General features: G+C 35.4%; 4 protein-coding genes across 7 annotated transcripts; 2 read left to right on the forward strand and 2 right to left on the reverse strand.

Annotated features, from left to right (window-relative positions):
• Positions 1-16,159: 16,159 nt before the first annotated feature.
• LOC110708368 lies at positions 16,160-16,847 on the forward strand. Its single transcript, XM_021886489.1, has one exon. The coding sequence runs from the start codon at positions 16,413-16,415 to the stop codon at positions 16,611-16,613; it is 201 nt and encodes a 66-aa protein (XP_021742181.1). The 5' UTR covers positions 16,160-16,412; the 3' UTR covers positions 16,614-16,847.
• A 6,510-nt stretch (positions 16,848-23,357) lies between these two features.
• On the reverse strand, positions 23,358-28,894 carry LOC110708369 (C-Myc-binding protein homolog). Its single transcript, XM_021886490.1, has 5 exons — positions 28,659-28,894; positions 26,328-26,400; positions 25,999-26,047; positions 24,974-25,097; positions 23,358-23,805 (listed from the first exon to the last, which is right to left on the reverse strand). The coding sequence occupies exons 1-5, from the start codon at positions 28,662-28,664 to the stop codon at positions 23,698-23,700; spliced, it is 360 nt and encodes a 119-aa protein (XP_021742182.1). The 5' UTR covers positions 28,665-28,894; the 3' UTR covers positions 23,358-23,697.
• A 1,280-nt stretch (positions 28,895-30,174) lies between these two features.
• LOC110708370 (myosin-9-like) lies at positions 30,175-52,888 on the reverse strand. 4 transcript variants are annotated; one of them, XM_021886492.1, is made up of 38 exons: positions 52,184-52,888; positions 50,272-50,400; positions 49,247-49,390; positions 47,970-48,115; positions 47,739-47,895; positions 47,596-47,654; positions 47,200-47,359; positions 46,946-47,095; positions 46,726-46,862; positions 46,494-46,640; positions 46,286-46,387; positions 45,393-45,450; positions 45,210-45,311; positions 43,258-43,295; positions 42,947-43,073; positions 42,683-42,865; positions 42,461-42,592; positions 42,246-42,355; positions 42,031-42,091; positions 41,609-41,786; positions 38,846-39,051; positions 38,603-38,722; positions 36,074-36,172; positions 35,712-35,933; positions 35,418-35,557; positions 34,119-34,230; positions 33,721-33,762; positions 33,376-33,627; positions 32,768-32,923; positions 32,436-32,642; positions 32,201-32,344; positions 31,785-31,855; positions 31,599-31,698; positions 31,460-31,516; positions 31,292-31,348; positions 31,129-31,209; positions 30,942-31,024; positions 30,175-30,617 (listed from the first exon to the last, which is right to left on the reverse strand). In XM_021886492.1, the coding sequence occupies exons 1-38, from the start codon at positions 52,184-52,186 to the stop codon at positions 30,494-30,496; spliced, it is 4,596 nt and encodes a 1,531-aa protein (XP_021742184.1). In that variant the 5' UTR covers positions 52,187-52,888; the 3' UTR covers positions 30,175-30,493. The 4 variants fall into 4 exon arrangements, 2 of the variants coding, with proteins under 2 accessions (XP_021742184.1, XP_021742185.1); XR_002508718.1 differs by lacking the exons at positions 30,175-30,617; positions 30,942-31,024 and having other exon boundaries at positions 31,138-31,209; positions 31,460-31,509; XR_002508717.1 differs by lacking the exons at positions 30,175-30,617; positions 30,942-31,024 and having other exon boundaries at positions 31,138-31,209; positions 31,460-31,523.
• Positions 52,889-66,979: 14,091 nt separating this feature from the next.
• Positions 66,980-69,277, forward strand: LOC110708854. The gene is made up of 2 exons (XM_021887079.1): positions 66,980-68,617; positions 68,678-69,277. Exons 1-2 carry the CDS (start codon positions 66,980-66,982, stop codon positions 69,275-69,277), a joined length of 2,238 nt encoding a protein of 745 aa, XP_021742771.1.
• Positions 69,278-72,089: the final 2,812 nt, after the last annotated feature.

Genomic DNA, 72,089 nt, shown 5'->3' on the forward strand with positions numbered 1-72,089 from the left:
ATGCGCGAACGATCGTCGCGCCGCAACCCCGGGGGTTGCGAAACCCTACAACCGCCGCGTAGAAATCCACCAAGCCAGCCGACTCCCATAAGGCGCTCGTAGCAGGATCCCTCGTAATAACCTGGTGAAGTCGAGGGATCAAATCGCCGGCTCCGGAACCATGCTAGCGAAGTGTGCCATCGACTATGCCGGAGAGTGCGCGGTGAGAGACGTGGTTTTCACGGCAGAAAACCAACTGGTCTGGGGTCCACGGAGGTGGAACCCACCTACCCCTACTCGTAGAAGTCCGAGGCTCAGACTCTAAGACGTTATCGTCCATGCCCTCAGGGACAGTGGGAGTGTCCTCCCGAAAAGCCCGACGCCGGCCGCGGGAAGAAAGGTCGCAATCTCGTCATCTAGGCATGCTATTATAAAAATCTAAATGTTTAGCATCATTTCCTAAACATTGTAAGTTGCGTATTTATAAAAATAAAAATAAATATACTTAGCATCATTTCCTAAGTTATTTAATTTTGAATTATATGCTAAATTTTTACCTCCAGGCTAAAAATTAGCAAAATTATGGTATTTAGTTTCTCCATGACAAACTAATACTACAGTTCTCCTAGCCGCATGATACTATGTTCTCCATGACAATATAGTACATATGCAAAGTATGAATCAACACATCATTTCACAAGATTTACCACCATTTTTTCACCATTTCAAGAGCAAGACATGAACATTATTTCACAAAGTAGCACCCAAAAATGGTGATTTGCCCAATTCTCCATCAAATCATGCAATTTTTGTCTCAAATATCTCACAAACACACATGTATACATATACAAGTAAAATCATGGCAAGAATTTCAACATAAGACATCAAAATCAAAAACCCCCAAATTGATTTTTTAGGGTTCGTCATGAAATTATTTATGTGAAGCAAATTCAAAGCAATAGTCAAAGGAAACTTACATGGATGTTTGTAGAGGGTCAAAAATGAGGAGAATGTCGAGAAATTATAGCAAATTGGTGAAAATTCGAAATCCAAAGTTCGAAAAAACTTCCGGCCGCCAGCACGACTGCCGCGACACGGTCAGCAATAACCGTGACACGGCGAAGCAGTTTCGTGTCACGGCGAGCTTCAAAGCTGACGGAGCTCCGACGACTTAGGCGGCAGCTCTGGGATAGAAACAACAACAGAAAACAGCAGCAGCGAAGAACAGCAGCAAACCGCAGCAAAAATAAAAAAAAAAAGGAAAAAGTCAGATCTGCAGAATAACCGTGTCACGGTCGCTGTTACCGTGTCACGGTGAGCTTCGACGGCCGGCGGTTAACCTTAAGCGTGGCGCGGCGATTTTTGGTAAGCAAGAAGCAAAAATGGAGAAATGAAGATGAGCAATGAAATGGTGAAGTGTGAAAGCAAATATGTGAATTTAAAGACTGAAAAGGACAAAAAAAAAAAAAGAGTAACCGTTGCAATCATTTACACGTGACTGATTCAAAAGGCAGCAAAAATAAAAAAATAAAAAAAAAGGGACAAAGTTCCCGTGACACGGGATTCTAGTCCCGTCTGACGGGAAGTAATTCCGGTGTCACGGCAAATGGCTGACGTGGCACGGCGATTCTGCGTTTGGTCAGGGAATATTCTTGGCTTTTTGACTAGTTTGACTGATTTTTCGAGATTATTGAGCAGTTATTTTTCGCTAGAATTGCACGGAAAATTCTAACTGATATTTAAGGGGGACTAAAATTACCATTTTACCCCTGACAAGCGTCAAAACCAATTTTTCGGCATTTTAAGAATTTAATACGGTCGGATAATCGGCTTAAAATTGTGAATCATCTGCGGCCCACATTCGGGGATAATCGAACTACTATATACTTACTAATTTCAGCAATCATCGGCTTTCCTCAGGCTTGGAAAGCGTTATCGGTGGATTTTTCTTCAAGTATAGAAAACCGCCAAGTTGGCTTTCCTCAGGCTTGGAAAGCGTTATCGGTGGATTTTTCTTCAAGTGTAGAAAACCGCCAAGTCGGCTTTCCTCAGGCTTGGAAAGCGTTGTCGGTGGATTTTTCTTCAAGTATAGAAAACCGCCAAGTCGGCTTTCCTCAGGCTTGGAAAGCGTTATCGGTGGATTTTTCTTCAAGTATAGAAAACCGCCAAGTCGGCTTTCCTCAGGTTTGGAAAGCGTTATCGGTGGATTTTTCTTCAAGTTTAGAAAACCGCCAAGTCGGCTTTCCTCAGGCATGGAAAGCATCATCAGTGGATTTTTCTTCAAGTATAGAAAACCACAAAATTCCTTTGTCGGCTTTCCTCAAGTATGGAAGGCATTATCGGTGGAATTCTTCAAGCATAGAATGACACCAAATTCGTTCGTCGACTTTCCTCAGGCATGGAAGGTATTATCCGGTAGCTTTCTCCAGACTTAGAAAACTGCCAAACTCTTCAGTCGGCTTTCCTCAAGCATGGAAAGCGTTTCAACCAATGTCACTCGGTAGATTCCTTCAAGCTTAGGAAGCTGCCAAATTCGTTTGTCACCGACACACTGGTGCCAGATACGTATTCTATCCCATTACTCTTTTATCTGTGGAATTAAAATTTTTCTGCAGGTATCGGCGTATACAGAATGATTTAGGATCGCAGAACGTCTTAAATCATTCTCCGTCCCTATTGACTACTTTGACTATCGTTTTCGAAACTAACGTTTCTACAAACTCAGTCAAAGTGGGGGCTTCTGTAGACACCTAAAAATGTCTCCCCAAAACCAAACCCGATGATAAATAACCTTTCACCGCCTCTATTGGTCGGGTTTAGTATTTAATCCCGAGAGTGCTTAAAAAATCGTATTTTATTAAATTCATACCTTTGAAAGGTTCATGGATTAGTCTTGATGTTTGGTAAAAGCATAGTTTTAATTTTAGCCCAAGCTTATTAATTAATTTTAAGCCCAAACCTTTTTATTTTATTATTTTATTATTTATTTTTGGAAACATTTTATTTATTTTTATTTTATTATTTTCTTATTTTAGCCCGAATAATAAAAGTCAGAAAAAAGCCCGAAATTATCAATCGGCACTTAAAAAGCCGAAAGAAATTAGGGTTAAAAATGAATTTAGACGGAAAAATGGACTGGAAGTGACCGTGTCACGGTACAGTCTGACCGTGTCATGGGAACCCTTCCCGTCTGACGGTGGGACTTCCCGTGACACGGGAGGTCTACCGTGACACGGGACGTTCCGTGTCCTTTCCGCGTAAACCCTTAACGCGTTTTTCATTCCATTTTCTGAAAATTTCCCGCGTCACTCCAAAACTGTACCGTGTCACGGGAAAGTGTACCGTCTGACGGTACAGTCTGACCGTGTCACGGTACAGTCTGACCGTGTCACGGTACAGTCTGATCGTGTCACGGGATACTTGTTTAGGATTTTTATCATTTTAGGGTTCTGTGTGCTCCCTCAGCACATTTTCTCTATAAATACCCCCTCGTTTCTGATGTACGGGGCAACCAGAATTTTATTATTCTTATTTTCTCTCTTCTATGCTATTAACCTAAACACTATCCTACCCTTTTTACTTCAAAATTCCTTCTTCAAGCACTCAAAGGAGTCCATATTTTACTCGAGGTTCTGTCCTTAAGCCAAGGCGTGAAAGGTGGAATCGTTTGAGGGTTTGGCCCCAAAACCAACCTTATTTTATTTAATTTAATTTAGTTATTGTTTTATTATTTCCTTGAAATTACTAACTCGTTTATTATTTTGTAGTTGCAAGCAAACAGATTCAAAGTAAGGATCGTGCTCTTTTTATTATTATTATTTTTTTTTTCTAACGATTTTTATGTTGTTGGAATTGTGATTAAATTGGTTTTGATATTAATGTTTATTCTATTGTTATTATTATCACCATATTGCATGTTAAAGGGAATTTTAATTGAAAATCACGCCTAATAAGATAATTTGTACAACCGGTTTAGGATCTTTTTAATCTTGTTATTAATTGAAGTGATCACCAAATTTTTAGAATTATGTGTGCATTAATATTAAACCAATTTAGTTAAATAATAGTTTGGAGCGAATTGAATTATTGTTTGTATGCCTTTGAGATCACAGGAATGTTTTTCAATATAAGAATCGAGTAGAGGCCAATACGGGCGAATGTGACTCCATGAATCACTTCGTACCATCATCCCCGATCCTCCTTTCGTGTTTCCAAACCATATGGATTTAGTAATCTCATGGATTATGAATGGGGTGTAACCTTCACAGGTCAATCGTTGTTGCCTTCGTTGTCCCTTATCGTGGTTGCCTTTTTATGATCCGTGAACGGTTTACAAGTTCCTTAAAAACTTGTTGGCGGCTCCCTACTTTATTTGTCCCTAATTGTAATGTCAATTCCCACTTCCTATGAGTGCCAAGCATATTCACAACGTGCTTTTAACGTAGGCGCACTTCAAACGACGCCTACAAAAGGGGTATGCCTAAAGTCGTACTAGGTCAATTCTGATTAAAAAAATTGGACTTTATTGACTCAAATTAAATAATTAATTAATTAATTAGGCAAAGTTCTTTAAGTCATTAATTTATTTAATATCAACACAAGTCAAACAAACGGTTAAGAAAATATATAATATATGCACAACAAATAATGCACAATTAGTCAAGTAGGCACAATATGATGCAATGAGTTTTCAACCTAACCATGGCTCTAGTTCTCTAAAGTTCGGGATATGGTTTAGTCAGTAGAGGGTCCATGGTTAATTGTCCGGATGCACCGCGCGGAAGCCTAACCGTGAAGGGTTGGCGTGAGTGGATGGGACACCGCGAGTTTTAGAAAAAACTCGCTTCCATGGTTTGGTGAATTCAACATCTCGGATGTACCCTTTGTTGCTCAGAGCGTTCAATTAGGTAGATGGAGCATGAATTCCCAGAGGGTTGTGTCCATATGTAGAACACATATGGGTTTAAGAAAAGTGAGAAAAAATTCAATCAGGAGGTAGGATCGAGCAAACAATACGAAAAACTGGTCAAAATTAGAACGCATATTTCTGGCTCGGTATTGGAGGAATTTGGCGCCGGCAAACAGAGACTGGCGCCAGGTTTTAGCTGTAGCGCCTGGCGCCAATGCTGGCGTCTGGCGCTACAGTTAAAATTCTGGCGCCAATGCTCTGGCCCTTGGCGATAATTCCTACATGCCTCAGCAGCTTTCTGTGCTCGATAAAATTTTCCAGTTTCGCGCAGTGTTATTTCCGTCCTAGTTGTGAAAGGTATTTCTCAAATTTCCTACGTGTAAAATCCTATGTTTTTAACTCATTACGGATGGTCTTTCCAATGAGATCTTTTTTTTATGCATATGACAATAATGTTAATCAAAATTACGCACATGAAATACTTAGAACGTTTCGAGTCTCATCCACTCATTCTAAATCATTGCCGAAACAAATTCAGGAATTAAATTAGAAATCCTCCCCAGTGGAGTCGCCAAAAAACTGTAGGGAATATTTCAAGCGTTAATCCCCTAGCTTGAACCCCACTGTGATCATACACTAAAGTACGGTGGCGTCCAAAAGGGAAGAAGATAGAGCAAAAGAGTCGCCATCAAGTTTTAGGAACTTGTAACCGTTCACAGGGTGAAGGTTACACCCCTTAACGATCCAAGAGATCGTCAACTCCATAAGGTCTTGAACCAAATAGGGTTCGGGGATGAAGGTACAAATCCAACCTAAAAGTGATTGAACCTGCCCTAATAATAGGCCTCTACTTTATTCTGATCGTATTCGTGTGCGCTTTCTGACTAACATGCAATCAATAGGATTAATCTTAAACCTATTTAATCTATGTTGGTTGAATTTAATGCACAAATAAAATTATTATTGGCGATCACTTGAATTATAATCATAATTAACCCTAACAAGATTATTAATTATCTTATTAAGCGTGATTACAAGTATAAATTCCCTTTTACATACATAAAGGATGTGATCAAGCAATAACAATAAATATCAAGCAACATAATAATCATCATTAAAATAATTATAACAATCATAATTAAGAATAATCAATAATAATAATTATCATAATAACAATCATATTAATAACAATAATCATGATAATAATAATAATAATAATAATAATAATAATAATAATAATAATAATAATAATAATAATAATAATAATAATAATAATAATAGCAAGAACCTAGGCATGATACTAACAAGACTAATAAAAAAAACCCTAGCATGTCACTAAGCAATAAAAATCAAAGCTTTAACCCTAACATGATACTAACAATCATAAATATAATCATAAATATTAGGAAGAATATAAAAGGCATCATAAAAATCATACTTAATATTAAAAATACCCTAGACATGATACTAGGAATCAAAATAACAATCTAAACATGATTTCTATATCATAACATCAATAAAACCATTAAAGTACTTACTTTGATGCCTCGTACCTCTTTCTAATAACAAAATACACACGTTAGTAACTTCGAGGAAAATAATAACCAAAACAATTAAATTAAATAATTGAAATAGAGATTTGGGACCAAACCCTCAGAAATTAAACCTTTCACGTCTAGGGCGAAGGCAACTTCGAATATGGCTAGGTGTTTCTAGATCTAATGAATGCGGAATTTTGTATGTAAAAAGCTAGTTTAAAAAAAGAGAGAGAGATGGTGAATGATTAGAGAATGAGAGAGAATTGACGGATGAAAACTGGTTGTAGGTGAATATTGGTGAATGAAAACGGAGTTTTTACGACGCTATTTATAAAGAAAATCAGCCAAAAAGATAAAATTAGCAAAACAGAGTATGGCGCACGTGAAACAAGGTTGGCGCCAACGCTGGCCATTGGCGCCAGACGCTAACCCTGGCGCCAGGCGCTACAGCTAGCGTTTGGCGCTGACCTAGAAATTCACGCGTTTTCCTAAAATCAGATAAAAATTGCCGTACAGGAGGATAAAATTGTATTTCCCTCAAAAATGCTCTTTGATTTTAATTAAAAATCTGAAAAGTCAACAAAAGTCAATTTATCAATGCTAATTGAATTAGGAATGAAAAAACCTTCTAGAAGAATCTAGCAGACTAAAATCATTCCTAATTGCATTAGGAATGATAAATCATATTAGGCCCTCCCCTAGATCATTGGGCCGCATATAAGGCTCAAACCGGGCCCAGTTTAGTAAATTGGCCATAACTTCCTCAATATTCATCGGAATTGGCCTTATAATATATCGTTGGAAAGCTCTTGTCAAGCCCCATCCAACTACACTACTATTGGACTCATACCATGGACCAACCAAAGTGGATTGGCTGTTTTCTTAAAATAAGTTTTCAAAAATAGAGAGAAGAGAAAAGAAATTAAAACTATCCGCAACACTAAACTTTCCACACTTTCACTTCATTCGATTTTGATTCGATGCGAAAGGTACTCATCACTGGGTTTGGTTTTGGGGAGACACAAATGGGTGTCTACAGATGGAATAATACAATTCAATATGGTGAGAGAAGAAGAATGACACATAAAAGTGCATATGTGGCATATGAGTGACACATGTCGTTATAAAAGTAAGGCATACTCGAATAACTATTACCATTTGTTTGCAAGGTTTAATGGCTTTATATTCAAATGTCACATAATGTGTCTGCTATACCAATGTCCACTTGATATTATATGACTATGACCCTCACACTTTTAGCACCCTCACACTTTTCATTGAACACGATTTTAGTGCTTTAGTAGCAAGAAGTGTCACTATAAGCATGTTGTCCCCATGAGTTTTAATAATATTATAGATTGAAGTGTGACAATTTCCAAAATAGAAAAAAAAAAATGTTCCCTCCGTGTTTTAATAAGTGTTACAGTTTGACTTTTTCCACTATTCACATAATGGTTATGACTTGATTAATTCACTAATACATAAAAAAAAATTTAAAAAAATGGTATTGTATAATACATTGTAGGATTCGATATAATGTATACTTTCATAATATGAATTTTCCTATAATTTTATTAACATATGATTATCTAAATTAATGATCAAAGTTGTGTTTCGGCATGCGTGTTTGGTCAAACTATAACACTTATTAAAACACGGAGGGAGAACTCGTAAATAAAAAAATTAAGGTATTAAGGATTCAAACCTTTGGTCTCCTATACCCTAATAATTCAGATGCAAGGTAAAAAAAAAAAAAAAAAAAACCTACTCCCTCCGTCCCTGAAAGAACGACCCATTTGGCCTAATTTTAGTCCCAAAAAGAATAACCCATTTGTTTTTCCCAACATATATTCATTTTCCTTCCTTCTAAAAGTGTCAACTTGGCAATCTTGTGTATTTTAATTACTAGAGTGTACCCGTGCAAAATGCACGGGATACATTTTATATTAGAAACAATTAAATATATAATATAAGAAAAAATATATTTCAAATAGGGAAGTTGATTTGATGTAGTAACTTAAGCCATGTTTTTTTTAGAGTTGTTGTAATCTGATCTGCTTTACAATGCTCTGTTCAAATCTTCTCTATTGAATCTTAGTAAACTGTTGACTCTTATACATGGGTGCTACAGTTAAATCTATAGAGGTTACCCGTCCTGTGTTATAGGGGTTAGTTAGTTAGTATCATACGGTCTATTTTTTTTTTATCTTTGCAAGTAGCTATTCGGCGAGGCCAGTCCCGCAAATAGCTTGTGATGATTAGAGAAGTGTAGGTGTGTTAAATCTATAAAGGTTACCTGTTCTATGTTATAGGGGTTACGTAGTTATTGTCATAGGTCTATTTTTTTTATCTTTTGCAAGTAACTATTCGGTGAGGCCAGTCGCGCAAATAGTGTGTTGTACATTTTTTTATTTTTTATTTTGATGATTAGGGAAGTGGAAATTGTTTGTAGGACAATCCCCAAAAATTATGCATATAATTGAAGGGTTGGGATTTAGGGTGCTATAGTAATTGTTGATAAAGGAATTGTGTATATGTGCTAATGCACGACATGTATTATACGTGAAAGAAAATAAGACAAAGTGAAATGTTAGTAATGTTTTTTTTAAAAAATTGAATTTTTATTAATTATTGCAATTCCTTGAAAAAATCCCAAAAAAAAAAAGGTGAGATGGGTAGTTATTATCCTTATTGATGTTTTTTTTAAGTTAAAAAAATAATAAATAATATAATGGGATGGGTACTGGGTAGTTATTGGTTTGTAAAAAATAAATTTTTTAAAAAAGAAATTAAATGAATGAGATTTGAGTATTGGTGATTTGGAGGGTTGTGGTGAAGTGACTCTGCAATTATATAATAGATATTGGTTGTTGTAAAACAATACTTTAATCTTATTGGCTAATAAAGCATCACATGGATTAGTGCATTATTACATCATGTTTTTTAGGTATAGCATAAAGATAAATAATTTACATCTAGGACTTTCTCTCTCTAGATATTAATTGCAAATTATTGCTAACTTGTGTTTTCCCATACATTTGTACTTGCAAATTAAGTTTCTTAATTCCCGTGAAATAAACCCAAATGGATCGTTCTTTCGGAGATGAATTGAATGGAGTAAATATAACCACTTAAAGTCTGTTCTCTTCAGCTTAAGTTCAGTTCAGCTCAATCAGTTTTGTTTAGTTCAGTTCAATTCAATTCAATTCAGTTTAGTTTATCTTTATGTATAATGATAATTTAAGTCAAATTTCTTTTTAGCATATATTACAACAACGCTAATAATAATAATAATAATAATAATAATAATAATAATAATAATAATAATAATAATAATAATTTTCAATGTTCAAATGGTTATTATTAACTATTAGTGAATTAATATCATTACTAATCCATAATTAAAAGTCATTAATCCATAGTCAAATACTTTAGTTCAGTTCAGCCCCAATTAGTTCAATTCAGTTAAGTTGTTTTCTATAAATCGAAACAGGGCCTTATTGGAATTAGTTTATGTAAAAAAAAATTATAATGATGGGATGAACCATGGCTAGGCAAGCCCTACCCTTGATTTGTACTTGAGCAAAATCCCGCATAACTATGTTTTTGTTTTCTTGAAAATTACAAAATATAGCAAAAAAAGACAATTGTGTCATTTAGTTTAAAACAGAGAAAGTAATCAAAGTATGTATATTTTCACCAAAAAAAATAATCAAAGTATGTATATGCTTCGTTCAATCTAACCTAGGCTATAATATTACTTATTCATACCAAAATCAAAAGCAATTAGCTCAAAATTTCGTACACATCTATTAAAAAAAAATGTTATACATATCCCTTAGAAAAAGAAAAATGTTATACATAAACATATAAACATTAAATACACTTGAAAATCGTAAAAAATTAAGAAATCATCAAAATATAAACACTGATAACATTGATTTACGCGTGTTTTTGTCATGAATTCATAATTTTATACAATTCCAATAGTATATTTAATGCTTATATATAGCTTTTAGAGCTATTTATAATATGGAGTATTACCCTAAAAAACCGCAAATAATGAACCTTATCTACTCCAAACTATGAGTTGATCCATGAAAACTTGTCAAACAAAGATTTGTTATTTGTTAGAGGAAGAAGTTTTGACTTGAATTAGGAATTGTAAGTTAGTTAAACTCCACTCAAAACTTCCCAGTTGGCAAAAATGACATAAGTGTAGACTAGGACAACAGGATTTGGATGATGTTGAGCTGATTACTTGATTAGATTATTCCAATTTCATTTAGACCGGTCCAGGGTGTACTATACAAGATATATCAATTCAATTTATAGATTTAAATCATGAACCTTTCATACAAGTATATTGATAGATTGGTTGCAGCTTATTTGTCTTCCACTTTTTGCGTCCCTTAAGGAGGGAGGATAGCTATATTAGGGACCAGTTTTTTTTACAAGTAGCCATCCATTTTTAATTTTTCATCCAATCAAATTAGTCACATATTTTTCTTCAAATTAAGTCACATGAAGTCATGAATATAGCAGTCCATCTTTGATTATATCGTTTTATAAAGTACAGAAACAAGATAAGATCAATTTTATCCACGTTATTTTTTTATTTTCTTTTTTTTATTCAAGAGGAGATTGAAAAATCTGAATGACATGTACTTGATATACATGTACTTCAAATACTTCTAATTTCTACTTCCATGATTTTAAGTTCAAACAAAGAAATCTAGATTGCTACCAAGTACTTCGTATTTAAAAAAGTGTTATGCATTTTCCTGGATTGTTTAAGTTCAAACAAAGAAACCTACATTGCTACAAGTACTTCGTATTTAAAAAAGTGTTACGCATTTTCCTGGGTTGTTTTATAGTTGGGAAATTCTCAACGGTACTCTTAACATTTTTATTTTCTCAATGGTAAACATCAAAAAATAAATTTTCTTTGGTAATCACATATTTGTGTTATTAATTAAGTAGTGACATTAATGAGATTAATTTACAATTATAAACCTAACCATACAAAATGACTAACATATCCTTGAAAATTAAATTTTCCTTTATTTTTTTAACAATTAAAATAAAATCACCCACCACTCCACCAGCCTACTCCACCCTGCCCACCGCCCAAACCCAATCCACGTGCCCCCGGCGCTGGCCGTTCCCATATCTCCATCCACTGGGTCCGGCGCCGTCCGCGTCGATTCCCTCCCCCTGTCGCGATGCCTCATTTTCTTCCCTCTCAGATCCCCCACAAAACCCACGAAAACCCTTATCGAAACCATGAATTCTTATTGAAACCCACAATTTTGTTGTCGAGACGATTGACGGCGAGATTGAAGTTTGCAAAAGACAATTGACAGCCGCAAAAGTCTGAATGTGTTGAGAATTGGTGGAAGGAGATTTGAGATTTTGGGCGGATGGTGGTTTATGTGATGGTGTTGGTGTTAGTGGTATTAACGATGTCGCGGAAGAGATAGGAAATGGTTATGAGGGTGGGATTGGGTGGTTTAGGGTTGCGGTGACAAGGGGGAGGGGGTTCAGCCGGCGTCGGGGAGGGAATCTTGGTGGGCGCGGCTGGCCGGGAGCAGGGGAATAGGGCTGGGCGGGCAGGGGTGGCAGGGGGAAGTAGTGGGTGGTGGGTTTTTGTTAAAAGGGGTATTTTAGTCTTTTTGCTTTCCCCTCACTTTTAAAACATTAACCATGGTTAATTTTTCTTAAATTGCTTAACTAATGTTACCACTGAATAAATTTTACAAATTATAAATTACCAAAGATAAATTTGATATTTGAGTGTTTACCATTGAGAAAAAAATAACCTGATGAGTACCATTGAGAATTTCCCAAGTTTAACTATTACTCCGTGTATAAATTAATTTGCATTGACCCTAATATTATGACGAATCTAATAATATCATATATGATTATAGTTTTATTACGTATAAAAACACAAAACACGGACAAATATTAATGCATAAATAGTGTTAAACTCAAAACGTATTAATTGGAAAAATAGAGGTAGTATAGTCGAAAAAAATTAGATTATCATAGAGGATTAACATAAAATAGTTGGATAAATTATCTAAAAGTAGAAAAATTAAATTAAAATGAACATTAACTACACCGATCGACACGTAATTTTGTCATATTTTCTCAAATTAATACCATTTTAGACAATATTTTAAATACTTATCCAATGTCCGGGGCATTAGTTAGCAAGATCTTTAACATAAACCTAACAAAATATTTAACGGAAATTTCACCAAATGCCACTGAGCAATTTAAAAATTCACCAAATGTCATCGGACTTTTCAGAATTCACCAAATGCCATCCACTTTTTAAAAAATTCACCCAGTGCCATTAATGACCAACGACCTTTAACTCCGTTAGTAATTAGGGGTTAATCATGACACGTGTCATGACATAATTGGACCATTTATTTTAATTCATAAAAATTTTATAAAAAACAAAAAAAAGTTAAAAAAAAATACAAAAAATTTAAAAAAAAAACCCCAAAATTTTCCCAGCCACCCCGACCACTGCCAAACCCTAACCCCTCCCCTCAACTCGCCGGAAAACGGCCGGTCACCACCGGAACCACCAACAATCGGTCGGCCGATCATGTAGCTCCCCACCTAACCCACCGCCGACCCCCAAAACCACCCACGCTGCTTGTCCCGACCCCAAAAACCCTGCTCCCTCACTGCCACCACAACAACTCCACCTCCAAGCACCACACTACCCCCTTTGCTACACCCACACGCACCACCACATCAGCCACGATTGGCACCACCCAGCTCCCTTCGCTGCTCCCACGCGCACCAATTGGTCTAAATCCTTAACCCCGATGCACCGCCACTTCACCGCCACCACTACAGAACCCATTTGGGTTTCGGGTTCAACCCAGAAATCCCATTTTCTAGGGTTTCGGGTTTTTTGGGTTAAGTCGATTTTTGGTGGTTTAAGGTGAGGGAATGGGGTTTATAGGAGCCGGAAAACAGGGGAGGGGGTGGTTTCGAGGCTGCGGTGGTGTGGGGAATAAATTTCAAGCGTTAACCCCTAGCTTGAACCGCACTGTGATCATACACTAAAGTACGGTGGCGTCCAAAAGGGAAGAAGATAGAGCAAAAGAGTCGCCAACAAGTTTTAGGAACTTGTAAACCGTTCACAGGGTGAAGGTTACACCCCTTAACGATCCAAGAGATAGTCAACTCCATAAGGTCTTGAACCAAATAAGGGTTCGGGGATGAAGGTACAAATCCAACCTAAAAGAGATTGAACCTGCCCTAATAATAGGCCTCTACTTTATTCTGATCGTATTCATGTGCACTTCTTGACTAACATGCAATCATTAGGATTAACCTTAAACCTGTTTATCTATGTTGGTTTAATTTAATGCACAAACAAAACTATTATTGGCGATCACTTGAAATCTTAATCAAATTAACCCTAAACAAGATTAGCAATTATCTTATTAAGCGTGATTACAAGTATAAATTCTCTTTAAACATGCAATAAAAGGTGTGATCAAGCAATAAATATAAATAATGTAATCAAACAACATAAATAATCATCATGAATAATAATTATAATAGCAATAATAATATCATCATAAATAAAATAATCATCATCAAAATAATAATAATAATAATAATAATAATAATATTCATAATCATCATAAATTATAACAATTATAATAATAATCATGTTCATGTTAATATTATAATAGCAAGATCCTAGGCATGATACTAACAAGATTAATAACAAACCCTAGCATGTCACTAAGCAATAAAAATCAAATCTTTAACCCTAACATGATACTAACAATTATAAATATTAGGAAGAACATAGGAAACATCATAACAATCATATTTAATATTAAAAAACCCTAGACATGATACTAGGAATATCATAATAACAATATAAACATGATTTCAACATCATAACATCAATAAGTCAATTAAAGTACTTACTTTGATGCCTCGTACCTCTTTCTAATAACAAAATACACACGTTAGTAACTTCAAGGAAAATAATAAACAAACAATTAAATTAAATAATTGAAAGAGAGATTTGGGACCAAACCCTCAGAAATTAAACCTTTCACGTCTAGGGCGAAGGCAACTTCGAATATGGCTAGGTGTTTCTAGATCTTGAATGCGGAATTTTGTATGTAAAAAGCAATTTTAGAAAAGAGAGATGAAATAATGAAGAAAAACTTGATGAGAATTGGTGAATGGTTAAGAGAGAATTACAGAATTAATGATTGCGAATGAAAACTGATTGTAGGTGAATGAAAATGAAGTTTTTAATACGTTATTTATAGAGAAATCAGCCAAAAAGATAAAATATCAAAACAGAGCACTTGGCGCACGCAAAACGAGATTGGCGCACGCAAAACAGAGCTGGCGCCAGGCGCCAGGCCTGGTTCCAGGCGCCAATGCCTGGAGTTAGGCGCCAGGCCTGTTTTTGACGCATTTTCGAAAATCAGATAAGTTTGCCGTACTGGATGATAAAATCGTATCTTTTCCTCGAAAATGCTTTTTGATTTTAATTAAAACTCTGAAAAGTCAACAAAAGTCAATTTATCAATGCTAATTGAATTAGGAATGAAAAAAACCTTCTAGAAGAATCTAGAAGACTAAAACCATTCCTAATTGCATTAGGAATGATAAATTATATTAGGCCCTCCCCTAGATCATTGGGCCGCATATAAGGCTCAAACCGGGCCTAGTTCAGTAAATTGGTCATAACTTCCTCAATATTCATCGGAATTGGGCTTATAATATATCGTTAGAAAGCTCTTGTCAAGCTCCATCCAACTACACTACTATTGACCCATATCATGGACCAACCAAACTGGATTGACTGTTTTCTTAAAATAAGTTTTCAAAAACAGAGAGAAGAGAAAAGAAATTAAAACTATCTGCAACACTAGACTTTACACACTTTCACTTCATTTGATTATGATTCGACGTGAAAGGTACTCATCATCGGGTTTGGTTTTGGGGAGACACAAATGGTTGTCTACAGGTGATCGGGAAGGGGTTGAATCAGAACCGCTGCTCGTGAAGGTGGAGGTTGGTTGTGGTTTTCGCGGGTTAAGGTTAGATTGGATGGGTGGCGCGTCAGGTAGGGGAGGTCAGAGTAACAATGGGTGGGGGTCGGCGACAGCGGGTGATTCCGACTCCGGCAAGTCGGTTTCTGGGCTGGGGAGAGGTGAGTTGCGTGATGGGAGGGGGAGAGGGATAAGGAATGTGTGAAGGTGGTTCCGGTGGTGACTGGCCATTTTCCGGCGAGATGAGGGGAGGGGCTAGGGTTTGGCGGTGGTGGGGGTGGCTGGGAAAATTTTGGGGTTTTTTTTTATTATTTTTTGTTTTTTTTTAATTTTTTTAATTTTTTTAACTTTTTTGTATTTTTTTTAATTTTTATGAATTAAGATAAATGGTCCAATTATATCATGACACGTGTCACGATTAACCCCTAATTACTAACGGAGTTAACGACCATTGGTCATTAATGACACTGGGTGAATTTTTTAAAAACTGGGTGACATTTGATGAATTCTGAAAAATCCGATGACATTTGGTGAATTTTTAAATTGATCAGTGACATTTGATAAAATAGCCGAATATTTAAATTATATGACCCCAGAAACGTCCAACACCCACAGAAAAGGTGGCGAGCATCTCTGGACGTCAAAATCTAGATAAGTCTAGAGATGGGCGACACTATTTATTTACTACCCATTCCCACCATTTTCTCCAGAATCCTTACACGTGGGTTTGTGCGCCCACTGCTTTCTTCCAATTCTTAACCATAATCAATCAATGCTTAAACCCCCAGAATCATCTTCCAATTTCTCATTTATATCACCCTTCCTTTTATCCATACCATGATCATATCATATACCAACAACACTAATTAATTTGTTCAATACATTCAACAAAAGTTTTTGAAGTCGAATATCGATATCGTAAAGATGATGCTGGTGTCTGTTGTGGCGGAGATGTTGGAGGAGTACACGGCCGTGTTAGCCCGAGTATTGGAACATTTGTTTAACGAAGCGCCGTTACCTCGAAGAGTTCGGTTTTTAATCCTTAGGAATCTTCCTTTTTCTTCTTTACCTCTTAGCCCTTCTCTTCTTCCTCCTCCTCCTCCTTCTGCGACATCCTTTCATTGATTTTACTGTCATTTCTATGGGTGGGTATTAATGGAATTTCCTATCTCATTGCTAACATTTACTTGTAATTGTTCCTTCTCTTTTTTAGATGTTTTTTCTTTCATCTTGTAGTTTAAATTCTGCCTTTTGTTGTTTTTTTCATGTACAGTTTTGCGGGGTTGTAAATATTATGTTAATTGAGTTTTTATGTTGTGTAATCCAACTTTAACTTTAATTTACGTTGTCAATTTTTAATCTTTGTCTCTATGATAACAAATTGTTGCATACACAAGACGACCAAGTGTATGCAAACCAAAAGTATTCGACTTAAGGTCGTAGGTATAATATGATATGATATGGAGTAATATTGTATTTCGAGTTTTGACCTTTAATACTACTCCGTACGTATTAAAGATGATGAACACACTAGTAATGGTGCATTGGTGAGCTCTATTTTGCAAAAGCTATTCAATATGGAGTACTATTTTCTATAATCTATAAGAGATTTGACAAAATTAATTATAAATCAAACAATTGGCAAATTGATTAAAAACAACCAATTGACGAATTTATAGTCAATACTAAACTTAGACAATTAGACTACATATCATATTACAAAAGGGGTACATTGCCAATTGTAAGAAGGCCGTCTAAAAATAGTAATTTATGGTCAATATTAGTTGTAGTTGGTATTCACTAATTTATTATTTTAGCCGTGAAGGCACGTCAAGAATTTAAATCCATTTTTAAGGACTAATCTAAACTACATTGCTGTGAACTAGACAAGTATGTTGCACCACTCAATAATTCAAGCCATCTTGACAATGACTCAATGAGAAAGTTATATAGTACTCCGTATATTGAAAAATAAAAAACGGACATTTGAGCATTTGAAAAAAAATAAAATATTGTGTGAGTTCATATTCACAATGTAATAAATGAGGGATACCTAGTTAATTTCCCAGATAAACAAAATTTATTTATCTGGGGGTATAATTGTCTTTTCATGTATTAGTTGAGTGGTAAATGTGTAATTTCCTCACCAAACAGTAAAAGCAAAAAACAAACAGTAATTGGACAACTCACCAAAAGTACTGAATAAATGACCCTATTTTTTCAATATATTTACAAAAATGCCATCAGATTAACAAAAATTCGTTTATCTGGCTGTAGGCGTCGCTCGAAGTGCGCCTACGTTAAAAGCATGTGGTGAATATGCTTGGCACTCATAGGAAGTGGAAATTGACATATACGATTAGGGACAAGGAAAGTAGGGAGCCGCCAACAAGTTTTTAAGGAACTTGTAAACCGTTCACGGATCATAAAAGATAACCACGATAAAGGGACAACGATAGGCAACAACGATTGACCCGTGAAGGTTACACCCCATTCATAATCCATGAGATTACTAAGTCCATATGGTTCGGAACCACGAAAGGAGGATCGGGGATGATGGTACGAAGTGAGTCATGGAGTCACATTCGCCCGTATTGGCCTCTACTCGATTCTTATAGTGAAAAGTGATTCTTGCGATCTCAAAGGCATACAAACAAAATATTCAATTCGCTCCAAACTATTATTAAGCTAAATTGGTTGAATAGTAATGCAACATATTATTCTAAAATATTGGTGATCACTTGATTAAACAACAAGATTAAAAAGGAACCTAAACCGGTTGTCCAAATTATCTTATTAGTCGTGGTTTTCAATTACATATTCCCTTTAACATGCAATGTGGTGATCAATAAATAATAATAGAACAAACATTAATATTGGAAGCAATTTAGCCATAATTCCAACAATATAAAATCGTTAGAAAAATAATAGAAATAAAAGAAACATAATTCTTACTTTGATTCTGTTTGTTTGCAACTACAAAATAATAAACGAGTTAGTAACTTCAAGGAAATAATAATAAAACAACAATTAAATTAAATTAAATAAAGTAGAGTTGATTTGGGGCCAAACCCTCAAACAGTTCTACCTTTCACGCCTTGGCTTAAGGACAGAACCACGAGTAAAGTATGGACTCCTTGGAATACTTGAAGAAGGAATTTTGAAAGAAAAAGGGTAGGCTAGTGTTTAGGCTAGAGCATAGAAGAGAGAAAAATCAACTAGAGAATTAATTGATGCCCCGTACATCAGAAATGAGGGGGTATTTATAGAGAAAATATGCCGAGGGAGCACACGGAACCCTAAAATGATAAAAACCCTAGAAAAGTATCCCGCGACACGGCAAACTGTACCGTGACACGGGAAGTCCCACCGTCAGACGGGAAACTTTCCCGTGACACGGTGCATTTTTAGTGTGACGCGGGAAATTTTTAGTAGACGGGGAAGAAAACGCGTTAAGGGTTTACGCGGAAAAGACACGGAATTTCCCGTGTCACGGCAGATTTCCCGTGTCACGGGAAATCCCACCGTCAGTCGGGAATGATTCCCGTGACACGGTGGGTACCTGCCGTGGCGCGGGAATTCCCAGCCCGCTTTTCCGTCTAAATACATTTTTAACCCTAATTCCATTCAGCATTTTAAGTGCCGATTGACAATTTCGGGCCTTTTTAGATTTATTATCATTTGGGCTAAAATAAGAAAATAATTAAATAAAATAAAAAAAGGTTTGGGCCAAAAATAAATAATAAATTAATAAATAATAAAAAAAAAGGTTTGGGCTAAAATTAAAACTATGCTTTTACCAAACATCAAGACTAATCCATGGACTGTTCAAAAATATGAATTTAATCAAATACGATTTTTTAAGCACTCTCAGGATTAAATACTGAACCCGACCAATAGTGGCGGTGAAATGTTGTTCATCATCCGGTTTGGTTTTGGGGAGACATTTTTAGGTGTCTACACTGGCAGATTAACTTGTATTTTCCGGTAATAAATACAAATTAAGACATTAATATTCATATTGTAATAAATATGAATAAAGATATTTTATACTCCCTTCGTCCCCAAAATTTCGACCCTTTTGACCTAATTTTAGTCCTAAAATGATCGATCCATTTGCATTAAAATACCCACAAATTTACAACAATATTTGTGCAAAATTTACTTTTAAATGTTGATATCAATATTATGCGAAGTAGTAACTTATAATCTGTATCAATTCTTTAATTGCTAGCATTGACAATTTGATAATTCAATACGTAGTATCTAATATTTTCGATAGTTGATATAGACTTTTTCAATTGCTAATATTAGTATTTGAACTTGACATGAACTCTTGAATAGTTGATATCAACTACTCATGGAAGAGGAATGAAAGTTTCTCTCTTGTAACCATTTCTTGGGCCAATTAGTCCAAGAACAATCCAACTCTCGCGGTGCAGCAGGAGGATTAGTTCAAACGCCTTGTAGCGGAGGATCTCAAACTGAACGAGGCCGACGAGCTCGATTGATAGATGTGTGCATTGTCTTGCCATCTTGTTTACATGGGTTGGGACAATTAGACACAAGAAGTAGACCATAACGAAAGAGATTGACAGAATAGTCTCACTAGCTGTAACATTTGAATATGACCCATTCAATATCTTTTTTAAACTATCATTTCAAGAACAACTTTATCCATCGTAGCCTTAAAAAGTGTTATGTACTAATAGTACTTAATACTTATCTTGCGTATTGATAGTATGGTACGTGTCAATTAAAAAGTGACCGTAATAGTACTTAATACTTATCTTGCGTATTGATAGTATGGTACGTGTCAATTAAAAAGTGACCGAGAGAGTATTAAGTGGTGATATATATATGTACAAAAGAGGAAAGTATTGTTTTACCTAGGGATGTCAGTGGGGTGGGTCAAGTAGGAGACCCGCCCCATCCCCGCCCCAATGGGGCGGGGACGGGTCTCGGTTTGGCGGGTGGTGGGGCGGGGATGGGGATAAAAACCATACCCGCCATGGGTGATGGGACGGGGGTGGATTTTAAGTTGTACCCGCCCCACTTCGTACCCGCCCCATCCCCACCTCATACCCACATCTATATATCTTTTAAAGCAAAATTACATACTTTTATTCTATTTATAAAATAATTACATGAAATACAATATTAATTATAATACTTTGTACGACACTTATATTATAACACAAAAATGTGTATAGAATGTTTTATTTTATAATTCGTATTAATTATGTAAGATTGTGTATTTGAGATACGAATATTAGGTGGATCTTGGGTGGGGATTAGGCGGGTCTTTGGTGGGGATGGATATCCAAGTGGGGGGTGGGCCGCGGGGATGGTTTTGGAGTTGTACCCGTTGGGGCGGGGATGGGGATGAAAATTGAACCCGCCGCGGGATTGGGATGGGGATGAAAATATTAGGTGGGGATGGGAATGGGAAGACCAACATCCGCCCCGCCCCACCCCATTGACATCACTTATACTTTGAATGAAAGAAGAAATAGGAAGGAAGAGGATGAAAGCTAGATTATTAATGTATCTTATCCTAAACTTATTTTTAATCTACTTGTTATTCCACTCAACCATTTTCATTACTCCTATACGGAGTATTTTTTTTTCATCTTTTATTAATCTTTATTATCCCTATCCTTCACATCTAACCTCCATGTAATTGCACTATAAGGCCCTGTTCTTTAGAGCTGCTTTGCTTTGCTCTGCTCTGCTCTGCTGAAATCTGCTTTGCTCTGCTCTACTTTGCTGAAATTTGCTCTGCTCTGCTCTGCCCTGCTCTGCTCTACTTAAAATTAATACTTAATATTAAATTATTATAATAATAATTAATATTTAATAATAATAAATAATTAATATTTAATATTTAATAATAATAATAATTAATATTTTATAATAAGAATAATAAATAAATAATATTTAATAATATTTAATAATAATAAATAATTAATATTTAATTATAATAATAATTAATACTTAATAATAATAACAATAATTAATTATTGATATTTAATAAAAAAATAAAAAAAATAAAAAATAATTATTAATATTTAATAATAATAATAATAAATTATTAATAATTATTAATAAAAATAATAATAACAATAATAATTAATATTTAATAATAATAATAATAATAATAGTAATTATACTAACAGTAATAATAATATTTGTAACTAATAATATTAATTATAATAACAATAATTGATTTTTATAATAGCAATTAATATTAAGATAATGACTAATATTTAAAGATAATACTAATTATTAATTTTTAATAATAATAATTAAATAATATTTAATTATAATTATATTTAATATAATAATAATTAATATTTAACTTTAAAAATTTAATGATTATAATAATAATGCGATAATATTAGTAGTAGTAGTAATAATAATAATAATAATAATAATAATAATAAATATTTAATAATAATAATAATTAATATTTAATAATAATAATAGTAGTAGTAGTAGTAATAATAATAATAGTAGTAGTAATAATAATAATAATAATAATAATAATAATTATTATTATTATTATTATTATTATGATAATAATAATAATAATAATAATAATAAAATAATAATAATAATAATAATAATAATAAAATCTGCTCTGCTCTACTCGGCTCGGCTCGGTTGAAATCTGCTCTACTCTGCTCTGCTTTGCTTTGCTCTGCTGAAATCTGCTCTGCTGTGCCCAGAAGCTCAAAAGAACAGGGCCTAAGTTTTCAAATTACTCCGTATTATTTATAACTTGTTATAATTCCTCTTTTTCTCTAGGCCAATCCAAATACTATCCAAATAATTAATATCAAATTATTTCCTTTTCGAGTACAACTCCTATGTAACCAACTTAAAAAAAATAAAAAAATAAAAAATCAATGATGACAAGACATTTGTTAAGGTTAATAAAGACTGGTTCTATCTAGAAGTGTCAAAACTACATCCGACCTGACTAAATCCGATCTGAATCCGACCGGATTTAGATTTCGACTTGAGTGGACACAACAATTTGATATGACTCAACTTTGAAAATTGACCTGACCTGATCTCATCAGACTCGATCCAAACATCCAAATTGACACCTCTAGTTCTATCTACGAAACTGTTTTTTTTGGGACCAGCTATAAAATGTAGCATGATCATGACATGGTACCAATAATACTAATACAGAGAACATATTTTGTTTGGTGACAATAACCAATAAAGATAATGTACATCCAAGTGATATTATGTTTAGCCTTATCATATTTGTCCTGTTCACTGATTAAGATACTTTGTCTTTCAAGCTAATAGATAAACAACGTCAATTATTATGCATGGTTGCTGAATGCTGATAGTATTTAAAAAATTAAATAAAAGGTTTGGTAACAAGTGACATTACCATGAAGCTACCATGCAAAGCAATTATGATGCATCTACAATTAATAATAAAAAAAAGAATGTGTAAATCATTTTAGGAGAGGACAGAGGAACATCTATTGTTTGGTATAAGTAAAATGAGAGAGAAGATTTCAAGAAAACGTGCGGAGGGTATTGAGGTAATATGAATTACTCTAGTCTGTATAAAGTACAAATTATTTCAGGTCCAACTCGGACCCATACCAACCCAACCTAACTATCAATGTTTTTAATGGTGATTATTTTATTAAAATAAGCATATTGACAATAGAATTGAAAATGATCCGACCGGATCTAACCTTGAAATCTACCTAATCGAATTACCAGAAAATGACCTAACCCAAAGTGACCTAACTCAAAACCAACCCAATTGACACCTTATTACGATTGCTCAACAAACTAAGGTAAGGTAACATAGCATCTTAAAGATTAAAGGACTTCAATAAATAGAGTATATACATTGCATCCAAATCTATACAACTTCATCAGAGTTCACAAAGCAAATGTATAAGCCATTACAAATCCATACCCCATAAATTTTGTTCTCCAAAGACAATGAAGTTCAAGTATATCTCTTAGACCTTTACAAATAGAAACCCAATTAATTACCCCTAAAGAGGTAAAAAAATAATAAGCCATTACTTTACACAAGAATTCATATTCATTCTAGTTACTGCAGATGGTCACACAGCAACAAGAACAAGAATCAGAAAGCTATATCAGCCTTCACTCAAATCCTTTATATCGACAAAACTTGTTAAGCTGGATTCATCTTAGTCTAGTGTACTGCTGCTTCGTTGTCATCTTCATGGTTCACCTTCTGAGACTTATCTTCAATGGTTTCCTCTGAGGTGGTTATGGTGGAAGAAATTTTGTACTGTTCTAACTGAGAAAAGTGAAAAATCTTCGTCAGAAGATAACCTTCCTAATTTGCTGATAATCTTGTTGGGTTTGAATCGATAAATTGAGGGAAACCTAATAATCCACCCACCATCCGGGAACTAAAGTCGCATGTACTAATTTCAAGTGATGTTCGAAAATTAATGTCACTTTCCCTAAAATGTAATTAATCATCCATATATTTCCAATAATGCACACACCACTTTGATGTTCAATCAGTCCATTTATAATTTTCTTGTTATGCGAATAGGTTTAAGGATATAGTCAGATAAGTAACAAAGTCATAAAACGAATATAGGTGTACTTACCATTAACAATGGGGCATTCAGTCAAACCGTTTCATTTCTTAATTATGAGGTAGGGGTTTAAATGTGATTAAAATCCAGGCAAAGGGTCCACAACCCCCCCCCCCCCCCCCCTCTTGCACAAAAAAAAAAAACATATATTATCAATAGGATGAACAGATTATATGTTAGGATGGTATGCGTGTTGTGATTAAGATAATGGCCCACTAGATGATTAATCGTTGCAAATAATATGAAACGGAGGTAGTATATTCATTTGCTTTTCTGCAGAGTCAACATTTATCAGGCTGATGATCAGAAATTCAGAATTGTGCCATTTGCGAGTCTCAAACAGAATCACATAAACAGGATTGGTATTACAAATGTGCTGAATTGAAACAGGAACAGAAGCAAATGGAGCAAATTCAGGAAATGTGCCCATTATGCTGTCATTTTGGCTACTGTATATACTATCTGGAGTGTGATAGTCTGATAGACGATTCCCAAATATAGAAAGAGGTGATAGGAAGACGCAGAAGTATAATTCCTAAGAAAACTAGCAGTAATGATAGAAGTTGGTTCTCAAACTAAAAGTTGTATAGTTCTTTTTTAAGACACGTTAGCCTATTTTGTTAAGTCTTGAAGTGCCTGTACTTTTAATCTCATAGATTGTATGAAGACTTGCTTTGTCACACACACACACAAACAGAGACACGCGCGAACGACACACACACTACACATTTATCAGGCTGAAAGTCGGAAAAGAAAGAAAACCAGAGTAAACTATGACAGTTTCAGTGCTTGTAAGGCTTACATATATACTGCCGATGGAAATTATACAACAAACACGATAAAAGGAAAGGAAAATACCTGCTTACAAGTCTCTTGATGGGTGGCCAGAAGCTCCTTGTATTTTGCCTGCAGCTTTGACATCTCAGTCTGAAGTTTCTCATATTCAGCAACAGTAGGTCCCCCCAATTTTTGTTGCACAAATCTGTAAAACCAAAACTATAAAACATTAGGGTAGATGTTCATAATCAAAACAAGCTGTCATCATTGATAATCAATAGTTGTAGAATCATTAATAAAAGCACAGGGCATCTGTTGGGGAGTGGAATGACTGATTGAGCTCCAATCCCATCCAAAAAGAAGTACAACCACTCCAAAGTTGCCATAAAAATAAGTGTCTATAAACGAGTAACCAGTGAAATATATACTAATAAATCCCATAAGAGAATTTAAACGGTAGACAACTAGTGTCTCTCTACAGTCAACACAACTAAAAAATAAAGCCTACAAACCAACAAAAAAAATCACTAATGTGGCTAATATATCCTTTGGCAGAAAATTTATCATCTATATATCTTCCACATATACAACGTACACATAATCTTATTGATCTGCCTTTAAGCAACTCCATGATTGACAGAGGTAGGATTTTGTGAATGAACACATTTCCGTGGGACTTTGAACCTAGTTACCTACTCAAAAGTATAGTTGCCAGTGTCATGAAGATGCCAAGCTGTTAGCATTGTATCACTGGAATAGAGCCAAACGACTAACCTGCTGTTTTGATGTTTAGCTAATACTTCTTCCGTTCACTTTTAATTGCAACACTTCGAACAAAAGCGCTCAAATTTTTAGTCAATGTATTGTAATGAAAAGTGAACGGAAGAAATAGGTAATTTGGATATAGGAGAGCACACCAAATTATACACCATTATTTTACCATAAGGACTCTACAGTGAAAGTCAATTTCTAAGTCGATGCAGATATCACAGAAAAAGGATGAGGAGAAAAATTATTTAAGTATGATAATCTCTTATGTCAACAATAATAATGACAGGAGACAAATTCATGAAGAAAACTGAGGGAAAAGTGTAAGAGATGCTTACTCTATAGCAGAGGAAGGCTTGTTATCTTGCTCATACAATGCAACAAGAACTACAAAACAGATGTACAAGAACTGGTAAGTACAACGACTATTTATGCAAGAAAACCAACATGTTTTTTTTTATTTAAAAAACATATAGAATTTATCCACCTTAAAAGATCTTGTGTTTCTGCGCACATATAGATATATAGATAAGTTCATCAGTACATCTATGTGTACAAACACATACATGTATCTTCATGAGTACATCTATGTGTACATACACATACATATATCATGTATGTGTCTCGTCAAGAGATTATATAATTATAGGTAAACAGAATTGCCAACCTTTAGTTAGAGAATCAATAGCGCCGCTAGACTCTAAATACTTTCTAAAGGCTTCCTTTTTCGCTTCTTTTTCCTGCATAAAGAGGAAGCAGTAAGAGTCAGTAATAATACAGGACTAGTAATCTCAGCTAGAGTTTGACATAAAGAGAGCCATATAATATATAATAATGAAGAATATAAAATATAAACCATAAACAGAGTCCTTCATACAATGTCCACTAAAAATTAGCAAACTTAGAGGTAGACAAAACACGTAATGGGGCAATTTGTATCTAGGTCATAATAATATATGCCAACACACATGCACATGCGCGAAATTGCAACAAGAAAAACTGGAGTCTGGAGCTTGTCCCCCCGGCTTATTAAATGCTAACCTCAAAAAAGTGAACTTCAAGTTGTTATCTAGTTTGTGCCACTAGTATATATGTGCAGTTCCATGTCAGATGCCAAGTTTTGAGAGAATGTTGAATTTGAGTCTAGTTAGTACCAACAGAGGAGAGCTATATAGCTTATACCACTTGCAAGTTGATATGAAGTCTAAGGGCCATAACCAATTGGTAGTTAGAGGATTATCTCCTTAGACTTATAATTCTCTCCTACTCTCTAAGACAACTCATTTGTGCAAACATATAACAAATAAATTCCTCATGAATTGAGAGAATAATGGAGAGGGAAGTTAAACCATGTTTAAAAGTGAAGTTCCATACCAAAATTGATTGGCAACCGAAGAAATAGCACCCAACATTTGTAAAATGTTTGTCTTCTTTCCTGTAATGAAGACAAATCACATAGTCGTATGGAACATCTACAAAACCTTTTAAATATTCATCTTTCACAGCTTTCTATGATCAGGTTTTTTTTTTTTTTTTTTTTTTTTTTTTTTTTTTTTTTTTGGGTGGAGGGGGAGGGAAGATATTTTAGCAAGGTTTTGATAGCATGTTTAGAGTACACATAATTTACGCATATTGACAGCTGTATGACAGGGCAGCAGAGGTGTTCTTGACTTCTTGGGATGAATTCATAGGTTATAATTCTTATAAATTTGTAAGACTGAAAGTATAAGCTGAAAAGCATAGAGCTGGTAGTTCAATCTAATGTAAGATATAGACCTGATGTAAGAGATAACAGCTTACCAACTAAGATTAAGAATGACACTATTAAGGCGAGGGAGTTCAAGCAAAGAATACATTCAAGTATAAGAGTGGCAAGACTGTAAACATCTGCTTTCAAATTTAATTTTACAATCGAAGCGCTATAATTTTGTCCACATATACACATATTTAATACAATGACGAAATTGGAAGCTTATATGCTACAAAGTTCAATATACATTCAGTAGTCTTATTTATGCAGAGCCATCTTCAACATAAACAAAAACAAGTGAGACTTTAACCCCGGACACATTATCCAAGTGTTCAGCTTAGGCAATTTCTCGTCTATCAACTGAAAAAACTTCCCAAATATCAATTGAAGAATGACATATTCTAAATTAAATTTTCTCCTCCAAAAAGAAAAAATTAAAGTTGATCTCCTAGTAGAGTCTTCTCTAACCCCACTAGCCATCTCCTTTCTTCAATACACAACGCCAATCAACATAACCTTAACAAATGCCTAGTCCGATTATAAACCTATGATAACATTACTAATTTCCTATTGCAAGAACCCTCATCTTGTTTATAATCCGAAGATAGTGAAACATATATGAGATCTAATGTACCCATCAAATATTACTATCAAAATACCAATATACACTACATCATGAAACATGTATCTTCTTAAAATAGGAGTGCTTTAATCTCGAGAATTCCCACATAATAACACATGCCCTGAATATTTCTAACTTTGAGAAAAAAAAAAAAAAAAAAGTATATCATTAGTTCCCAAAATGCAATATGCCCTTTAGCTTATACTTCTCGAAATTAATTTTCAGTGCTAGCATTTTAACAAGGGACATCAAATAAACTTGCAACTGCTTTGATCTAAAATTGACCCAAATAATTCAAAGAATGCTGAATTATTATTCTCTTTTTAAATAAACCCATCTAAATTTAACAATATTCTTGCATCAACCAGCAATTATCAGAATTCAATATGACAGAAGAAGAAATTAGTGTCTGGTTATCAATTGTGAAGCAATAAAATCAGAAAGTTAAAGATACATTGGTAAAGTTAGTAGCTTTGCCAAAATGTAACAATAAAAAACGCAAAATAATGCATATGGATTTACTGGGTAGTTTGCAGATTTACAGGAAAAAGCATATACAGAAATTTGACAGATTAAAGCTAAACCAAATTAAGAAAATTGCAGATGAAATTGTTTAGGAGACTTACCATCATTGCTTGGTTTCAGTAATGGAGAAACAAAAAGGAGGGAAGCAAAGAGGGAGAAAATTTCCGGAAATCTACTTTTAAAAGTCACGCTTTCGCGTCTAGTATTACAGATTTAAAGTACTATGTACTTTCAAATTTGGCATGAATGAAGAACTGTATTGTCTCTGTATATTTATTTAGAGAGCCACGAGCGTGAATGATTGAAATCAATCCCAAGATCGGTTGAAACCGAAATGAGAATTCTAACCACTTGAATTATCCCTCACTCTCGTATTGTTCATATACTCTACGTTTTCCATTTGGTTTAGATTATATGGTTTATTGATTACTTCATATTCTACTCACCTTTTTTTTTTTTTTTTTTTTTTTAAATGAATATATTTTTGATACTTTTATAGTGAAACTATTTTTGTCAAAATTAAATTATTTAGGGTGAACTGTCTATTATGTTATACCCCTTTTATTTCATTATTTTTTTTTCAAGTTTATAAAAACTTTGAACTTAGGCCCATTCACTACACTGTATTTTTTATTAATTGAAATTATTTTTACTAAAACAAAATTATATTTGCTGAAGTTAAATTATTTTTACTGAACTTAAATTAATTTTATTGAACTAAAATTATTTTTGTTGAACTGAAATTATTTTTACAGATCTTCTATTATAACCATTGTTTAAGATAACTAAATTTTACTGAACTGAAATTATTTTTACTGAATTGAAATCTTTAAGGTGAAGTGAATAGGGCCTCATTAACTTATTTTTTTTATGTTTATTTTTAAAGCTACAAATTTTTAATTTTTGCTAATGTTTTTTTTTTTTAATTTAATTTTTTTTAATAAATACTGAACACACCTTTCTTTAACAGTACTTAAATTATTTTCATAATTTTTTTGAATAAGTGGAAGAAAACAAGATATATAGATAACTAGGTCTTTAAGAACCGATTTATGAATACCAAAATTGATATATTAGACCTGATCAAAGTTGACCCCACTCGAATATTGTCGGGTTTGGGCTACAATCTTTTTATAAATATACCACTAATATTTGGTCCCGGGTAATGCCTTGTGCCATTACATGAAAATTGTAAATGTATATTAAATTTATAACTCGGGCTAATATATTTAGTTTTGATTTCACCTATGTAAAAAAAAAAAAACATGAAATATGATATGGCCTTTGTGGTATGGTATTTAGTTATTAATTTAAGGTTGCTTGTTTCAATTTGAATGGACAAAAATTAATTATATATACGTAGTATTAATTAATAATATAAGTTAAGCATTAGTAAGTGCGAAATTTCAGATAAACAAGAAAGTATAAGAGAGTAAAAAGGAAAAATAATCGGTGCCACGACTACAAGTGAAAAGAACATGAAATAATATGTATGGACAAAAAGATTAAAATATATTAAATAATAATTATTGCGCATTGGTAAGTGATAAGTGGTAAGTGTGAAATTTCAAATAAACAAGAGAGTTTAAGAGGGAAAAAAAGGCAAAAAATAATCACTGCCACAAACAAAAGTTAAATTCTAGATTTCTAGCAGCACGCGACAGCAAAAAAACTACACGATTTTCATTTTTGTATTGCTTGTACAACTACAGCCAGGAAGGACTCTGTTTTTATGAAATCCCAATGGCTCCAACTGAAGCACTGTAAAACTGACGAATTATACATATTCTAGGAATATGGATATTTAACTACTCTATAAAGCTACAATTTAAGCCAAAATAATATGTCAAACCTATCTATCTTTTCAGAAAATTTGTGATGAGACTCAAAAACAAATCATAAAAAAAATTGTGCTATCTTGAACAGGTTAAAGTAACTAGTCAGAACGAGGCAGCAGGAAGCTGAACCCCGAATTGTCGCGAATAAGAGGAGGAGGTTCAACGTCTGAGATATCTGTTTTTTCCATTGATTTTGATATGTCATCAACAGAAAATGGAATACTGCACCAAATTGAAAGAAATTAAAATATTAGTCTCTAACAAACAGCATATGATCTAGTTTTTGTAGATCACTTGAAAAACTCTTCATATCCTGAGTATATCAAGATGATAAACTTGAGTTTTCTCAGAGATAAACATGTTTGTTGAGGAAGGCATCGCTACTAGTTTTTTTAAGTATGTACGGAGTAACACATAAACCAGTAAAGAAAAGAATTCCAGAAGAAATGGAGGAATGCAGTTCACACTATGGCAAGGCAAAGCGGGATCAATATAATTATTGTAATTCACTATACTCTCTAAGAGAAGTCAGAAATACGAGCAGACCTTGAATCATCATCTAAGAGGAAAGAATTGCTAACTGCATTGTTTGAGTCTTCCGTCATTAGGACCCTCATGTTAGATATAACCTGGTTGCAAAGAATGATTTAAGCTAGCAATTGGCCATATTAATTCCAACAAACTGACTGAAATCTATTCTCCCATAATCATGAAGGCAAAAATTGAGGCTTACCTCTGGACTCACGCTATGGGTGCCATACCTGTCATCCCAGTACATTGTGCTAATCCGGTACAACTGTTGTATACTTAGAACCTACCCACAGGCATAAACAGTGGTCAAAACTTTTTGAAGATATAACTATGCTGATCAACTATTGATCTTATTTTTTACTCACAGGGCAGAGATGATGGCTAATTTCATCCAAGGATTTCTTTGGCTTCTGATGTATTACCTGGGGAAGAAAAAAAAAAATAGAAAATCGTATTACCACTCAGCTCTCTTGCACATCAGTCATGATAATAACTGTCTGATAAATCAAAGATGATGAAAGGAGGTATGTTACCAGAAAGCCAATAGCCTGTCTAATATGCTTCAGTTCGTCCCAGGCTGAACCTGCATACTGCATCCTTTCCATATTACTTCATATTAAATAGAGGATAACTACATGTATTCAAAGATCAAGTAAGCTTAAAAACTGATACCTCTTCTGTTGCAAGGTAACACCAATGTTCAAGCTCAGCCAAACCGGCCTTAACATATTCACCATTACTAAATGAACAGCATTCACGCCTTAATAGAAGGCTGCATCAAAAGTGGAGAAAGCTTACATTATATTTTCTATCAAGAGTAAAAAAAAATCCCAAAGTATATAAATGAAATTACAATACCTGTTGAATAATTGAACATTGATGAATGAGAATATTTGTGTGAATACCTTTCGTGCCAAAAATGGAGGCACCTGAAACAGGGGAAGAAAAAACAAGCCAAAAAAGCATTAACGATGCAAAGACTAGCATGAAAAAGCATATAATAAGATGGATGTTCACTTAAGACATCAGAGGGAGTTGTACAGTTATAATGTCTATATTAGATTTTTTTTAAAAATCAAAACCAGTCCATTGAAATAAATTGCCTCATTGATCTTCCCCCTTCCTGTTTAGTTCTTAACTTCTTCCACCTTTTATGTTGACTCTCTTTCATGCTGCTTCACCTTTTCTATTCATTTTTCCAGTGGAGGTAAGCTACTATGGCACAGGACAAGAAGAAACCAAAAGAAACATAAGAACAAAGAGGTTAAACTAACATGATTTGCTTTAGATGTGTTCAAGAAAGTCCCGAGACTTTTAACAATTGCTTGCCAGTGAGCAATCAGTGCTTGCTGGGCTGCAGTGTTTGCAACTGAACGTGATGAACTCTTGACTAAACTTGCTCTTGATGTTCGTGGAGCCTATTTAAAAGAAGGGCTAGCTCAGATCAGAGATAACATCCAGGACTAATGACTTAATTTCAACTCAAGGAAAAAAAAGGAAAGTACAAACCTGGATGCACAATCCAAGCAGTGGAGAAATTTCTTTCTTAAGATTGTCTCGAATCATTCCATAAATCTTTTCAACGTATGCTGTAAGCTGCTGCTTGAAAAGCAAAGCTGGGTACTTGGCTTCAACTTGGCGCAGAGAATCTGTACCGCCAGTCATGCCATTATTGGCAAAGGCAAGACTAACTCCATGCGGGATTCCTCGGAAACTCTATATAGAGGCAAGGAGGATATGGGACAGTTAAATTTGCACTAAAAAAACCAGATCTTTCAAGAAAATGAATCTACTTCAAATGGCATAACTTGGAAAGATAAAACCTTCCCAGATAAACTTACCTGGCTCATTCTCCCAAAAATAGTTGCTGATGACGTCCTGCGGCGCTGTGGTGCCATTCCAGCCGCACTATTTGCCTTTAGTGTGTGTTGCAGCAGCAGAAGAAGAGTTGACGCATTTGACAACCAATAAGCCAGTACATCATTGTTATCCTGTGCCTATTTTCAAAGAAAACGAGATTTAACTTAACAAATTTCATTTGAAAGACTAATCCAGAATGTTAGCTAATATATGTTACATTATATATCTTCTAGACTCTTCATTATATCTACTTTGATTCTCATCCAGAAGCCTCAATAATCTAGAACCACTTATTCGTAAATAGAATGTAAAAAGTGAGAGGCAAAAAGAATTTGATGTGATATCTGTCCACAAATGGGGTTGAAATCATGATATTAACAGCTAGGAAACAAGTCAACTTAGCAAATTGTGCATGTGTTTGTAATTTGTAACGTAAAAGACCATGCAAAATGGATGCCAAGGACATCCCACTGGTGTCCAATCGTTGAACAGTGTCCCTGTTTCCAAAATGTGTCTGGTACTTGGATAAGTACCCATGTCCAATACATTCACTTATATCTTAGTAACATAGTGGCTCAGAATTACAAACCTCAATAGCATGACCAATTGTCTGTATAATTCGGTCAAAAATACCAGTTCGCTCCACTTCAAATGATCTCCAATGGAGAAGGCATTTGTATATTAAGCAGGCAGCTATAGGTCTGTTCCCTGCAAACCCCAGAGGCTGCACTATACATTGAATAAGCAATTCCTGATTCTCCTGCTGTTTTTCATTAAGAGATTTTTGTGGTTTCTCTTCTACTTCGGTTTCTCTATGATTCATGGAAGGGCTATGCAAATCCTGAAGCATCAAGAGGAAGTTATATGAGTAAAATAGAAACTGCAGTAGGCATAATGCAAAGTGGCCGAGCATTAATATTTTAAAGAAGGATACCCGATAATGCGTGTCTACAAATTGGTTACTTTCAGATCCCCTCTGCCAATCAAAAAGGAAAACAAGGAACATTAGAGAACATTTAGATTTCATACTTTGGACATTATTAATTTGTTATTCCCTCCATTCTAAACCAATTTTTCTAAAGTCAGTTACCATTTTAAGATGTCTCAAAAATATCTTCCTGTCAGTTATAATAAAACAACATTTAAAATGTTACCTTCTCATGAGCACTCTGGGCCCTTCTCTAATAACCTTTGCCACACTATTACATCAAGTTTTTTCACTTTCCTTTACAAACATTTTCTCTCTCAATCCAGTTTATTCTCCACGTCCAAAACTAACAGCAAGGCTATTTTCAGATAGGAGGAGTATTCAGTATTCATCACCGAGTATACCTGAAGAACCGATCTTTGGCGACCTGAGGCGAACTTATTGGATGACATTGAGACAGCTTGTTGGCGAAGAACTTGATTCTCTGATTCCAAATTGGCAATCTTCTCTTCTAGCCTGATCAGAAAGGTAAAAAAAAATGTGAAATAAATGGTACCGTCGCCAAAAATTCGATTCATCAGAACTGAGTCAAAAACATCAAAGAATTATATACACATGTTTTGAACATGCCAAAATAATGGTGATTCAGATCCTCCATGCCTCTCAATTCACTATTGATAGTCTATATAATGCAGTAGTTACTGATTCATATTTAATGAAAGAAATTACTAGCTGAACATGATATAAGCAAACTAAACACATTACACACACACACACCCATTCAGGATGGGTATCCAATGTAGGTACTACAGTATCGAAAAGAAGAGAGAGAAACATGCAAAAGGACAACTTAAAATTAAAATCATATAACATATGGAGGCATTGACAGAAATAAGTCAAATAAAACACAGCAACTTAATTTTAATGACCTAGCACTAACCCCTCTTCAGGGAAGGTTAAAATGCATGCATTCAAGTTCCAGTTTCATGTTTCAGACTAACTCTCAGTGCTTAAGGCTCACAAGGTCTTAGACACTATAACAGGGTTATCTTGAATGCAAATTTATCAGCTTGCAGGGCTTTCTCCTTGACAGCAACCTATTTACAGTTTCTTTTTTAATAACGAATCAACAAGTTTAAGACTTCATATTGGGAATTTTCTCCAAGTAAAAATGTAAAATACAGGCAACCAAAAAACAAGGCAGTCTCAACATATCATCAGGAACACTTCTCACATGAAGTTGACAAGATAAAGCATCGAGGACCTTTAGATACCGCAGATTTGACAGCTTCTATCACCATTATCTAAAAGTAATATACAGATAATTAATTAATTGTCCAGCTACTTTCTGTCCCAATTGCACATATCTTCCCAATGAGATGAAAGTAAAACCTTAGTATCTGTAATCAAGGAGACAAGGACCCGTTAATTTACAGTCTTTGTGACTCAGAATCTACACAAATTTGAGCTAGAATCAGCTTCCTTTTCATTCAGTTACCAGAACAAAACCCACAGCAATCCCAAACTTTGGGTTGCTAGTAAAGGAATACTTCAACAGCTTTACATTATGGATGTGAGAAAACTCTCTTCTACAGCACAACTTGACACATCTGTTTAAGCCACTACTATGACACCCAGAGATATAACACCATCTGTACAGACATGTAAGAAAGGAGACTTGCATATGCTTGTAATAACACTACCTATTAAGGGATTCTTGGAGCAGCAAAACCTTTCCATCTGATTCATTTAACTTTTTAAGCCTTGCTTCATTCAATTCATGTGCTTCAACAAGTTTCCGATCAGATTCGTCAGCTCTTTGTTTCTCTACTTCAAATAAGACCTGAATATTATAGATCTTAAGAAGTCAATCATGAAATGTGGTATTCATGCAATACCAACAAATATTTCGTATACAATTTCAACTGAATTGGAACGTGTAAAGAAATAAATTATTACTAATTTTATGGGACCAAAGATCTATGTCTAAACCTTACCTTAAAACTTTCCACTTCTGCTTTCATGGAATTTAGTTTTTCTGTATCTTCAACAAATACTTGAGTTTCTTTGACAATAGGGGGTGCTTCTTCATCGGCCTGTTTCAGAGCTTCTCGTTCCTTTGCAAGTAACGAATTAGTCTCATCTATTTTGATTTCCATAGCTTGCACAGTAGTTTGCAGTTTTGCTATTTCCTGGGCTTTTGCTTCCTCTATATCGGTCTGCAAGATAGTAGCACATATCTTCTTATTAGAGCATCAAAGGAGGGTTAATAATGACTTGAGAGCAGTATTCAGCTAAAACCTAGTTCTTAACAGAGTTAACAACTTCATAACTTGCAAATAAGAAAAAAATGCAGTACCCGCAACCGTTTTTCCAGCTGTAAACGCAATGAGAGGTCCTCAACTTGCTTCTGAAGCTTGTCCTTTGCTTCCTTGAGCGCCCCTGTTTCTCTTGATGCCTGCCCAATACAAATGGAAACCGTTGATCAAAAGCATGAAAATAACAAGCAGAGGGGAGCATCCATGAGATAATATCATATTAAATGATGGTTCTTTTGACTGAAATTGACAATGACAGTAACAGGATGTTATATATAGAATGGATAAACAGGAAAAAAAAATTAAATAAATAAATAAATAAAAATAAAAATTTGGGAATATTGATAGTTAATTGTTTTTTATGAGACAAAAACACCAAATAGAGCAAATCAATCCCAGCTTAAGTGGCTGGACAGTGGACACTTTCACTAAGAATTAGCTAACAGAATAGAACTTTAGTCAATATTGATCATATCTCCTATCTCCCTAGTTGGCTCTATTACTATCATTCCTTCTCTAACTAGCTCACTTTTCTTGCCCCTCAATATACTAGTCAAAATGCACTACTTATAATGCCCTTCCCCATCGACCTGATGCAGACCATGCAGTACAGATATTGATAAGATGGAAGATTGCATTTAGCTTTAATCATATCCAAACTTCCTTAAGTAATGAAAAAACATAACATGAGGGAGGGGATTGGGGAAGCATGCATTTGACCCAATTAGCTCCATCTCCATGCCTAAATGGTGATTACTTCGGTTCAGAAAATCAAGTATGAAAAGCTTAAATGTTACATGAACTAATCAATTGATCTACTAAATGGATTTTACGTAACAATTTGTGATCTTGTAGTCTTACTTCCTTAAATTATTTAGTTTAAAGATTACAATTTGTGATCTTGTAGTCCTATTTCCTTAAATTTTTAGATTACAATTTGTGATCTTGTAGTCCTATTTCCTTAAATTTGAAGATAACAATTTGTGATCTTGTAGTCCTATGATCTGCAATTCTGCAGTCCTATTTCCTTAAATTTTATCTTGTAGTCCTATTTCTTGTATCTGTGATCTTGTAGTCAAATTTCGTGATCTTGGTAGTCCTATTTCTTGTAGTCCTATGATCTGCAGTCCTATTTCCTTAAACCTCTCTCTCTCCCTCTCTCTCTCTGCACAATCAGCTATTTAATACAGCCCTCTGTATCTACCCCAAAAGCCTACACCCCCTATTAGTTACTCTTAATATGCATGCACAATCCTAAGAAGACAATTATTTGAAGACGAAAGGAGTATGTATGATATCAACAACAAAAACAAAGAAAGAGAAAAACAAAATGACAACAGCATGATGAAAATGACTGTAAACCATAAATTAACTATAAAAAATATACCAACCAAGGTAATCCTAGTTTCAGAAAACGTAGCAAGGAAGATATTGTAAGCAACAAGCAAAGTAACAAAATTTACAATTCTCCTAGATTTGCATAGAGGATAGCCATCTACTGAAAGAAGAGTAAAAAAAAAAAATCCATAACACCAAGAAATTCCCTGCCATATCTCCACAATTAAACAATAAAGGTCTAAGCTGTCCTTGTCTTCAGCCTGTTAATTTTACTTAATTCTATAATCCTTTCATCCAAATAGAAGGGTACTGCTGCTACTTAGTATCATAAAGGCTAAAGTATGTCCTTATTCTATTCCTAACAGAATCGCAAGACAAAAAGCTTTGATTGCTATGTGATTAGCATTCTTAGCATGTATTTGTACAAGGAATTGCATTACCCTGTGCCATCAACACTCAAACCCTCCTATATAGGATATCAGAAGATCTATCTTGACTGAAGAACCAGCAGCAGCATTGCACGATATTAAATTTATTGAAACATGAATAACATACAGCTGACTAAATACTACATGTCCAGAAAACTCTTCTGAAGCAATACCCAGTAGACCTTACCTTATTCCCTTAATACAGTAGCATTAACAGAAAAGGTGTTCAATTCATTAATTCAAATATCTAAATTCCATGTGATGGCCTAAATTTTTGTTTAATCAGCCAAGCTTGGAGCATTTGATTCTTCCTCAGCCACATTCTTCAGATGTAATGCTGTTGGTATCAAGAAATAGAATCATAGCCATTAAATATGATATATTATCAAACCATGGATGTCATGTGAATGAATTTGAATCAGGAGGACAGGGAATTATCCCAAAGACCTGTCTCCATAACTTGCCCAAAGGGGATCAGCCAACGCCAATCACATGTCAGTCAGTAAATGCTTAAAAATCTAAAGATGTACCATGTTGAGCCCCTAACACACTAGTTAACTATTGCAGGGGGGGGGGGGATTGGGTGTAAATAATTGTTAAATATCCCTTCCCCATCCTTTATCAGGGTAAATTTATCTCATGCCAAGCTCTATAAGAGAAGGGCAAATCCAGTTTATCAAGATACTCATATCCCAGCATTTGAATTTTCTGTTTATGTTGGATGAGGACATAAATGATAAGAAATACTGCCATGTATACAGGATGGCACAACAAACATAATGCAAGCAAAACTGAATAACTGACCATCTTGAGCTTTCTTAGTTCTCGTTTTGCAAGTCTTCCCCTCCATCTACATTGTGTAACTAAGGATGCTTTTCTCAGATTTTTGTAGTATGATGAAGCTCTATGGCAACGCCATCGGCTCTGTCCCAAGTATGACCAGAGTGTCAGAAGTATTATCTTTCAGAGCTGAATAATATGATAAAATGAGCCCATTCTGAAAAAACAAAAAAAAAAAAAAAAAAAAAAAAAAATTTAAAAATGAACCTGAATAAGAATTGCCACTTTGTTTTGCCTTCTAATGTGGTATTCTTTACGAGCAGCCATTGTCCGTAAAGTCATTTGCAAGGCTAGAACTGAGATACGAAGTTTATTATACTTATTCTTAGCTTGAAATTTACGTGCATTCTTTTGAATTCTGGTAGCGGCTGCTTCCCTTCTCATTTTGTCAAACAGTTTGCAAGCAAGGTTTCCTAAAGCCACATGAAAAATGCATATGAATCAATCATAAGTATAAACTGCATGTTAAAGTTCATATAACTAGGGAAAGGAACATTTCCTTGGGCTCTCACACAGAGAGACAGCTCCAAGTCTCCAACATCCAAGGCCTAGATGTGCCCTACCATAATCACATCTAAGAGACAGAGAAAAGAGGAAACAGGGGGAGGGGAGGGTGGGAGAGACTTGTAAGCAAATGTGCAGCAAAATTGTATGATTTATAATCCTTTAATATACTACCTCCGGTTCCTTTTATATGCAACTTTGGTGTATTATTTGTGAGGTATAAAAAATTCCAAAGTTGCATATAATACGAACCGGAGGTAATATTAAGATTTTTTTTAAAAAATAAAATAAAATAAAGAAAAGAGAGAGAAATACACATATATTTATATTATATGAGACATGAATGAATTAGTTCTCTAATTAGCAGTATGTTTGGAAAGAATGGCAGAGGGAAGGTGTGGATGGCCTTCCAAATCTTCCAACAATTAAAGGATTTGGTTTATTGTAAGTGAAAGGGTAATGGATCTTTTACCATCTCATCCCATCCCTTCCCTTCCTGTCACCCATTCCATATCCAAACAAGGGGAAATAAAATTTCACTCTCTGTAACCCTTTAAATTCCCTCATACAAACAAACAAACTATTAAAGATTCATACTTTTTTTTTTTTTTTTATAGAATGTTGACTCATGTTCAGGGACTGTTAGGAAATGTATGATCGTATGTGTATAAAAGCTATCTTAAAGTCAGCACATAGAATTGATCATTGGGCTTATTAAGCATCTAAATTAGTATTGGATAATATGTGTAGAACCTAGTTCCATCTCTTTTTATTTTGAGGGAGCGCGGTTGAAGATTGTATATACCATAAGTTCAATGGAAGTAAACATATTTTCCTGGTCTTATGTGTTGATGACATATTGCTTGCCAGTAACAATATAGAGTTATTGCATGTAACCAAGAGATTTGTATCAAAGAAATTTGAAATGAAAGATCTAGAAGAAACATTCTTTTTCTTAGGATTTGAGATATATCGTGATTTTTCTCGAGAATATAACAAATTAGAAACTATATTGAGAAGATTCTTGAAAAGTTTGGCATGCAAGATATGTCAGGTGATACCCGTGTTGCTAAATGAAATGGGTTTTGTCTCGACCAATGCCCTAAAAATAATTTCAAAACATAGAGATGCAAAATGTTCCCTATACTTCAGCAGTGGGGAGCCTTATATTTATACACGTTCGGACATTGTGTAAATTGTTGGCATGTTTGACAGATATTTAAGCAATTTGTGATTGGATCACTGGGAAGCAATCAAAAGACTGAAAGAGTAATGCGATATCTTTAGAGAACAAAACACTACATCCTCACACATAGGAGGTCGGGTCAGTTAAAGAACACTGGATAGTCCGACTCCGATAATGTTAGATGCCAAGGCTATAGATCCACTTCAGGCTATGTTTATCCACTTGCCATAGGATCCATATCCTTAAAGAGAGATAAATAGGAACTAATACAGATTTCCACTTTGGAAGCAGAGTTTATAGCATGTTTTGAGGCACCTAATCATATTTTATGGCTGCGAAATTTAGTCACTGGAATGTGAATTGAAGATGGCATTGATAGACCTCTAAAGATATTGTGTGACATTAGGTCTGCGGTATTGTATTCTAATTAAAACAATAGTAGCGTGAAAGGTCAAAACATATTGAATCAATTTCCATGTTTATAAAAAAGATATTCAGAGTGGAAAGAGTTGATAGAACATATTGAAACTATGAATGCGGATCTCCTTACTATACCACCCAAGATCTTTCATGCGCATACAGCTCACATGGGTACTATGACATTTGACAATGTTCAGATTTAGTAAGAGTTTGTATTAGAATGTTCATTTTATTACAGACAATCTTTTTATATCATTCTAGAAGAATCAAGTACGTCATTTAGTCAAGTTTTGATATAAGTAGGGCCTATTCTGATTTACTGAACTGAGCTAAACTGAACTGAACTGAACTAATTGGAGCTGAACTAATTTGAACTGAACTGAATTGAGCTGAATTGAGCTACTGAACTGAATTGTTTATGAGAGAAAGAAATTAGGAATTGAACTGAACTGATCGGAGCTGAGTTGAAATTAAGCTGAAGAGAACAGGCCCGTAATTATTGGGGGCTTAGTCATAATATTAAACACAAAGGCTGTTTTGGTCCTAAGTTGGCATGATAATTAATTAATGGACAAAATTTCTCAGTGATACCTTCGTTCATGATAGCAAAGAATTGAGGTCATAAGAAGGTCAAAGAGTATACATATTATATGAGGATTGAGGAAATTAGGAAATACATGAGGCCCCCTAGTGGGAGATTGTTCATATAATAATAACATAGGCCTACATGTATGATCATATGTGCATTAAAGCCATCTTAAAGTCAGACCATTGAGGTAATCGGTTTTAATTAATCAGTGTATTGGGAGTGTATTTTGAAGTAATTCTTACAATGACGCTATTTATAATGGAGAATTTACCTCTCAGAGATGCTTGTATGCACTCTGCTGCCTCACGCAATGAAATAAACTGTTTACGGGCATAATAAGTTCGCACACGTCTCTGTACAATCTTAGCTGCATTGCTGAGTACCTCAGCTCTTCGGGCATCCAATTCAGCCATCTGACCAGCTCTCAGGAACACTTTAGTTTTGCCTATCTGCAATAAATCTGTTATGTAAATAACTGAAGACAGAATACAGGAAACCGACCATCAAGTGGACAAATAGTTTGGCTGAACTTAGATAGGATTAAAGCAGAGCAATTCACTTCAACAATACACTGATGTCCATATCAAACACAATAACTCAATTCCGTTGAAAAATTAGCATCAAGCAGAAACCTTAGAGGCTATAGTGAAGAATCAAATTGTCGTCATCTCAAGGATAGGAGTAGAGTAATACCTGGTAACCTTTTAGCCCTTTCTTTTCCAATATTTTTTCACATGCAACTTTGTCATCATAACTGCATACGAACTTGGTCAGTTACTACCAGATAAACCATTAGGAGGGGGAGAAGAGAAGAGGATGGAGTGATTTTGTCAAAAAAAAAAATCAACAGAAGCAATAGTTCAACATCAGTTTTACATTAAAAAAATTTAAAAGAAGATGATACATACTTCCCTTCTAAGGCCTCTGGAGCAAGGAGTCCAAATCTATTAATAAACTCAAAGAAAAGACGACGAGTAGGGTAACCTGCACAACTGATTCTGATTGCCTCTAGGACCCCCTAGATGAACAAGCAAAAAGTCGATGTCAGATTGAACCAGAATAATAATTGTTGTAGAATACATTCTATACATTATAAGTAGTCAAATAGATAAGTTGCACTCACGCCACAACGCAATTGTTGTAAGATGTTCACATTCTCAAAAATAGAAGGCTTTAGATGATTATTTGGCTTTATACATCTAATGTAATGAGGTTCTGTTGAGCTTAGTATCTCCATCAGCTGTTGCAGTTGTAACTACAACAAAAAAACCATATAACAACATTATCAACCTATTCTACAGAAAATGAAAAAAGTTCCTTAGAAGTCAAATATGTCGAAAAGTACCTTAAACCGAGAGCCTATAGAGGAAAACTTAGAAGATTTGTTTGAAGATTTTGTTGTCTCCTCTACCAATGGAGGAAAAAGGCCTGCTACAAATGGACATTTGGAAGATGTAACCAGGTCTTGATGTTCAGGCACCATATAGTCCTTATTTTTGTCCAAAAATTGATCTGATTGATATAGGACCTAAATCAAAATGCAGTGAATGCAAATGAGTATCATTGCACCAATGACAAAGCACAATAAATGACTGAAAGGTCGACATACCTCCCCAGCATAATGAGAAATAATGAAGTCTGTTCGTGAAAGCTTTGGCTTGAGAAGGCGCTTGTGATTTTTGTAAGTCTGATAAAGCTTTGATGCGAATGTCTCAGGAGTTGACTTGGGGAACATACTAGAGAAAAAGAAAGTATAACAAAATGTACGTGAGCGCAACTGGGAAAGTATTTTAAACAGCCCGCTTCAAGATAAATCTTGCAAAGGTAAAGCAGCCTTAGAAAAGGTGAAGGAACAAGAACTATGTGCTTTCTTTATTCAATACATGTGTATCTATACATAAGTAAAAATAGAATGCTTACCAAGCCTCATCCAGAAGAGCTATTATTCCACCTGGTTTCTGCAAAGAAACATAGGGAAAGGTCAGGCAAAGAAACTATCCTAATTCTAAATAATAGTTGCATGGAAAAAAAAAAAAAGTGAGCAAGAAAATTCAACTCGGTAGGTAAAATCCGTATCAGATCAATAAAAGTCAGCTTAACACAACAGGGCCTTTGAAACGAAAGAAAATGATGATTAATGGTTCAAGTCTTTCTTAAAAAAGTTCATTGTTGATTACTTTACTTAGTTTATAAAAGCTAAACCCTAAAAAAGAAAAATAAATGGGAAAAGAAACTAGAAAGAAAAGAATATGCATCTCACAACATTGAGAGAATCAGTTTTTAAATAGGTATATATAGAATTTTTTTTCAGTAATTAGCCCACATTCTCACAAAAAAACATTAAATATTTCACAAATTTACTTGATCAAATCTCTTCCCCCCACTCCCTCCCTTTTTCCTTCATGGCATAACAAGGTTCTCCAAAACAAGGGGAAAAAATTATCAGAAATAAATGGGAAGATAAAGGACAAACGAACACTCAAACCCCAAAGAAACAAGAGCAATAAGAAGGATGCATTTGGGGAAGGGGAGGAAAAAAGAAAAGAGGAAAGAAAGACATATATAATTCTAGGAATCTTTACCATGGTAAAAGAAAAAAATGAAAAAATAAATTACAGACCAAGAATCCATGTGAAACTAAACTAAGCTAATCCAAGACCAAAAATCCCCCTTAATTTGTTTGAAATGTTCCTCATAATATAATTAAATACACTAATAAAAGCAATATCAAAGATAGGCCATAAGACCTCTTGGTTCTTGCAACTATGCTAACTGATAGTAGATTACTCATATGATTATATTTATTATCATTGACTTGTTCTCCAATGACAAAATTACAGATCCTACCCTCTAGTCCTCTACATAGGAGCTTCCTGCACTCAGTTTCTAAACTCCTACCTATCATCCTTAAGTTTGAAGGTGCAAGGTTATTAATTCATAATTCATGATTACGAATGTTGATGTGCTAAACTAATCACTCATAAGCACTGGGAAACTTTAACTCCCATTTATTATAAATCCATAAATAGGAAACAAATTTTCTAACTGGACTACTTGCCGTTAACATGAGATCTTATACCTCAAGTTCTTATCTATATAACTGCATTCTGTAAATTTCTACGTCTAATCTTATTTTGACAATAAGCTCTAGATCCTGCCTTTCATTTCTTGCAAACAAGAATGTAAACAACTAAACAATCATGCAATCACCAGTTCTTAACTTTGTAAACAACGCAATTATTTTATATGGTAGTTATCCTAATCCTATTTTACTTTACATATCAGCACAGTAAAAATTAAAAGAGCAGACTATTACCAAAAATCGAGATCACGAGTCTATGGTTATACTTAGAGAAGCCCCAAGGTATATGGTTGACATGTTTCATTTAATCTCAACCCACACCCAAAATCTTTGGGATAATGTGTTGAAGACTTGAAGGTGAGTGCATTCATGATTTCCTCACACCTATAATATGACTCATAACAATCATACATGGTACTTCAGTTTATTTCCAGTCCCTTTTATTTGGGCTGCAAAAAGGGCATAGAGCTACATTGTTCTTCAATTTGTGTTGATCGTCACTTTCTGATCTAGAATCTTAAGACAAACTCTGATCATAGAAATAACTAACCCCCCCCCCCCACCCTCCTTCCATTCAATTATCGTCACTTTCTGATCTAGAATCTTAAGATAAACTCTGATCATAGAAATAACTAACCCCCCTCCCCCCCCCCCCCCCCCCCCCCCACCCTCCTTCCATTCAATTATCATAATCTTACAGGATCTGTCTTAAAACCCATATCATTTAGGGCTGAGACTGAAATTCTTGGTCAAACAACAATATTGAAAGATAACTGAGCAAGCAAATTACCTTTTCGATAAGATCAAGAACATCTTGATTGTCGACAAACTGAATGTAGCTCCAATCAATCTTCTCTTTTGTATACTCCTCTTGCTCCATTTTGAAGACATGCTGCAAGTGCCCACAAATTTTTATTAGAGCTGAAAAAGTAAAAGCAGTTGAAAGTGCAAGATTTATACAAAAAAATCTCACCTGGTTAAAATGTTGCTGAAGCTTTTCATTTGTAAAATTAATGCAAAACTGCTCAAAGCTGAACAAGATGATACCAAAATATAAGTTTTTTCCTTGTCTTTCAAGACAAAAAGGCTTTCCAAAAATTTAAATACATATAATCCCTTTGTATAAGAATAACTATCACATTATCCCAAGTTCCCAACCCTGTAAATTTTACAAGTCTCCATGGTTTCACAAAAATGACTTTATGATACCTAGTGTCCCAAGGAATATACATGACTAAAATATATGGACAGATGAGAACTATTACAAATGACCAGACAAGAATCAGAAGGACATATCAAAAACAGTACAAATTTAGCAATCAATGTTCCTGAAAAACAGGAGGGAAATGGCCATACGCACTTAAATTCTGAGTCAAATCCTCAAAACCAATTTTAAGGCCACCAAAATCCAATGAATGTTGATTACCCTTCCAGTAGGAACAAACAACAATGACACATGTCAAATGATATTCCAAAGGACCAAAGGCTCATTTAAGAGGTAATTGCTCCAACCAAAACAGCCCATCACATCACCTAACTAAACATGTAAAGGGTCCAACTGGAATCTACACAAAATTTGCCATTGTAATGCTTAGAATGCTATTATACAACCAAAACAGTCCCGAAGCCCAAAACTCAGGCTAATAAAATTACAGCTTCCATAATAAACAACAGATGTATACTAGGTACAAGCAAAATTGGTTGACGGAATTCTATTACTAAGTGAAATAGATTCTCTGCAGATGTGTAACCTCTGATAGACCAGAAATTAATCAGAATAACAAGAAACTCCTACCCATGTCTTCACAATAAAAAATTATATACATATACAAACAAATATTCCTTGTCAACTTTGTTTATTCTTACCTGTTATGCTTAAAACTTTCAAAACCATAGATATCAAGGACGCCAATCAAGGACTTTGAATTTGGATCCTGTCCAATTGATACATTAATTTTATCAACCAGCCTGCAAAAGGAAAGCATAAATCTAAGAGGAGAATGACATGAATATTCATATTCAAAAATAGATAGGAAGCGGCAGCAATAGGATTGCTCTAACACTATAATCATACCAGTCAAAGAGACGAGAGTAGATTGTCTTAGCTAAGCCATCCCTGCTAACTGTGGCATTCAGAGGATCAAGACTTCTTTTTATAACTTCCTCAGGGGTAATCATGACACGTTTCAGTAACGCATCTTCCAATGCCTGAGCATCACACCTAACATAAATTAAATAAATGTTAATTTTCCTGTCTGTGTTAATGTTGCTGCCAAAAATTGTTGATATGCAGAAGTAGTTCATACATGAGAAGTTCCGAGACAACATTGAGATGAAATCTTGACTTATCATCTTTTATAACAGAGGAATCTATCTCCTTTCCTTTAGCAAAATCGATATTTCCAAGATGAAGAATTGCAGCAACTACTCTAAAAATTGCTTCCTGAAGGGAAAAAAGAAAGTGAGAAAAAGAAAATGCACAGCACCACAGCTTCATATCCATGCACAGATAATTAAAATGAATACCTGCTCCTTTTCACTGATTCCAACAACATCCATAGCTCTTCGAGTGGCAAGATAATCTTCTGCATCACTCACGCCAACCAAGTCAATGCACTTTGACTGATTAAGATAATGGAATGTTTTTGGACTTCCTAGTTTGTATTTCTCTATCTCCTTGAAACCAGAACAGCATCGTACAAAAAATCCCATTTATGTCAACATTTAAAAGAAATGGTATACACATACCAGTAATAAGACTTAATTGAACAGAATTATACCTCCTGAGGTGCTGCACAAAGCAGATAAAAACAATGGTAATTACGCTCAGGATCACTGACTTGGCAAACACGAGATCTTTCTAAAAGGTAAGTTCTGATAGCGGCCCCTGATATTCTTCCACGCTTGTCAAACTGGATCTCCACAAATTTACCAAAGCGACTGCAATAACAAGTAATTTAAAATATCCAAACAAACAAAAAACTTAAGGGCATCAATCATGGATCCCAGGACAAGAATCGATTTCTTATTTTTATGCAGAAACAAAGAATATCTTTTGTACAATTTTTGCTGCAATATATGCTTAGAGATGGATTAACACTGATCTTTAGCAGCCAAACATCCTAGAAATTAAGTTGAATAAAGATGTTTCATTTGAGTGGGAAAATATTGTTCACCTGGAATTATTATTTCTGACTGTTTTAGCATTTCCAAATGCTTCAAGAACTGGATTTGACTGCATATCAACCAAATAGTACGTGTAAACTTCATATGACAGAAAAAAATAAAACATATGGGGAAAAAAACAAAAGAATCATACTTCAAGAACTTGTTGCTCAACCGTGCGTCCCTCAGTTGATGAACGACCCCCCAAATAAGCAAGGTATCGCATCAACATCTTTGTAGTCTCAGTTTTACCAGCTCCACTTTCACCACTTACAAGAATCGAATTGCTTTTCCCCTCATTTATCATTGCCCTGTCCATCCACAAAAATTTACTCTTGTACAACACTTATATTTTGAAACAAAAAGCAACAAGATCAAATATAACCTGTAAGCAACATCAGCCACTGCAAAAACATGAGGACTTAGCTCACCCAAGGGTGCCCCTTTGTATTGTTGCATCATGTGAGAATCATAGAGATGAGGCAGTCTTTGAAATGGATTTATGGCGATGAGTATATTTCCAGTATAAGTCTATCAACAATGAAAATTATTTGCAAAAAAAGAATTCGGTTAGAAACTTACCTTAAACGATATATATTTTAAAATATACTAGCCTTCTGGCACGTGTAATGCACGGGTTATTCATATAAAATTGTATTGAGAGATAAGTGAGAAAATATAAGTAAGTCATTATAGGGTATAATATGTAATCGGAAAAATTGTATTGAGAGATAAGTGAGGAAATATCAGTAAGTCATTATAGGGTATAATATGTAATCGGAAACATGATTAAAGAAACTAAAATTTTGGATTTTTAATCGTAAAAGAGGCTTAAATAGAAGGTGGAAGGGCTAATAATAAAGAGAGAATAGAAAAAGGTTGAATTAAAGGGGAGAGATGAAGTGTGTATGAAAGATGAAGTATAAGTTTAATGAGAGAATTAAAAAAAATGGTGTAATAAAAAATTAATAGTGTAAGATGACATGTGGCACTATGGTTAAATTAGAGAAGTGAAAATGGATGGGGACATGTGTCTTTCTTAGTTTCTTGGTTATAGTTTATAAATACTAAGTATAGATGGTAAAATATATTGAGGAAAGCGATAGATACACAAAGTAAGCCCATGGTGATCTCTGAATTAAACAAAATTTACATGTAATCCTAAGAGCATGACAACCCCTAAAAAACCCATGCAGCAAAGGCCTGCAAGGCAGGCATCTAAGTAAACCATTCACTCTTAAGAAAGAAATTACAAAGAGACCAACCAAAATATCTTATATTACTCCTTCCCAACCCTAGGCGCCAAAAGGTAAAGCCGTAAAGGTGGTAAACCTATTCCCAAACCAAAACATAAACAGTAATAGGGCAGAACCCATGCAGCAAAGGCCTGCAAGGCAAGGCAGGCACCTAAGTAAACCATTCACTCTTAAGAAAGAAATTACAAAGAGACCAACCAAAAAATCTTATATTGCTCCTTCCCAACCCTAGGCGCCAAAAGGTAAAGCCATAAAGGTGGTAAACCTATTCCCAAACCAAAACATAAACAGTAACAGCGCAGAACCAATGGGTATTCTTCTTGTACAATTATGAAAGTCTCTCTCTCTCCCTCTCAATACTGTTTCTTAAAGGGGGGGGGGGGGGATGACGCCCAGCAGTACTTACATAGATTTCGTTGAACTCATATCTAGTGCGCAGGTTCTGTAAAACACCTGGCTCATGCAAATAAGACAGCTTTGTCATGTCATCAACCCCAGCTGGAGGAGCCTCCATATCTTTAGGATATAAGTTTGACAATTTTGCAACAACCTATACAGAATACAGGTCACACTTAATAGATTACAAGTCACTAAATTCTTCAATTCTGAACATGAACAGATTAATTTTATTAGCCATCAGAATCAATCGATTTGAAGATGAATAGATAAACTATACTTTTCTAACATAAGAATAAGATTTTATACAATACCCTAGTGTTAAAAGATAAGTGCTTGAAGCAACAAGTCTGATGTCAAATGCTTTGTATAAATAAGCAATGGGAGTAAATAATGCCATGTTCAGAAACACAATAGATTACAAGCTCTGAGGCAATCAAAATTTTATACTCTATTCTATATTTCTATGAGCATGTGTGAGCCCAAGTCCTTTCAAATGTATGACAAGGTAAAATTGGGTTTTGACTATAGAGAAATTAGAACACAGTCGTTTGTAAAAAAGTAATTTTCACAATAATAGTTCAGCCAAAGTCCTTTCCAAGTATGACGGTATACACTTGGGTTTTGACGATACGGGAATTTACACAATGGCATGTTCCCAAAGCACATCTAACTTAATTGGCACAATGGCATGTTCCCAAAGAAGATCTCTCACCGGAGATATAATCTAGCAAATCTCCACAAAGCTGAGCTTTGTTTGATAACCATCTACGATCATAATTAGCAATGTTAATGACCAGTAGAGAATCATATATAATGACCTAAATTAAGCTGAGTTGTTGGAAATACTAAGAAAGAAAGATTAAAGCTACAAGTAACTTAAGGAGGAATTGAAGACAGACTGACAGAGTAATTAAATTATCAGGTGACAATCTTGCTATCCCAAAATTTGTGTACAACCAGCATAACCCCTCTCCTCATGTTAACATCAAAAGGCTCATCAATGACAAGCAAAAGCATAAAATGTCAGGGTACCTTATTTCCATCGGAAGTTTCAATTTCAGCTTCTTGTCCATTTATTTTTATAACTTGTCCATCAATCCAAGCTGATTTTAGGTCCTCAACCCAGACATGAGAGCCTGCTTTTATGTTAACTGGAGTACCCTGTAGCAAATAAAATGAATAATATTACAGATCATCTTTAAACCAAAAAAAAGGACCACAATTAAACAGTATTTGGATCAGAGAAAATGGGCCATCAAAAGAATTGTCATCAACTCATCAAGAATATTACTTTGTTCATGTCTTACTGTACACTTGCAGCTGTATCTGAGACAAAGTGAGTAAACTGAAGTCCAGGACTTAGCAATTAGCACAACTTTATGTCCTGGGATAGAATAGCTTCTTTATATTTTGATTCTGTTTACTTATGGTGCATTTCCCCATTTGGCAAAGGACTCATTAACAGATTCAACACCAGATAGATATTTTGATTGAGATTAAAATTAACATAACTCAAGGCTACATGATTACTAGCTTTTGATGCAAAAGATAAAGTTAGATTGCTCCTCACTATGTACATGACATGACCTTGGTATCTCCCCACAGCAACATAAGAAAGACACGGACGCAATCAAACATTATAAAATAGGCATATATATTAGCATGTTACATCATAGATTGTAGAGAAGTATAGGAAAACTTGACATGACATTAATATTCATTTGATCTTACGAAGTACATGGATTTGAACCCTGGATCATCTTAGTCAAACTGGTTCAACTTATCACTGAAACTATTTAGCTAGCTAATGTGTTTTTTACTTCTTCACTGCAATGGGCTCTACTACAAACTGGATATCAGCCATTCCACATATTTTTGTTGCCATAGTGAAAACTATTACATATACTTCAATATAATTGAACTTCAATTCAAAAAGCGCCATCTAAGAGTTTCAAATAAGAGCTATGTTAACTTAAATCTACCATTAACCCTAATCAACTTCAGCTGAAACAGAGCCTCTGTTACTTTGCTCAAAGGATCTAATATGATACTTCATACACCTTAAGTTCATAGGATGAAAAGACATTTTATTTAGTCCATCATAAGCCAAAACCAAATATCGAGGACAATAGTAAATCTTTACAGCTTGCCTTTTCATAAAGTCTGCTTCCATAAAAGCATACAATGTTAAACTTATATATCGTTACCATTTTATGAGGACACCTCATAGCAAAAGTAGAAGTTACTTCTACAACTTGCTGCTTTATTCAATTATACCCCATCCCATAGCATCTCTAATGTCAAGCTAATTGCACAATTAGCTTGTTATGCCACATAGAATTTCATGCTATTCCCATTTCTAGCTAGTTACAATAGTGTGGATCCCAATGAACTAGCAACTCTACTTGCCAACAAATGGTTGGCTATCCATTCTACCTTCTTTTTCCAAGCAAATTAGCTTGCCCAAGCTAATTTTCCATTTCAACTTCAAGAATTAGGCAATCAAGCTAATAGCTTGGGCCTTCTAAAAATTGCAAGTTAGTCGCTAGCTACAATCATTGGAATGCGCTTAACTCAATAGAGGATATGCACATAATACTTTAGTGCACGGTTTTTCTAATATGATGTGCTTATGGAATAAAACAAATTCGATAATATGAAACGAAGGGAATATCATATTAAACTTCTACTTCATTAGTATTAATTCGACATTACCAAGCCTTGTTGCATTAATTTTACCAATGGTACTTCCATGACATTCTTAATCATCTAAGATATCAAAATCAAACCAAAAACTACGAAACTATCAAAACATTCATCATTCTTACAAAATTTCACATCTAAAATTAAATTTGAAACCCAATATTTTCAAAATCTCATAACAAACAATCATCAATCAAATTCCAGCAATCCAAAAACAAAAACAATAAATAAAATCACATACCATTTTTAGGTATCAAAAACTCAATCAAATATCGCCAAAATTCGCAATCATAATCATCAACAAAACGTTCACCAATCAAAACCCTCGTCAAATTTCTCCAATTAGGGTTACAATCCACCAAAATCAGAGAAAAATCAATTGACTTTCATCATATTCTTCTTCTTCTTCCTCTTCTTGGTGGTTGAATATGGAGTTGAGAATAGTGATTTTCTCTCTCCTCGGCATAGAAGTGGGAGTGACATTCTGCAATTAGCCCTGTAACTTCGCGTTGATGTTCATCAATCATTGCAAATTACGCCCAAATTGTAGGAGTATTTTCATGGTTCATAATTAATTGTAATTTTGCAGTTTTTCTCGCTCGAAATTGGCGCGTAAATTGTTTCATTCAATTGTGTGCATTTTAGAGATTGTGAAGTGATTTTTGATTTTGGGTGGTAACGGAAATTTTGTAGGAATTATTTGATTCATCATTCTTACAAAACTTCGGTTAAAATAAATAAAAAAAAATTAAAAAAAATGGAAAACTAAGTGTGAATCGCAACATACAATTAGTTTTTCCTAAATTGTTACAAAACTGAATGATATTATTTTGATAAAATTATTTGAGACGAACCTAGCGAGATTTTACATGCTCAAGATCAATAAAACTTATCTAGTTGTCAAACAAGTCAACGATGACTTACTTAAGTCAATAATACTCCCTCCGTCCCCGAAAGAACGACTCATTTGACCTAATTTTAGTTTCAAAAAGAATGACCCATTTGCATTAAAACATCCACCAATTTGCAATAATATTTGTGCAAAATTAGCTTCCCCATATAAAAATTTGATTTTCCATGTAATTTTATTACTTCCTCTCTCTATTTTTCTACAAACCCCATGTAAATTTATATTTTCAATATACTTTTACTTCTTTTTATTTAACTTTCTTAATACCGCGTAATCAGCCCAAATGGATCGTTCTTTCGAGGACGGAGGGAGTAATTAAAAACTACAATTTTAAATAACGCATCAAACAGGTTTCCAACCAAATGTCTGAGTGGGGTAAAATACCCCAGAGCTAATCAAGTAGGCAATAGCCTATTTTTTTAAAAAGCAATAACCTATGTCCCTAACATAATAATATAGAGTTAAGTATAAATTTAGGAACTAACCTTTTTAATTTTTCACCTTTTGGGACCTTATGGGCAGAATCCGGCCAAAAAGTGAGTCCCTTAGATTAAATAAGTTAGTTCCCTTACTTAAATAAGTTAGTCCCTTAAAAACTTCCAAAAAGAAATTAAATCAACTAAAAAATGTTAGTCCCCTCATTATTACTTTTGCAGGTTGATTAAATGGTGGCGTATGAAACAAGGACACGTGTGCACGGGGAAGGCAAACCTTCCGCTGCAAGCTTTGTAAACGAGTGGTCGACATTAAAAACGTTTCGTTTTTCTATTATTAAAAAAAAATCGGAAAAAAGCATTTATTGATAATTTTTTGCAGCTAATTTATACATCACAAATATCTCAAACACAGCATAACCTCGATTTAACTACTACAACAGTTCGGATGTACTAGCGAGGTATTTTTCTACAAAACACTAATTTACTTGTACATAACATTACAACAATAACAATAACTAGACTTAAGATTATAATTCTATAAAATGAAACATGATTCTTACTGATTTCTTCCCTTTATGCAGCCTGACATTGCTTTGTATCACTTTGATTATTTCATTTCATCTTCCATTCATAATCATCATCAATCCACACCCAAAAATCACATCCATTAGGTTTCATGTAATTTTGGCATGTATGATTTCTCCTAAAAGGATTTCTAGTTGTTCTTGATATTCTCCGAGCAATCTTTCTGGAACATCTGCAGAAAAATGTAACACTAGCTATTCCTATTTTCTTACAAAGATTGGAAAAGAAATATGAAGGACTGAAGGCTTGCTGCTATTATTCTTCTTGGATTTTAATTTTTTTTGAAGATTAATGGCTAGTTGCTATTGCAGTAACTTTTTTTTTGGGTTTTATTTTTTGTTGAATATTTGGATAATATACTCCTTTTTGGATATGCATGCTAATTAATGAAGAAACTGACTTATTTTGTACAAAAATTAATGAGGGACTAAATTTTATTTTTTTTTTTGCCAAAAACTAAACTAAGGGAATCACTTTTTCTCCGGTGAGTTAAAGGTGGGTTAAATGACCGGAAACTTAACTAGAGGTCTAAAAAGTGAAAAGGAAAAAAAAAAGTGGGAGGTCCTAAAAGGTGAAAAAATGAAAAGGTTGGACCCTAGTTACAAATAAAATTGGAGTTAAGTATAATACTATTTATCAAGTGACGCCGGTGTCGTTACCAATGACCAATGACGGGGTATTACAGATAAGGTTGGAGTGGGAAGCCTATTTATCAAGTAGGAAGCTGTAGTGAATGCATAAGACCAAAAGCTAAGAGAAAGTTTAGCATGTGTTAAGAGGGATAGGTCGATTTCAACAATGTGACGATGTCATCGTTCAGCAAAACCATTATATTTGGGAGTATGAGGAGGAGACGTAAGATGAGATACCTCATCAATGGTTAAAAAAGAGGCTAAAGCTTCATACTCAACTCACCCCCATTGTCGGAATACAAGACTTTGATTGATTTCTCAAAAAACTTTTCAACAAGAGCTTTGAAACGAATAAATACTCCTTTAGTATCAGATTAATCATTAAGGGATATATTTGGTAAAATGATCAACAAAAATGGTATAGTATTTAAAACCATCAAGGGAATGGACCGGAGATGTCCATTCTTTCGTATATACTATATCAAGAGGGCGTGGGAGATCAATGTAGAGTAATTAAATGGGAGTTTATGACTTTTATTGCATTGACAAGCATTGCAATAAAAGGACAATGAGCTAGAAACATCAAGATTGTTTTCCGAAATAATATTTTAAAGATAACAAGGGAAGGATGACCAAGGCGATGATGTCAATTATTGCGGATGCTTTGACAGTAGATAAAGCCAATATATATGAAGGTGATGACAGATCGTAAACCCCTTGGTTAGTTGGACCCTTAATAAGATGTGCCCCGTGAGACTATCTTTGATTAAGAAGGAATCGACTGAAAACTCAATAACAAGATTATTGTCAGCACACAATTGAGATATGGAAATAATGTTATGAGTCACAATAGGATCACACAAAACATTCTTTAACCAAATAGATTTAGAAGAAGTATTGGGAGGAGGAAGAGTGAGCGAACCGGTGTGGGTGATGGGGACAATGGTGTCGTTACCAATGACAATCTCTTCGATTCCATGATAAGGATGTTGAAGAGTTAAGTTGGATATAGTGTGAGTAACATGGTGAGTGGCTCCGGTATCAAGGAGCCAAGAAGTGGAAAGTGTGGTGCTTCTATCTATGGCAGTGTGAACATGAGGTGCTAGCAACATGTCTTTAGAGTGAAGTGAGGTGGACTTATCCATAGAGAATTGTTGCTGGAATGTGGAGCAACATTTTAAGATGTGACCATATGCATGACACCATTGACATCGCGGAGTGGTCATTGTGTTGGAAGCCATGGTAAAACTAAGGGGAAAAAAAGTTAATTTTTTTTTAAAATTTTATTTATCTTTTCCTGCTAGATACCATGAGATAATGAATAATGTTGTATATCCATGGGAGAATATTAAAATATATATATATATATATATATATATATATATATATATATATATACAAGCCTAAGATGCTAATTATGTAATGTACAACTAAGAGAATCAATTACATATCAATAAAAGTCTAAGAGAAAATATTATACAAAGATAGAAGATAGTATGCGTCAATCTAGACTTATAGAAGTCAAAGATATGAACAGATAATTGGGAAGGAAATCAGCCCATGATTTGCATATAAAAAAATATCATATCATGATATTATTTTCTATAGAAGGGAGTAGAGAGAAAATTGGAAGGGGGGTTAGGGAAGAGTCGAAGAGGGGGTGTAACACCCTAGAAATTCCTTTATTTTAAAATACCTGTTTTGCCTTATTTTAAACTTAAAATAGGAATATCTAAGATATTACCGCCACTGTGAAAACGGTTAAGGCAACTATCAAAGACACACAGCGGAAGACTAATTTCAAAACCATTAAAAACAAGTCAACTTGAAAAGTCAACCAACAAAAGTAAAGTCAAACCCAAGTCAAACGAAGTAAAATAAAATCAACCTACAACTTGGAACCATTATAGGCCCTTATTAAAACCAAACCAACTTTAAACCTTTTGTGTTAGTCATGCATAATAATATTAAAAATAATTAAAGCATTAAACACATCATATACTTATTGAAACTAGCATGATTCGCTCTTCACTCATGCTCATTCATGAATATGCTTTATCACCTGAAAATTTTCTCTCTACTTGTTTCCACTACTCTCCATTAAAAATAGGTCATCATAGGGCCAAGATAAGACAAGGCCAACAAACACACAAAACACACAATCAGCAAAGCTGAGTACATAAGCGTAATTAACACACTAACATGCATTTACCTATCAACACACAACTTACCTTGTTGCATCTATTTTTTTAAGCACACAACATTCAACAAAACTTCTCAACTAAACAACTACACAATGTATTTAGCGTTGATTACGCATCAAATGGGTTTTCCACTAACCTCCCTCAATAAATTGAGGTTACTGACACGGGAGCTAACCGTGCCAACATCAATAACCACTCGTAAGTGGTGGAATTCCTGCGCATAATAATAATAAAAGGAATGTACAACGTCCTGCACTCCAGTAGAAGTTATGGTTAAATATAAAACCCCATCCTATATGTTCATACTCAAGGTATATACGTTCCAAGAGTTTTGGTGCGTAATCTCTTTCACTTTACGTTCTTTACAATTTATTAACTTGGTGATGACTCTCAAAACATAACAACATCAAACATCATGATTATTTAAACAATTAAAAATTTTAATTTAATTCTTGAATAATTAGTGACCACATAATATTTAATGTTGAACCTTTAATCTACCTCGGTGTCAAAGACACCTTAAATGCATAATGCGCCACAAATCCTATCCCTCGATGTTGAAAACACCTTAAGTGCACTAAGGCACCAAAAATATAATTTATTCCTCGTGTACAAAGACACTTAAATAACTCCTTCATCATGCTTATAGCATCAATAAAAATTATATGAACCATAATAAAAATCTCTTTTCAATATTCCAAACCAAATTAAATATTTAGTTTAATTAAACATGCTCTCTAACATGCCATAAATAAAAGTATGATTCATAAACAATGTTCCGAACTATAATTTTTCCATCCATTAATCCATCACAAATAAATCATGTCTCATAATTCAATCACCAATAACAACCAAATCATAATTTCCATTCCAAATCTAGCATGATACTACTTGTAATCAATTAAACAACCTTTAGCATGCTACTAAATCAATAAAAGTATGCTAAGTACGCGAACGTATCTCAAATAAGCTATTAAAATAGCCGAGTACACTACAACAATTCCCGAACCATGCAAGTCTCCTACATAAAGGGACACTAATACTATATTAATTCTCCTTGTATACACAATTTCCAGCAACTTAAATTTACTTTAGACTACTTAAAATAATCTGAAAATTATTTTAAAACCCCTAATTAACCTCTCTCTTTAATGGGTAATTAAACCCTTTCATTAAAATCATCAAAACCAATGCTTATACGAGTAGCTCTAAAAGAAAACCCTAGCCTTCTTAGCCTTCTCTCTTATAAACCCTAGTCTCCATTGTCAATTTTGAAGGGGCTTCCATCGGATTTCACGGTGGAAAGCCCCAATCTTTATTTTGTTTTAAGTTTTTTGTTTCTTAGGTTACAATAATGTCTCCCTCGAAAGAAAGGGTTTATCTCCTTCGCAAGACAAGGTTTTTTCGATCTCCTTCGAAAGACAAGGTTTTTCGGACTCTTTCGAAAGACAAGGTTTTATTTGTGTTTAATTTGGTCTCTGGTTGTGCAGGGCTACGATTGATTATGGCTCGGATTCAGGTTACGAAATTAGCAAAAGAATTTACTTTCTCCCAAAATTGCGAAGCGACGACGGATCCACTCAAAAAGTTGTATGAGACAACGAATCGATAATGTGCCGAATTGTTATATTCGTGTATTTGGATTCTTAGCCCTTCCCCGATTAATTCTGATTTGATTTTGTTAAATTTGTTTTCAATATTGTTATTTGTCAATTGTAGATGTCATATGACTTTAATTAATGAAATTTAGTGTCCTTTGGGACTTCTTTAAAAAAAAAAAAACCATTAAAACTTCATCAAAACATCACTTTTATGCGTAGTTATCAATTAGAAAATCTAAGTATACAAAAGCCCCAATTTATTTGATATTAGAGCCCTAAAAATCAAGTCTTGATAAATTAAAAACCTAACTTATAATTTTATGAAATCTGAAAATAAAAACCCAACTAATAAACTGAAATTATACTTTTAAATCCTTGAAAACATAATTTGATACTAATTAAATAAGTTTCAATAATAAAAATCCAAAACCACTACTAATATATATAATTATACAAATTAAAGATGTTAAACCAAAAGAGGAGAGAGATGAGAAAGGTGTGATGATGATGATGACGACGGTGGTGAGGGGTGGCTGCGTCGATTTCCGGCGGTGGTGGTGACGTGGCACCAGGTGGACAACGACTTTCATGGAGGAAGTTCCATGGTTTCACGTAGGAAGGAGGAATAAGGGGAAAGAAAAGAAAGAAGAAAAAGAAAGGAAAAGGAAAATAAAGGAAAAAAAAATAAAGAGAAGAGAAAAATAAGACTAACCTTTTTGTGTGGGGAAAAATTTGGGGATTGAAGGAGTATTTATAGTGTAGAGTAGGTAAGGGTAGGTTTGGGCTTTAAATAATTATAGAGTTGAATAATAAAATAGTTAGCCCAAATTATAAAAATAGGATGATTGACCTTATTGTGAAGATGGGCTACATCTAAATTAAATACTTATTGGCCCAAATGTTAATACTTGATATTTAAAGGAATATTTGTCAGGAACTACACGCTTAATAGGGGTATTTGGAAACAGCTACCCACTAAAAAATTTTATCAAAAAAACTACCCGTAAATTTAAAAAGTTAGAGTAGCACTACCCATTTGCATTTTCCGGCGAGAATGTTCGGCGCATGGGCCCACTTTTTCAATTTTTCTCTACTAAGACAAGATCCGACGAATTTCGACGAAGGACCCAACTAGCGCCTGCAAGATTATCCTGACTAAACCAAGCCTCATCAAAACCCAGACAATAATCAATGCGATCTAAGAGTGTCCCTTGCAGACACACCACCCCTAATGTTGAACACGGAGTAAGAGGACGCCTGTACAAAGACAAAAGATGTTGCTGAAACTGGTGAGCATTAGTGGCTCGAGAAGTCCGATCCTGGGTGAAATGTTTAATCAAACCTATCGACCAAACAGCATGCCGGAAAATACATTGATTCCAGGTAAGCTAAATAGCCCAGAGAAGGGAATTAGAGTCGTCAAACCCACCAAATTCTTGGACTGTCTTAAGTACGAAACTGCCGCCACAAGCGAATCATGAAAGGGAATATTCCCCTGTATCGTACCATCTAGAGTCATAACAGAATTACTCCAAAGAGGACGAATAAAGGAGCAGTCCCGGAAAAGATGAGAGGAAGTCTCGGAACCATAACGACAGAAAATGCAACTCGTAGCTACCGGAATACCCCTAGACGATAAAGTCGCCATTACAGGTAGAGCATCATGAAGCAATTTCCAAACAAATAGCTTGAACCTAGTGAGTAGAGGAAGACCCCAAAAACATTTCCACCCCAAGTCTGGAGCAGGAGAACTAACAATCGAGACGACAGACTGACGAACCAGCATCGAGTAAGCTGACTTGGTAGAGAAACTACCATACCTAGAGAACTTCGAGTATACAAAATCATTCATTGGCCGATGCGGCTTTTCAAGCGCCATAATGCGCTGAGCTGATTGACTATCAAAAAGATGATGAATCATTGAAGTATCCCACGCGCCAGAGCGCCGAATCATAATGGAGGAAACATGAGTCGGAAACATGAGTCGGAACTTCCGACTCAGACACTGAAATATTAATAAGCTACCCACCAAGAACCCAAGTGACATGAAGGAGCCGCACCCAAGAACCATATCAAACCTTCCAAGCTAAACCTTTATTCGGAATAGACTGTCCTTCCAACAAACCCCGACAACCCCAAGAAGAACGAGAAGGAAATATCGCTCCTAAAGAACGAAGAGACAGGTACGTAGCACATAAAACTCTAGAGAAGAGAAGCTAAGGATGTTGAAAAATGCGCCACCTCTGGCGAGCTAACAAAGCCTGATTCACGAAAGTAGAAATACGGAGCCCAGACCTCCCATGCCTCAACTTTCAGCCATAACTCCACAAGCTGTAAATTCATGTTAAGAGGAATAAAATCACTCCTAAGCCTTTGCAACACCACCAGGTTGCCCTTGAAGTGTACCCACCCACGAGAGTCTAGCTCATCTACATCTTTAACCGTGCCGTAATAGAAGACCACCTCCTGCTCTCCATAGGGAAACACATACATCGGAGCTCGCAAATGCCAAAACCGAGACACTAACTGCTGGATAAGGGAAATTGAAAACACTCTTTCCTCCCAAAAACGTCCAATAACACAATAGTCCCAATCTATATGAGAGTCATCTTGAGTAATCAGAGAAGGAGTAATGTCCGCTCCGATGATGTTAGGGTAAACAAATGTGGCAGAGTTGATGTATTGAGACATAGCTATCCACGCCACTAAAGAAACACTATAAACTTTGAAACTAGCAACTTTTTTAAAGGAGGAAACTTTCTTAAACTTTCTTTAAACGTTGAAACTGGAAAAAAAAAGAAACTTTCTTAACTAGGAAAAATAGAGAGATTCTCTTTGTTGAAGATTAGACTTCCCAAGTATCACCACATGTAAGTGTCCCACATTGGTTGAAGAAGATAGAGTTAATCACTTTATAAGGCTAAGGGGCGGCTACTCCTCTTATTGCCATATGGTTTTGGGATGGAACCTCCTTTGGACTTGTAAAGTGGACTCTCTCTCTTGATTTACGAGTGCAGCCAGACCCGTATTTGATGCTCTCGCTAGAAGTCTTTCTCTCACTAGGAAGTACCTTAATTTTTTTTCGCTCCTAAGTTAAAATTAAAGGACTGAAAACAACCTAATTTTGCGTGAGCATTTAATTTGAATATTGAAGTTAGACAAAAGCCAAATTACACAAAGTAAACATATGAGCAGAAAATCACAAAGTTCTCATTTCTAAACAAATAAACCTTGTCATTATATGTAAAAGATGCAGAAATTAATTGAAACAAATTGCCAAGACAAACAGGGCAGGTACAGGACAATTATTATATCCGATTAGGCTAATTGTTAGAATAAATGATACATATATTTCATTTACTAAGGATGGTAAACAAAAGAGCATGATGCATCAATTTATAACTTATCATTTAACGCTTCACTTGGGGTTGCTGCAATAAAAACCGAGTAGAGGCTAATATAATGCAAATCTACACCATTATCCTCAAATACTCCTTTATGTTTCATAACACATTGAGTTAGCAATCTCATGGATTGTGTGGATGGGGGTAACCTTTCTAAATCAATTCATTTTTAACGAACATGCAAAATTGCTAATTGTTAGAGGACCAACTGACACGGTGAAGTCGAATTCCCAAATCAAAAGTAATACCTAAATCCTCTAACTAATGTAGATGGGGAAGTAGGGTCGAATCCACAGAGAAACGAATCTTTCTATTCCTAATTAACTAATATAATCTAGATTATGAGGTAACCAATATTTATATTTGAATAATGAACTAACTACGGAGATCAAGAATAAGGAGAAAAACAATAATAAGAAAGCCTAGGGTCACAGGTTCACCAATAATTAATATTCTGGGATAAGACATAATAATTAATAATTAACATTGCACAAATAACATGATTAACAGGCTCTCGCAATTTATTAATCAACATAGATCTAACAGGCTCTCGCAATTTACTAGATCTAAGTTCCTATTAAAAATAGCCTTTAATATTAAATTAACATCTGTTCGATTCATTAATTCAATATTGCTAAACATTCACAATCAAATTACATCTGCTCGATTCATAATCTAATTGCAAAGAATTAAAACAATTCAATAAGAAATTATCATGCAATACCAATAATCAATAATAACAAATTATCCCTTCATATTAATTATGGATCCCCATAAACCCTAGAATTCAACTACTCACACATAATAGAAACTAAACTAAACAAAGTGATTAAACAAGACATGAGAAAAGGAATGAAATAAACAACTAAGATTAAGAGAAGAGAAATCGTTACCAAAATAAATCTGGAATTAAGAGTAGATTAAGAACAAAGGTTTTAGAGAAAATAAATCTAAGAAAACAATTAAGAGAGTAGAAGAAGGAGAGAGAGAGAGAGTAAAAATGTATTACGGAGGAGTATTTATACTCCGTACAAATCCTAAACTAAAACAAACTAAAACGACGCTAATCGTCTCCTAATAATTACACGCGCCCGATTGGGCAAGGCACCGCCCGATCGAGCGCGCCTTTTTGTTCTTCAAGTGAAATCTCGCGCCCGGCTGAGCGCGTCACCGGGCACCGATCTTAGCTTCTCCCGCGCCAATCTTGGGCCACTATTTGGACTACGATTGACTCTAATTCTTCGGGCCAATCTGGGTTTCCTCTTCCGATCTTGAATACTCGGTCCAAATGCCCCGGTATCACCTATACCGAGCCCTTAATCACCAGTTCGATGGCTCTAACCGGCCCTGGGCTATAAAATCGGGTCGTGTTTCTCCAGTGCTCGTGATTGCTCTAAAATATGTCGGGAAAATACTCCAAAAGCATAAATCCCTGCAAAAGTCAACCAAATCTACGAAAATACTAGAAAACACCAATTAGTAATTGTAGACACCCAAATGTGTCTCCCCAAAACCAAACCCAGTGATGATTACCTTTCACGTCGAATCATAACCGAATGAAGTGAAAGTGTGGAAAGTCTAGTGTTGTGGAAAGTTTTATTTTCTTTTCTCTTCTCTTTGTTTTTGAAAACTTATTTTAAGAAAACAGCCAATCCAGTTTTGTTAGTCCATGATATGGGTCCAATAGTAGTGTAGTTGGATGGGGCTTGCAAAGACCTTTCCAACGATATATTATAGGCCCAATTCCGATGAATATTGAGGAAGTTATGGCCAATTTACCAAACTGGGCCCGGTTTGAGCTTTATATACGGCCCAATGATCTAGGGGAGGGCCTAATATGATTTATCATTCCTAATGCAATTAGGAATGGTTTTAGTCTTCTAGAATCTTGTAGAAGGTTCTTTTCATTCCTAATTCAATTAACATTGATAAATTGACTTTTGTTGACTTTTCAGAGCTTTAATCAAAATCAAATAGCATTTTCGGGGAAATTATATGATTTTATCCTCCAGTACGACAAACTTATCTGATTTTCAAAAACGCGTTAAAATTAGGCTTGGCGCCTGACCCCAGGCCTTGGCGCCTAGAACCAGGCCTGGCGCCTAGCGCTAGCCATTGGCGCCTGGCGCTAGTGTTGGTGCCTGGCGCCAGCTAGCCAGGGTTGGCGCCAGCTCTGTTTTTTGTGCGTCAGACTCTATTTTGTTTAATTTATCTTTTTGGCTGATTTTCTCTATAAATATCGTATTAAAAACTCCGTTTTCATTCACCTACAATCAGTTTTCATTCGCAATCATTAATTCTCTAATTCTCTCTTTAATTATTCATCATTAATTCTCATCTACATTCATCAACAATCAGTTTTAATTAGCATTCATCAATTCTTTATTTCTTTCTTTTAATTCTAACTTAGCTTTTCACATACAAAATTCCGCATTCGCAAGATCTAGAAACACCTAGCCATATTCGAAGTTGCCTTCGCCCTAGACGTGAAAGGTTTTAATTTCTGAGGGTTTGGTCCCAAATCTCTCTTTCAATTATTTAATTTAGTTGTTTGATTTATTATTTTCCTTGAAGTTACTAACGTGTGTATTTTGTTATTAGAAAGAGGTACGAGGCATCAATGTAAGTGCTTTATTGATTTTATTGATATTATGATGTAGAAATCATGTTTATATTGTTATTATGACATTCCTAGTATCATGTCTAGGGTAATTTTAATATTTAATATGATTGTTACGATGCTTCCTATGTTCTTCCTAATATTTATGATTGTTAGTATCATGTAAGGGTTAAATATTTGATTTTTATTGCTTAGTGACATGCTAGGGTTTGTTATTAATCTTGTTAGTATCATGCCTAGGATCTTGCTATTATTATTATGCTTTAATGTTGATATGATTATTTTAATTATGATTTATGATCATGATTATGATTATAATTGTTATAATTTATGATGATTATTATTATGATTATAATTTTGTCATGATATTGATTATTATGTTGCTTGATGATATTTATTGTTATTGCTTGATCACACTTTTATGCATGTTTAAAGGGAATTTGTACTTGTAATCACGCTTAATAAGATAATTAATAATCTTGTTAGGGTTAATTGTATTATAATTTCAAGTGATCGCCAATAATAGTTTATTTGTGCATTAATATTCAACCAACATAGATAAATGATAACTTGCTATTTGATACGATTTTAGGGTGTTTTGAACCTAGTTTACTTGATATAAATTGCGTTTTGGTTCATTTTTACTCTATTATTATGCAATTCTTGTGTATCCTATGCTTCACGGGTTGTTGGTGTTTTTGTTGAGATTCTAGGTTCAAAAGAACGACCAAATGGAGCCCATGGATACAAAGCCGAGGTTAGAAGCAAGAAGATGGATGAAAGAAGCCAAGGAAAGGAGCATTATAGAAGAAAAGATGAAAAAAGGGGTTTAGAAGACCCTGCACGGCTGTGCCAGACCTTGCACGTCCGTGCAGGATGTTCCAGAAAGCTTCAGCAAGCTGCCAAGGCCTGCACGGCCGTGCTTAATCTGGCACGTCCGTGCAGAAGAGGGTGCACGACCGTGCCAGACTTTGCACGTCCGTGCAGAAGTGCTCCAGAAACTCAGAACATTCTGCCAAGGCCTGCATGGACGTGCCAAATTAAGCACGTCCGTGCAGATGTAGCTGCACGTCCGTGCCAATATCTGCACGTCCGTGCGGAACTGCTCGATTCTTAGCAGTACGTTCTGCCTCAATTCTGCCCCCTCTGCACGTCCGTGCCAAACTTGGCACGGCCGTGCTTAGCCTTGCACGTCCGTGCCAAATCTGGCACGTCCGTGCAGACCTGCAGTCGAACTCCTTCCTTGTTTTCTCCGTCCTTTTTATTTGGGGGTCATATAAATACCCCTTTAGAGCTCATTTGTACGGGGGAGGCAGTTTTTCAGAGCTTTTCTCTTAATTTGTAGTCTTAGAACATTAAATTCTCAAATCATTAGTTAGTTCTCAATTATTAGCTTGGAATTATTCAAATTCAATCATTGTAGAAGACAAAATCCACCATTGTTGCTCACCTTGAAGCTTCATAGTAACCATTTCTTACTCATCTTTTCTACTTCTCTTTACTTTGTTGTTAATTATTTGCTAGTTCTTGCATGTTTTGGATTGTTAATTAGCTTAATCCTTAGTTTGAATTTGTTCATGAATTGCTTGAAATCTTTAATTGCTTTAACCCCCATGGATTGTGAGTAGTCTAAATTCTAGGGTTTGGGCAAAACCCTCAATGTAGTCACTAATTACTTGTTGCATGTGCTAATTTGGTTGTTGTGGGATGTTAATTAGTTGAGCTTAAGTGGTTTAATTGCTTAGTTCTTGTATATGGCCATTGCTAGAACTATTTATCCAAGCTTTCTCAACGAAGGATCGAGAGATGAACTTGAGTTAGCTCCCTTATGCTTGATTGACCCGAAATGCCATGAGAATAGGGATTACCGGTCAAGGGAATGTTTATGTCATCGTGATTATGCTTTAACACTTGTTTTATGCTATGTAACCACGAGAGTAGGTCGTATTCATGATTCAAGTAATCCCTCTAGCTTGAGAGAGTAGTTGGGTGCTTTAGATGACTTCCCCTAATTTATCCCATTAATTTACCTTGATTGTTGCATGCTAATTGTGATTTGTGATGAAGTTGAGTGGTATAACCCAAGCCCTAGATTCCTCTTAATATTGTTAACCTCCTCTTAGCTTAGTTGAATTGTGTTAGAAGAAGTTACTAAAAACCAACCCAATTTAGAATTCGTTTAGCTTATTTAAACGGTAGTACTCGGTGGTTGATTCAACGCCTCTCTTGGGTTCGACCCTTTCTTACCCTTACTATTGTTAGTGAGACCAAGATAGGAATTATTATCTTTGGTAGGCTCGACGACGGCCTATCAAGTTTTGGCGCCGTTGCCGGGGAGGCAAAGTCACATTGAATGTATTATTGTTGAATGAGACTAGATGTGTGTATATGTATAGTAGTTTTCTTACCTTAATTTTTGTTTATGTGTGTTTAAATTGCGATAGTCATTGCTAACGTTTTTCTTAGCTTTGTTTGACTTTGCATGACACGAAAGAGTAAGCAATCACCGCTTATTCCCGTTGATCCAGAGCTAAATAGGACTTTGAGAAACGTGAGGAGACTCTTGCAAGGCACACCCGAGTTTTCCATTGTATATTCGGATTCCGATCCGGAAGAGGTTTTTGGAACTAACGAAGAAGATAACATGGGAGAGAATCCTCCTCAACCATTGTTAAGAGACTATGACCACCCCAACGCATTCCAACTTCGGAGTGGCATACGTCTTCCCACCACAAATGCAAACAACTTTGAACTTTCACCTCAACTCATCCGTATGATTCAAAGCGATCAATTCGGAGGTAGTCCTCATGAGTGTCCTTTTGCTCATTTGGACAACTTTCTTGAGTTGTGTACAACTATCAAGCAAAACAACATTTCGGAAGAGTTCATCCGTATGCACATGTTTCAATTCTCCCTCCGTGATAAAGCAAAACATTGGTTGAGAACGGTTGAAGAGGGATCATTGAGTACATGGGACGAAGTCACTAGAGCTTTTCTTGGAAAGTATTGTCCTCCGGAAAAGGCCGCCGAACTAAGAAGAAAGATCACCAATTTCAATCAAGACATTGATGAAACATTGAGTGAAGCTTGGGAGCGTTTCAAAGATTACACAAGGAAATGCCCCCACCATGGTTTTACATCATGGATCATTGTACAAAGCTTCTATGACGGTCTTACTCCTATTTCAAGGGCCAACCTTGATTCCGGGGCCGGTGGTAGCCTCAAAAAGCTATCGGTGGACGATGCATACAAGATGATTGAAGAAGTGGCCAAGCATTATGCATATGGAGGTGATAGAAGGCAACCTCAAACAAAGAAGGGCGGAATTCATGATCTTAGTGCAATAGATCTTATTGCATCAAAGTTTGATATGCTAGCTCACAAGCTAGATCAAGCCACCCTCACACCCTCAAGCTCTTCCTCGCAAGTCATGTCTTGTGAGACTTGTGGAGGAAATGATCACTTGTCCTCTTATTGCAACTCAACGAATCAAGAGCAAGCGGCGGCAATTGGGCAAAGGAATGAACAATACTCCCAATCCCACAATCAAAGTTGGAAGCCCCAACATAACACGGGATGGAAGCAATACAACCAAGGCCCCCCACAAAATAACTACAACCAAAATCAAACCCAACCTCAAAACCACTACAACCAACCTCAATCACAAAACCAACAAGCTCCATACCGCCATCCCAACCAAAGGGATCAAAACCCACAAAGATCACAATATAACCAACCCGCTCCTCCTCCTCCACCTCCTCAAAAGACTAGCCTTGAGTCCGTTCTTGAAACTTTCATGACTCAACAAATAAGGAACAATGCGGAGATGAATGAAAACATCCAACAACTCCAAGCACATAATAAGATAATGGAGGGCCAATTGGCTCAAATTGCACAACAAGTTGGAAGTTCATCCTCCAATCCTAGTGGTCACTTTCCAAGCTCAACGGTAGTGAACCCAAAGGAGCAAGCTAAGGCTATCACTTTGAGATCGGGAAGGGGTTATGAGGGCCCGGTTATGAGTGAGGAGGAGACACAAAAGAGAGATGAGGGAGTTGTGGTGAGAAGTGAGGATGATTTTGAAAATGAAGTAGTTGAAGTTGAGAGAAAAGAGCAAAAGAGTGATGAGGGAGCCACAAAGAAAGACGAGGGAGATGAAGAAAGAATAGAAAAGCCCCCTATGAGAGTATATAAGCCCCCCATTCCGTTTCCTCATAGAATTGTAGAGAAGAAGTTGAATGAGAAGTTTTCAAAATTTCTTGAAGTCATGAGAGGACTTCAAGTGAACATCCCCTTTCTTCATGCTATGTCACAAATGCCTACCTATGCAAAATTTTTGAAGGATCTTCTATCCAACAAGAGTAGGCTTGAAGAGAGTGCAACCATCTCCCTTCCTAAGGAGGTGAGTGCAATCATCCAAAACAAGCTTCCCCAAAAGCTTGGTGACCCCGGTAGCTATGCAATACCGGTGAAGATTGGAGATTTGGAAGCTATGGATGCTTTATGTGATCTTGGGGCAAGTGTGAGCTTGATGCCCTATTCTATTCCAAAGACCTTGAAAGTTGGAGACTTGAAACCAACAAGAATGTCCTTACAACTAGCCGACCGCACGGTTAGGCTACCTTTGGGGATTCTTGAAGATGTGCCAGTTCAAGTTGGAAGAGTATTTGTGCCGTGTGATTTTGTAGTAATGGAGATGGAAGAAGATTCAAGAGTACCCCTCATTTTGGGGAGACCATTTTTGAACACCGCGGGAGTGGTGATTGATATGAAGGAAGGAAGATTGACTTTAAATGTGGGAGATGAGAAAATTTCATTTTCATTCTCACAAACTTTAAAAAAGCCATTGATTGATGAAGTTCATAGAATTGACACATTGGAGAGGGACTTAGAAGAGTTCGAGAAAGATTGTATGAAAGAGATCCTTTACAAGCTACCCTAACGGGAAGCTTTGTTGAGGAGGGTGAAGAAGCAAAGGGGTATGATCTCTTGCTCAACCAACCTTTGGCCCATGAGATGATAAAATTTGAAGTGCTTAACGTGGAGGCAAAAGAGGAGTGGACTACGCCTCCTCCTAAGGTTGAACTTAAACCCCTTCCCCCTCTACTTAAATATGCTTTTCTTGATGATAGTGAGAATTATCCCGTTATTGTCAATGCTAAGCTCGATGACACCTCTCTTGAGAAACTCCTAGTTGTTTTAAGGAAGTATAGAGATGTCATTGGGTACAAAATTGATGACATTAAGGGGATAAGTCCCACCATATGCATGCATAAAATTCTACTTGATGATGATCATGCTTCCTCGATTGAGCACCAAAGAAGGCTCAATCCCAATATGAAGGAAGTGGTAAAAAAGGAAGTTTTAAAACTTCTTGAGGCGGGCATAATCTATCCTATCTCCGATAGTAAGTGGGTTAGCCCGGTTCAAGTTGTGCCTAAAAAGGGAGGCATGACCATCATCAAAAATGATAAGGGTGAGACCATTTCTACGAGGTCGATCACCGGGTGGAGGATGTGCATTGATTATCGAAAATTGAATAAATCCACCCGGAAAGACCACTTCCCACTCCCCTTCATTGATCAAATATTGGAAAGACTAGCATCACATAGTCATTATTGCTTCTTGGATGGATACTCGGGATTCTTTCAAATTCCAATCCACCCCGAGGACCAAGAAAAGACTACATTCACATGTCCTTTTGGCACCTTCGCATATCGAAGAATGCCATTTGGGCTTTGTAATGCACCTTCCACATTTCAAAGGTGTATGATGTCTATTTTTTCCGACATGCTTGAATCATCAATTGAGGTATTCATGGATGACTTTTCTGTTTTTGGTTCATCTTTTGACACTTGTCTTTCAAACTTGATTAAAGTGTTAAAAAGATGTCAAGAGGTGAACTTAGTTTTGAATTGGGAGAAATGTCATTTCATGGTAGAGGAGGGAATTGTTCTTGGTCATGTGATTTCTAGTAGGGGCATTGAGGTAGATCGTGCCAAGATTGAAGTAATTGAGCGCCTCCCACCCCCTAACAATGTGAAGGGGATAAGGAGCTTTCTTGGACATGCGGGTTTTTACCGCCAGTTCATAAAGGATTTTTCAAAAATCGCAAAGCCGCTCACTCAATTGTTGGTAAAAGATGCCCCTTTTGTGTTTACTAATGATTGTCAGCTAGCATTTGATAGGTTGAAGGAAGCCTTGATTTCGGCTCCTATAATTCAACCCCCTAATTGGGAACTTCCTTTCGAGCTTATGTGTGATGCTTCGGATTTCGCCGTTGGGTCTGTTCTTGGACAAAGGAAGGACAAGAAGCTCCATGCTATCTATTATACTAGCAAAACATTGGATGAGGCACAAAGGAATTACACAACCACGGAAAAGGAGTTTCTAGCCATTGTTCATGCAATTGAGAAGTTTAGGTCCTACTTGTTGGGCTCTAAGGTCATAGTTTTCACCGACCATGCGGCCTTGAAGTACCTCTTGTCTAAGAAGGAACCTAAGCCAAGATTGATACGGTGGGTCTTGCTCTTGCAAGATTATGATATTGAGATTAGAGACAAGAAGGGTGCCGAAAATGTTGTGGCCGATCATCTTTCACGGTTGCCTATCTTTGTAGGTGATCTTGATAACTTGCCAATTGATGATTCATTTCCGGATGATCGACTATTTGCTATCCTTCAAGTACCGGCACCATGGTTTGCGGACATTGCAAACTACTTGTCTTGCTCTATTCTTCCTCCTGACCTCACCTATCAACAAAAAAGGAAGTTTCTTCATGATATTCGCCAATACTTTTGGGACGACCCCTTGCTCTTTAAACAAGGTGTTGATGGCCTTTTTAGAAGGTGTGTCCCGGATGATGAAATTGAAAGTGTTATCACAATGTGTCACTCATCACCTTGTGGAGGACATATGAGTGCTAACAAAACTTTGGCAAAGATCTTACAATGTGGTTTCTATTGGCCTTCCATGTTCAAAGATGTGTGGGGTGTAGTGAAAGCTTGTGACCGGTGTCAAAGAACCGGCAATATTTCAAGAAGAAGTGAAATGCCATTGAACAACATTCTTGAGTTGGAGATTTTTGATGTATGGGGCATAGATTTTATGGGGCCTTTCCCAACCTCTTTTGGGAATAAATTCATTCTTGTGGCCGTCGATTACGTGTCAAAGTGGGTAGAAGCGGTTGCATCTCCTACTAATGATGCTAAGGTGGTGGTCAAACTCTTCAAGAAGGTCATTTTTCCGAGGTTTGGGGTGCCACGTGCCGTCATTAGTGATGGAGGTTCGCATTTTGCAAAGCGGTCCTTCCAAGCTCTTCTTCAGAAGTACGGTGTGAGGCACAAGGTGTCATTGGCTTACCACCCTCAAACAAGTGGTCAAGCCGAAATTTCAAACCGGGAGATAAAGGTTATCTTAGAGAAGACGGTGGATAGGTCTAGAAAGGATTGGTCTACGAAGCTAGATGATGCTCTATGGGCCTACCGCACCGCATTCAAGACTCCCATTGGCACCACCCCTTATAAGCTAGTATATGGGAAATCATGCCATTTACCGGTAGAACTTGAGCATCGTGCTCATTGGGCTATTAAAATGTTGAACTTTGACCTTCAAAGTGCCGGTGAAAAGAGGTTACTTGACCTCCATGCCTTGGAAGAGCTAAGATTGGATGCATATGAGAATGCACGGATCTACAAGGAAAAGACCAAGGCTTGGCATGACAAGCATATCAACAAAAGAGAGTTCAAGGAAGG

This window comes from Chenopodium quinoa, unplaced genomic scaffold (genome assembly GCF_001683475.1).
Source record: "Chenopodium quinoa cultivar QQ74 unplaced genomic scaffold, ASM168347v1, whole genome shotgun sequence".
Taxonomy (NCBI): Eukaryota; Viridiplantae; Streptophyta; class Magnoliopsida; order Caryophyllales; family Amaranthaceae; genus Chenopodium; species Chenopodium quinoa.

Coding starts and splice junctions, on each gene's coding strand:
- LOC110708368 (XM_021886489.1), top strand. CDS start 16,413: ATGATGCTGGTGTCTGTTGTGGCGGAGATGTTGGAGGAGTACACGGCC.
- LOC110708369 (XM_021886490.1), bottom strand. Junction 25,098..25,998: donor AAGCCTTCCTCTGCTATAGA/GTAAGCATCTCT, acceptor TTGGTTTTACAG/ATTTGTGCAACAAAAATTGG. Junction 23,806..24,973: donor ATCAAGAGACTTGTAAGCAG/GTATTTTCCTTT, acceptor CACTTTTCTCAG/TTAGAACAGTACAAAATTTC.
- LOC110708370 (XM_021886492.1), bottom strand. Junction 47,096..47,199: donor TTTGTGCAGCACCTCAGGAG/GTATAATTCTGT, acceptor TCTGGTTTCAAG/GAGATAGAGAAATACAAACT. Junction 34,231..35,417: donor CTCCAAGAATCCCTTAATAG/GTAGTGTTATTA, acceptor CTTTCTGATCAG/GCTAGAAGAGAAGATTGCCA.
- LOC110708854 (XM_021887079.1), top strand. CDS start 66,980: ATGGGAGAGAATCCTCCTCAACCATTGTTAAGAGACTATGACCACCCC. Junction 68,618..68,677: donor AAGTCATGAGAGGACTTCAA/GTGAACATCCCC, acceptor AAATTTTTGAAG/GATCTTCTATCCAACAAGAG.